This window comes from Sturnira hondurensis, unplaced genomic scaffold, assembly GCF_014824575.4.
Source record: "Sturnira hondurensis isolate 20B ecotype Veracruz unplaced genomic scaffold, ASM1482457v3 Scaffold0002016, whole genome shotgun sequence".
NCBI classification, from domain to species: domain Eukaryota; kingdom Metazoa; phylum Chordata; class Mammalia; order Chiroptera; family Phyllostomidae; genus Sturnira; species Sturnira hondurensis.
The window spans coordinates 744,535-816,623 of NW_028074647.1; the positions used below are offsets into that span (position 1 = coordinate 744,535).

At 38.4% G+C, this 72,089-nt stretch overlaps 1 non-coding gene across 1 annotated transcript; it reads left to right on the plus strand.

The window, feature by feature from the left end:
* The first annotated feature begins 12,594 nt into the window (after positions 1–12,594).
* LOC118981711 (U6 spliceosomal RNA) lies at positions 12,595–12,698 on the plus strand. Its single transcript, XR_005065401.1, has one exon. It is a non-coding gene; the product is annotated as a U6 spliceosomal RNA (small nuclear RNA).
* Positions 12,699–72,089: the final 59,391 nt, after the last annotated feature.

Consider the following 72,089-nt stretch of genomic DNA (forward strand, 5'->3'; position numbering starts at 1 on the left):
CCAAAAATAAATGGCAGCTGCATTACAGTCTCATTCAGGGGTGACCAAGTAAGGGACAAATTCTCCCAATGGGTAGTGTTTCAAGCAGTGCATCTGACTGTCCACTTTTTTGGAAATAGAATATCACAGGTTAGAATATACATAAAGATTACTTCTGGTGAAGATGGCAGTGCAGACAGACATGGCTCATCTCCTTGCATAACCACATCAAAATTACAAATAAAATATACAACAATCATCACTCAAGAATGTCAGAAATTGGGTTGAATGAAGTCTGACAGCTATGGAAATAAAGAAACCACATCCATCCAGACTGGTAGAAGGGGTTCAGACTTGGAATGGTCTGGTCCCACACCCATGTGCAGTCGATAAAAATTCCAGAGGTATATCTTGGGAACAAAGAGTCCCAGCCCCACACCAGGCCCCCCAGCCTGGGGTTCCACTTCCAGGAAGATAAGTCCCCACAACTTCTGGCTGGAAAAATCAGGAGAGATTGAGTTGGTGGAAGAAACTTTTGGAGCCCCAAGCAGTTACTCTTAAAGAACTGACACATAGACTCACCTACTCAGACTCACTTTCTCTGAGCTCCAGCACCACGGTAGCAGCTTGAAAGGCACCAGTGTCATAAAGTGAGAAACTGAAGTGCCTGGCATCAAGGTGAGCATAGGCCATTGTCCCTTTCTGGACCCTGCCCCCACGGAGCCACAGAGCTGGCAAGCTGGTGCCATATCACTGGTTCCAACAATCTGGCTAATAGTATTTGGCTTGCCTTGGAGATCCTCAGAGGCTCTTCTCCACCCAACTTATAAGCTCACTCAAGCTTCTCTTCCATATAAATGGCTGGTCTTGGTTCATGGTTCACAACTGCCTAAATACTCTCAAACAAGCAACAGCTGGCCTCAGTGAGCTCCAGGTCCAGCACTAGCAGTGACCAGCCTAGATTCACAGCTTGGCTTTGCCTGGGAATCTCCAAGCTCAGCACAAACAACAGCCATCTCAGATTGCTTTATAGCTTAGGCAGGATGGCCCTGGGAAAAACACAGGTCGGGACTGACATTGCCCTGCACCATCTGGGAAATCCCAGAGCCTGAACACCCACTGGGCAGCTATAGATCATGTCAGAGCACCACCACCCTGCCCCCACATAGCTGATCCTCCACAGAGGGCAGAGGGTGGTGGTAAGTGGTCACAGACAATTCTTAGAGATGAATGCCCTTGGAAAAACCCTCCCATTGACCTGCCAACAGTAATCAAGTCTCAACAACAAGAAGAAGGTGTACTTAGCCCACATGAAGGGTGCACTTTGAGTACCCATCTTGGGAGACAGGGGAGGCTGTGACACCTGACCCTACAGAACACCTACTACATTAGGCCACACTACCAAGACAGAGAGTCATAGCAGCTCTAACTAATGCATAGAAACAAACACTGGGAGGCTGCCAAAGTGAGGAGACAAAGAAAGATGGCCCAAATGAAAGAACAGATCAAAGCTCCAGAAAAGGAACTAAACAGGATGGAGATAAGCAATCTATTGAAGGCAAAGTTCAAAACACTGATTATTAGCATGCTCAAGAAATTTAGTGAGGACCTCAACATTATAAGAAAGATCAGGTGAGAAATGAAGGATACACTAACTGAAGTAAAAAAAAAAAACTATTTACAGGGAAATAATAGCAGAGTGGATGAAGCCAAGAATCAAATCAGTTATTTGGAACATAAGGAAGCAAAAAAAAAAAAAAAACAAAAAACCAACCAATCAGAACAAGAAGAAAAAAGAATCCAAAGAAATGAGGATAGTATAAGCAGCCTCTCAGACAACTTCAAGAGGTCCAACATCCACATCATTAGGGATGCTAGAAGGAGAAGAGAAAGAACAAGAAATTGGAAATGTATTTGAAAAAAAATAAGGAAAGAAAACTTGTTTAATTTGGTGAAAGAAATAAACATGCAAGTCCAGTAAGCACAGAGAGCCCCAAACAAGAATGCAAGGAGGCCTACATTAAGACACATCATAATTAAAATGCCAAAGCTTAAAGATAAAGGGAGAATCTTAAAGGCAGCAAGAGAAAAGAAGTTAGTTACCTACAGTGGACTTCCCATAAGATTGTCATCTGGTTTCTCAAAATAAACTTTGCAGGCTAAAAGGAATTGGCAAGAAATATTCAAGGTCATGGAAAGCAGGTACTTACAAGCTGAGATTGTTCTACCCAGCAGAGCTATCATTTATCATTGAAGGGCAGATAAAGAGCTTCCCAGACAAGAAAAAACTAATAGAGTTCATCATCATCAAACCATTATTATATGAAATGTTAAAGGGACTTATTTAAGAAAAATAAGATCAAAGCTATGAACAATAAAATGGCAATAAATACATGTCTATTAACAATTGAATCTAAGAAACAAAGTAAAGAAGAAGAATAGAGTGAGAATCATGGATACAGAGAGTGTTTTGATGGTTGCCAGATGGGAGGGGGTATAGGGGAATGGGTGAAGAGATGACAGGATTAAGAAGTACAAATAGGTGGTTATAGAATAGTCATGGGAATATAAAGTACAGTATAGGAAATAGAGTAGCCAAAGAACTTATATGCATGACCCATGGACATGAACAATGATGCGGGGACTGTCTGAAGGAGTGGGGTGTGCTAGGTGGAGGGGGGCAAAGGGAAAAATACCAGGAAAACTGTAATAGCATAATCAACAAAATATAATTTTTTTTAAAAAAGGATATATATACAGACTCATAAACAGTGGCAAATAGCTTTTCTGGCAGGTAGGGGACTGAAAGAAAAAATATTGAAAAGTCTGGGTAAAGGAACTATGGAGTAGAACCATGTGGATAGACATATTTGAGTTGCACAATGTGTGAAGTTCATATTTTCATATTTTAACATTCCTATCTTCATATTTTAATATTCACCAGGGAGCATTTACTATAGGAAAGGAACTGAATAACCAAATTGATAAAATGATCAATCAGTAGATATTAGCTAGCCTTTGACATCAGCAACCCTAAAACTGGTGTGATGGACACATAGAGGAGAAAATTGAGGTTACGCACAGATGCAGGAGCATTGGTTCCCATTCACTAAGACTGATCTGGCTTATTCTGGTATCAAATGTCCAACTAGCCCTCAATAAAGGCCAATATTGAGCTTCAGATATGGAACCATTGCTTGAGGATATTAACTGACCATGAGTGTGGCAAACTGGTCCCCTTTCATCCTGAAAGAGCTAATGGTTTGTTCTCAAAAGTAGATATGTATCCCAGGCATGAGTTTAGCTTTCTTGCCTGCAAGATCTCAGCCAGGATCCTACCTGAAGGCTTATAAAATGATCTATCAATATGAGATCCCACATGTTTAACTACTATGCTGTATACCTGAAACAAATATAATATTGAATGTCAACTGTAATTGAATTTTTTTTAATTTTAGAAAATTGATCCCACATAATGTATCAGAGAAAGAGCTCTGTTAGCTCTAGTACAAGCACAGCAGAGTTAGAAAGGAAGAAGTGTCAGTCCCTGTGGGTTAGGTCTGAGTAGCATATTGGGAAGTTCATGTGTAAATTAGAACTGAAGGCCCTAAGGTTTGATGGTGCCTAGCTTGTCTCTCTTTTGGAATATTGTGGAAATAGCCACATAAAAATTAATCCTAAATTCCAACAGATATATAAGAATTCCAGCAGTTTTTTTTTTTTGGTCAAAGCTGGTCCATAGTTATTAACAGGCTGTTTTTTCTTTTTGTCTCACTCTCCGGCTGCTATACTTTTAATTTAGAACATCTCAGAATTTTATTCTTGCCACTATCTCCAGGTAGATAGTGTAAGAATTGAGTTGGACACTCTCTGATGTGTGAGAATTGCTTGCTGGTGGGGGTGTGGGGGCCTCCACACATTGGAATTGGCATTAGAACCCTTTTTAAGGTGGTAGTTATAGGGAAGAAATGCAAGAGAGAAACGTTTGGACATTTCTTACATCAACACTTACTTGATGTAGTTTGTGGGATTCAAAGAAGGCCACTGAGGACCACCCTGCAGACCCTGACCAGTGCCAAGTACAAGCAAGAGCCCATCATGACTCACTGGGTCCTCACTTCATACTAGGTGAACTTAACTCCAAAAGAGAAAAAAAAAAACACTTGCTTCCCCAACCTTGAATAGCTTATGTGATTATGATAGTTCAGATCCGAAATGGTGGAAATAAGTGCTGGGAGTCATTCAGTGTAGTAGCACAGCCAGTCCTGAAGAAGCCTGTGAGAGCCCTGGGGATTAGGGCAGGACATCCTGGAATTGAACACCCCACGAAATAGAGGTCTAAGAGAGAAGCCCATACTTTGAAAAGTGTTCCCATTCTGGCTGTGTCAGGTAAGCTCTTACTGTCCCCTGATCAAGCATTCTTAGGTGACTAAGAGTCTTTATGGGTTGCCTAAGGAAAAATTTCCTCTAGGGCATAAAGCATTCCTATAGGGATATCCACTGCATTTGGCACATCCAGAAACATACATGTAAGGGCTGGTTTCCATAGAAATTTGTTCAGACTCTACAGATCTCAAAATTAACACAAAAAATTGTACTTATAAGGCTAACAAGCCCCAAGGCACTCAAATTCCCAAGATGGCTGAAATGAGGGTCCTCTGATACTTCTAAATTGAGTTTTGCATGGACAATTAAAAAAACTGACTATAAAATTAGAATGAATGAAGAATATGTTTAATTGGTCTCTTGAAACTTCAAAAAGAGGACTTAGATAAATAGACCAACCTATGATGTTCTTTAGGTGTCAGCTCAATTTTTTGAGGTATTAAAAGATGACCGTCCTTATTTTAAAAGGAGAAAGTCATTGGAACATGACTTATCAAGAACAGATATAAATTGTAAACGTCTCCAGGGCAAAATTGGGTATATACACACACATACACAATACACACTCTGTCCAGAATATATCCAGCCATGTAGTATGAAAAAATAGAGACATTTATTAAAGAAGATGCAAGATACAAGAAACATTGTATATAGGACAATGATGCCTCAGTCCCCTTCAAAGTAGGCACCTTGGGATCTTACACAATTCTCACAATTGCCATCAACTTCCCTGTCATATTTTTCTGACTTTCACTGATGGTCTGAAATCTCTTCCCTTTTATGGGTAATTTTAGTTTTGGGAAAAGCCAGAAATTGCAGGGCACCAAATCTGGGCTATAGAGGGGCTGAGTCACCTGGGTGATTTGATGTTTCACCAAAAAACTCTGCATGAAACGTGATGCATGAGTGGGCATGTTGTCATGATGAAGCTTCCAATCAAAAGTTGCCCATAGTTGCAGCCTTCTGAATCATCCAAACAGCTTTCATGGAGAAATACTGAAGCATAATGCAAAATTTAATGTAGATTTGTTCCTCTACTTGCTCAGTCATTTTGAATGATGGCCACACAGTACACTCATGCACACTCAATGGCATCTACCATTCCCACTGACTTGTACAGTGAAGTTATAATTGCACATTCCAGTCCACTCTCTTTGGCTGCCATGTTACATCAATGTCATGCAAACGGTTCTTGTAATATTAACAATGGTTAGGCTTCTTCCAGACAGACTATATATATATGCCCAACATTGATGTAATGCAAACCATTCTTGTTATGTAAAAATGGCTGAAAAATGACATGGCTGGGGACTGAGGGGAGATGGCAGAGGAGTGAGTATGATGTCACACTGACCTCCCAAGGCCAATCTGGAATTACAACTCAATTTTGGAGAAAACACCTTGAAAAAAACAACAGTAATAGCCAGAGAGAAGTGCATAACTTTGGACAGACAAAAGAACCAGCTTTGGTACAACCTGTCTGGTAAGGAGTGCAGTAGAGACTCAAGAGGGCTGGCTGTGCGCCCATAGGTGGCAGCACCAGAGGGAAAATTAAGCAGCTGGTTTGATCCCCCTGAGAAGAATAGCGTCTAAACTCTAAACTAGGATTCCTAGCTTAGAACACCAGAGCCCAAAAAGTACACAGATAACAACCAGCAGCAAAAAGAGGCAGGGTTGCTCTTTATCAGAGATGGATGGCTGGAGACACAAAGGCTATTTAAAGGGCCAACACACAAATTTTCATTTGTAGCCAGTTACCCTGGGCTCTGGCAAAGGTGGGGGCAGGGTGGGCTGGTGACGTCTGAGGAGAGACTGGGAATGGAAGCTTTGGGGAAAGAACTGAGAGAGCAGATGCTGGGTCCTCGTGCTGACTCATTTCCCATATGGCAGCAGCCATTCTACATAGGCAGACCACTCCCCTCAGAGTGGCAGCAGCCTGAGGGGAAACAATAGCCTCAACCCTAGGAGGGTATCTGTCCTTGTCCTGGGGTGCTTAAGCCTGACTGCTGAATGCAGAGTGACTAGATTAACAATGGAAGGAGACAGCCACAGACAGTAGATCCCTGGCAAAGCTGGGGCAGAGTACACTAGAGAAACTTGAGGAGATACTGGGGACTGAGGCCTTGGGAAGACAACAGAGAGTAGCCACTGTGATCCTGTTACTGAGCCAACCCTCATATGCAGCAACCATCCTGCTTAGGCAGACCACTCCCCTCCAAGAAACAGCAGCCTGAGAGGAAACAATAGCAACAACAATCCCTCCCCAGGAGGGATTCAACCCTATCCTACAGTGCTTAAACCTGATTGCTGAGTGCAGAGTGACCAAATTAACAATTGAAGAAGACAGCCAGGAACAGCAGGTCCCTGGAATTATCAAACAGGCTGCCTAAGGTCCTGGACGTATATGTCTATTTCCTTCACCAAATTAGGAAACTTTTCTTTAATTATTTTTTCAAATAAATTTTCAATTTTTTGCTGTTCCTCTTCTCTTTCTGGCACCCCTATGATTGGATGTTGGTACATTTAAAGTTGTCCCAGAAGTTCCTAAGCCCCTCATTTTTCTTTTTTTAGGTAATTTTTTATTGATAATGCTATCACAGTTTTTTCAATTGTTCCCCCTTTATACCCCCTCCATCCTGAGCCCCCAACCCTCTAGCATTCCCTCTTCCTTAGTTCATATCCATGGGTTGTAAATATAAGTTCTTTGAGTCCTCTGTTCCCTATACCATTTTTATCTCTCCCTGTCTATTTTATGCCTATTAATTATGCTTCTTCTTCCCTGTACCTTCCCCCTTCCCACTGAAATCCCTCCATGTGATGTGTATTTCTCTGATTCTGTTCCTGTTCTGATTGTTTGGTTAGTTTTTGTTTTCATTGTTTTTCTTTTCTTTTAGGTTGGCTTGTTGATAGTCCTGAGTTTCTTGTCATTTTACTATTCATATTTTTTATCTTCTTTTTTTCTTAGATAAGTCCCTTTAACATTTCATAGAATAAGAGCGTGGTGATAATGAACTCTTAACTTGACCTTATTTGGGAAGCACTTTGTCTACCCTTTCATTTTAAATGAAAGCTTTGCTTGATAGAGTAATCTTGGATGTAGGTCCTTGCCTTTCATGACTTCAAATACTTCTTTCTAGCCCTTTCTTGCCTGCAAGGTTTCTTATGAGAAATCAGCAGATAGTTTAATGGGAACTCCTTTGTAGGTAACTGTCTCCTTTTCTCTGGCTTCTTTTAGGATTCTCTCCTTATTTTTAATCTTGGGTAACTTAATGATGATGTGCCTTGGTGTGTTCCTCTTTGGGTCCAACTTCTTTGGGACTCTCTGGGCTTCCTGGACTTTCTGGACTTCCTGGAAGTCTATTTCTTTCTCCAGATTGTGAAAGTTTTCCTTCATTATTTGTTCAAATAAGTTTTCAATTTCTTGCTGTTGTTCTTCTCCTTCTGGCACCCCTATAAGTTCAGATATTGGAACATTTCAAGTTGTCCCAATGGTTTCTAGGCCTCTCTTCACTTTTTTGAATTCTTATTTCTTCCTTTTCTTCTAGATGGATGTTTATTTCTGTTTTTTTTTTTTGGTTGTTGTTGTTGTTCCAAATTGTTGATTTGAGTCCTGGTTTCCTTCCTGTCACTGTTGGTTCCCTAAATATTTTGCTTTATTTCACTGTGTGTATCCTTCATTTGTTTTTTCATTTTTCAACCAAGCTCAGTCAGATCTGTGAGCATTTTGATTACCAGGGCTTTACATTCTCCATTAGATAGGTTGGCGATCTTCTCCTCGCTTAGTTCTCTTTCTGAGGCTTTGCTGTGTTCTTTCATTTGGGCCATATTTCTTTGTCTTGGCATAGCTGATATATTGTAAGAGATTGGGGTCTTAGGTATTCACCCTGGCGGCACAGCCCTCTTTGTTGCTCTGCAGTGCTGCCTGTGGGGGAGAGGCCAGGGATGGAACAGTGCAGCGTGCCTGCTTGTCTCTGGTGCACTTTTCAACAAACTCTCGTGAGACTCCTATCTTGGTAAACCCAGCTGTAGCCCACACTCAGTTCTGAGTCTCAGTTTTCCTCTTAACTCAGGCCCTCCCATGCAGCCCACTGAGCTAGGCAGTCAGCCCCACCCCCAAGACTGCTGTGTCGCTGTGGTTTTTCTGAGTTGGCCCATGCAGTCTGCTGCCTTACTGGTCTGGTTGTTCTGGTTGATTTTTTCTTTAATTCCTCAGTTGTTGGAGGTCCATGTAGTCTGATTTTCTGGTGCTTTGGTTGTTTATTGATTTTAGATTGGTTGTTATTCTCCTTATGGTAGCAAAGGGTTTCAACTTACACTTCCATCTCAGCTGGAACCCCTATCCTCGTTTTTTTTCCTTCTTTCCATTTTGGTTGAATGTTTATTTCTTTCATATGTTCCAAATCATTCACTTGAATCCTGGCTTCCTTCCCTTCACTGTTAGTTTCCTGTGGATTTTTAATTATTTCACTTAGTATACAACCTTCACTTCTTCGTTTACATTGTTGCCATATTCAATGTGTTCTCTGAGAATTCTGATCGCTAGTGTTTTAAACTCTGTATCTGATGGGTTGGCTATCTGCATTTTGTTTAGTTCTTTTTCTGGGGTTTTGTTCTGTTCTTTAATTTGGGCCACATTTCTTTGTCTCTTCAATTTGGCAGCCCCCTTGTATTTGTTTCTGTGTGTTAGGTTGAGCTGTTTTGATTCACTACCTCAGTAGCATGGCCTATGTAGAAAAGGCACCGGTAAATTGTGTGGTAGCCTTAAGTAATTTTCAGGGTGGGGCAACCTGCTTCACTTCTTTGTGGTTCTCTGTGGGGGTAGTGCTTGAAGAGGGGACAGTGCTACTGCCTGGCTTCTGGAGGTTTGCCCAGCACTTGCCCCATATCCAGTCACTTCACCCACTTCCCATATGCAACTGGCGCCCTTCCAGCTGTTGCTGTGGTGGTGAAACCCAGAGTGGGTGGGTTTGCATTTGTTCTAAGCCTGTGCAGGTCCTTTAAATGGCAAAAATCTGGCAGTTTTTTCTGCTGCCTTAACCCTCACTAGTTGTTACTGCCAGAGTTATAGGGATCTATCTTCCTGATGCTGAAATGCTGGGCTGTGTGATGTGGCCTGAGGCTGTGATTGCTCACTCCCAAGATATTCCTCCTGATTTATATCCACCATACATGAATGTGGGACCGTGGGTCTGCTGCCACCACTGCTCCCTCTCTGCCCATCTCTGTGACTCTGCCTCTTCTACCCATCTAGATGAATGTAGCTTCTTTATATTTTTGGCTGTTGGACTTCCACACAGCTTGATTTTTTTGGTGGTTCTGGGTATTATTTGTTTTGAAATATAGTTGTAATTCTATGGTTGCATGAGGAGGTGAAACATGTCTACCTATGCCTCCATCTTGACTGGAAATCTGGGTTTGTTTTAATATAATAGTCAAACCTCTGGGAAAATATCACCTAAAATTCTTTTCAAACATTCACTTTTGACTTCTGATACAGAGGAAGTATGAGGGAAATTTTTACTGTGAGTGTGTGTATTTTAATGTCCTAAATGTTAAGCTAAGTATTTTCCTATAGATTTGCTGTGGAGTTTCATGGATGAGTACACATTTTCCAACACTATAGTAAGGGATTATGAAAAGGAGCATTTCTCAGGCCTGCAGGGGTCTATTAATAAAGTGATGTCTCATATATGGCTTTCAGGATGACACTCTTCTTCCTACATGTGTGAAAGTAGAGTAGCCAATAGTTATTTGGTTTCTATGTAGTTAGTCATTTGGACAGTATAGGATAGTGGTTAAGACAACAAGCTTTGGAGTCAGACATATGTGGGTTCCACTCAAGGATCCTCTCTCACTAGCTGTTTAACTGTGGGCAGACTAGTTAAAATTTGAGAGTCAGTTTTCTCATCTGTACAATGGGGGTTCTAATAGAACCTACCTCACAGGTTGTTGAGGGGACAAATTGGAGCAGTTGTTTGTGGTCTTTACCAAAGCCAGAGTCTATGCACTCATTTATTTTCTTATTTATCCTACTCGAATTGAACTTACCCTATGTGGAGACACTGTGGTAGGCACTGGGGAAACAGAAAAATGAATGGAATACAATACAGAATCCTGTTCTTCAGCATGCTAATGTTCTAAAGGAGAAAACAAACATGCAAATAGACATGGAACTACGTGGTAAGTACAAGAATGGGTGTTAGTACAGGATGCTTTAGCAACACAGATAGAGGACGTCTTATTCAGATTAGGTGTTGATAGGATGACTCATGTAGTTTAAAGGTGTGTTGAGGTTTTACAAATAACTAGGAAGTAGTTGGGTGGAGAAAGGATTCTATTGGGAGTTCCAGACAAATAGGAAAATATATATGAAGTCATAGAAGTATTAAAGAGAAAGCAATAAAAGGGAGCATCAAACAGTTCAACACAGGAAAGGATGAGATATGAGGCAGTAGAAAGGGCAAGGGCCAGATAATCTAGAACCTTGTTAGCCTGATAAACGGTTTTATCCTGAATCACTAAAGAGATACTGAAAAACTTGTAGCAGGAGACTGATCTAATTTATCTGTACATTAGTGGTCTTGAAACAGTGGTGCAGAGTCAAACAGTGAAAGTATCACTTGAGAACTGTTAGTAATGCACATTCTCAGGCCTGACACCATACTACTGACTCTGAGCCTCTGGGAATGGCCCCAGGAATTTGTGTTTTAACAAACCCTCCAGGCAAGTCTGATGCACACTCAGTATTGAGGACAATTCATCTAGGACTCTGGCTGCAACAGATGAAAAATGCGTTGTTGGAAGTGGAGGAGGACAAGACTGGATGTGGGGAGAACAGTGAAGAAGCTATTACACAGTTCATAGATGATGTAGGTGCTGAAAATTCTACCTCTGGAAATCAGATCATCCTTAATAAATCTTGTAGTTTTCTTATTAGTTCCTGGAGCTTTCACTGGTTGCAGCCCTATTTCCTGACTGGTTTCTCTTTTCTTGTAATTTTGACCTAAAACATCAAAACTATTGCTGAAAAGAACACACACTGGACTTAATCCTGTAGGCCTAGTGTTTTTGAAAACCATTTGCATGATGTAAAGGGCTTTCACAATCTGAACTCAATACAACCTCTTTGCAAACTCTTTTCTTATGGTGCTTTGTACAGGCTATGCTTTCTGCTTGGATGCTGTATTTGACTGATTGGGCTGCCATACAAAATATCATAGACTGGGTTACTTAAAAAATATAAATACATTTTCCCACTTCTGAAGGTTGGAAGTTTGAAATTAGTGTGCCAGCACGTTTGGGTTCTGTTGAGGAATCTCTTAGTGTCTTACAGACAGCCACCATCTCATGTGGGAGAAAGAAAGTGTTGGTACCTTTCCTCTTCTACAAGAAGAGGGTACAAGTTCTGTGGGGTTAGAGATCCATTCTTATGGCTTTACTTAACCTTAATCACATCCTTAAAGAACTTACCTCCAATAGTGTCACACAGGGTTAGGACTTCAACATATGAATTTTGGAGAAACACAATTCAATCCATAACAAATGCCCTTTCTCCACTTCCCAATTGATAAACTTCCATATATTCCCTTTGAAATTCAGCACACATCTCTTCTGTTTCTATATTGTTCCTTGGTGTCTTTCCCATGATGATAGGAAAGGATTAGCCTTCAGTTCTGTGGGAAATGTTGCTAATGAAAACTACTAATACCCTAAGGTGTTGATGTATTGGGTTGCTGAAAAAGTTTGTTTGTTTTTTTCCATGACATGGCTGTAATAGCACTTAATTGTCTTTAACTTCATTAAAAAAAAAACTTTGTTAGATTGTATTGTGACAGCTGTCATATCAGCATACATTTAAAAAACTTGTTAAAATTGGTGATTTTCTCTGTAGCCATTTTAATTTTGAAGGTGGAAGAAAATACACAACATGTTTGGCATATTGTTTTATTATTTCAAGAAAGGTAAAAATGCAATTGAAACAAAAAAATTGTGCAGTGTATGGAGAAGGTGCTGTGACTGACTGAACATGTAAAAAGTGGTTTATGAAGTTTCATGCTGGAGATTTCTGACTGAACAATGCTCAATGGTCAGGTAGACCAGTTGAAGTCAATAGAAAACAAGTTGAGACATTAATTGAGAACAACCAACATTCTACCACACAGAAGATAGTCAACATACTCAAAATATCCAAATCAATAAAGTTATTGGTGCAAAGGAAAAATGTGTCTTGTGCTTGCTTCAGTACCACATATACTAAAATTGGAACAACCCAGAGATTAGCATCTTCCCTGTGCAAGGATGACATGCAAATTGGTGAAGCATTCCATATTTTTATCAAGGAACGTGTATGAAGGACACATGGACAAAGCCAAAGAAGGTAGGTTTGAGGGTGGGAGGTGGGGATGGGTAGGGCTGGGGTATATAGTTGGGTGGAAATGAAGACTATTGTACTTGAACAACAATAAAAAAACCCCAAATGTGTATTTTATTGCATGGAAATACCTAATTAAAAATTTTGGCCAACCCAATATAATCAAGTTCAGGCTGTAGTAGTTCTTTATAAAGGACCTTACTGACTCTTGAAAACCTGAGTCTTAAAAATGCATTATTTGTACCCCTGTTTTATATAAAAGAACAATATCAGTAGAGGTTCAAAATTGATGAGGAAGTTCAGTTCATGGTTGAAACTTAGATATACCCAAGAGTGACCTCTAATGTAAATCATGGACTTTGGATGATAATGACTTGTCAGTGTAAGTTCATTGATTGTAATAAATGTACTATGCTGGTGCAGGATATCCATAGTGGGGAAGGTTGTGCTTGTGTACAGGCAGAAGTTTTTGGATACTTCCGGCACTTTCCATTCAGTTCTGAATTGTATACTTATCTATAAAATGAAATTTATTTTATTGTTTTTAAAGATTTTATTTATTTATCTTTAGAGGGGAAGGGAAGGAGGGAAGGAGAGAAATATCAATGTATGGTTGCCTCTCGTGAGTCCCCTGCTGGGAACTGGCCTGCAACCCAGGCATGTGCCCTGACTGGGAATTGAACCATGATCATGTGGTTCGCAGGCCCACACTCAATCCACTGAGCTACACCAGCCACAGCAAAATGAAATTTATTAATTAATAAAAATTCAGGTCAATAAGCTAAAAAACTCAATTTCTCTCAGTAAATTGTAAGTAAAAAAGAACATGGGTCTCAGTAATGAATAAGTTATTAACATCTTATCCAATGATTTTCGGGAAGAAACTGATAAATTGGTATATCAGGCTTTGAACATATTGATAAAGGTAGTATGAAAAAGGATTCTGTGGTCAAATAAGTATTGAAGCACTGGGTTTAAACAAGCCAAACAAGTTTTTTAAAAGATTTTTATTTATTTATCTTTAGAGAGAAGAGAAAGGAAGGGAAGGAGAATGAGAGGGAGAGAAACATCAGTGTGTGGTTGCCTCTTGTGCGCCCCCTACTGAGGACCTGGCCTGCAACCCAGGCATGTGCCCTGGACCGGAATCAAACTGGTGACCCTTTGGTTCGCAGTCCAGTGCTCAATCCACTGAGCAATCCAGCCAGGGCAAAATCAGATCAGTTTCTTATAGTATTCTTTTCAGAGCACTCAATATACTGGAATGCAGAATGCATGCTCAGAAGTGGGAATATTTTAAGAAACACTTCTCAAACGTATTTGACAATGGAACCCCAGAATACTTTGGAAATATGGCCGAGGTTATGGGAAACCACTGGACATAGTTTTCATAATATAGTTACATAATAATATATTTGAATTTTAGAAAGATTAGTCTGGGAACAATGTAAAGGAAGAGTTGTAGGTGATCCACAAATAGGGCAAGGGGACCACCTAATGGGTTATTATAAGAATCTTAATGGGAAAAGATCGAAGCTTGCTTAGAACAGGAGGGTGAGAGTAGAGTAGAAAGTATGATCTGTTCTCACATGGAACTGAATCCCAGATAGGGCTTTTTTGAAGCCCAGTTACATTTGGTTACTTAGTGTATTTGCTATAAATACAGTCTCCAAAGGGAACTTTAGAAAAGATTTCAGGGATTGTGTTCTGTATATTAAAACAGGTATTTGTCTATGGCATGAGTCGGCATAATTATGCTCTGAACCATCTTCACATAGAAGTGTGTGGGGTGCTTAGGTCCTGTTGTCCACTTCTGTAAGCTATCCTTATATGTGTTTCTATGGTAACAACATCCCTACAGCTGCTGGCATTTCAATGTAATTGACTGAGACACCACATTGCAAATGCGGGGCTCCTGAAAGTTGCCCTACACTTGTTCCATAAAGGTGATTGCTGGTCTTTTATTGTCCATTCTAGCTGTAAAAATCCTAGGGTAACAGTTTCTTAATAAAACAAAGGCAAGTTATTTGGTTTCCTGAGAGGAAAAAGTGGTTTAAAGAGCTTTAGAAAAGTATGGCTTTCTGTGAATTGTCTGATTATCTGCAAACAGTTACTCCAGAAAATACTTCTAACTTCAATCTTTTGGTACCAGTTTCTTACTGAATTCTACTCTGCTAAAAAGTTGTGTCCTCTTGCACTGAATTTAGTGGCCTAATGGACTACTTTATAGTCAAACTGATTCAAAAAGATACAAAATAGGACTAATGCACAATCACTTTTTGCACTTTTTAAAATTCTAATGTCTTTGAGACACTGAAATAGAGAACAGGCTGACAGTGACCAGAGAGGAGAGGGGAGGGAATTTCAGGGGAAAGGGGGAAGGGTATACAGGAACAAGTATAAAGGACACATGGACAAAACCATGGGGGATGGAAATGGGAGAGAGGTGGGGAGGGCTGGGCGTGGGATGGGATGGGAGTAAAAGGCAGAAAACTGTACATGAATAACAATTAAAATAAAATTTAAAAAATTCTAATGTCTTTGAAATGCTCAGGCCAACCTGGACGCTACAACAACCTCATCCCACATGGCCCATGGTAAGATACCTAAAAACTCCAACCAATAAGAATAATAATACTGATAGCAAAATTAGAGACAGTGTGCTACAGTGGAAAATCAGCTGGACAAGGTGTCAAGAGACAGAAAGCTCTCTTCTTTTCTCCTTGACCAACTCATTGTATCACTTTTGACAAAGCATTGTACCTTATTCTTTGAAGTATATTTCTCCATCTGTAAAATGAGTATGCAGATACTTACAATAATTGACTCAGTAGGATATTTTGAAATAAGTTGGAATAAGTGTTTATATTTACAGTGCACTTTCACAATCATTACCTTATTTATTCATATGCTTATTTTTTCCAACAAATATCATTGAGAACCTAGTATGTGCCTGGATTTCTTCCAGGTCCTGAGAATACAGAGGATCCTACCTACAGGAAACTGCTACTCTAGTTGAGAACACAGGTAAGTAAAAAGGAAATTGAAGTACAATGTAACAAATGCTATGAGAGGCACAGCTGTAGGATGCTGTGAAATCCTTGCAATGGCTCTGTGAGACAAGCGGAGAAGTAGTGATCATACCAATTCTACAGATGAAAGACTCAGATTCAACAAATAATATGATTTATCCAAGATTATATTGCTAGTTAATGGTAGTCTGAGAACTTGAACCCAGTTCTCCTGATTCCTTGGGGTAATCTTTCTACTGCAGAACCCTATCTCAAGTGTTATCCAAAATAATCAAAGTGAACTATGTGTATTGACAATGCATAGGCAATGGAGTACACAGTCTTGTGGGACTTACAAAAATACTAGTGGGATGGAAGCATGAGTAGAAGATTACATACATGAAAAAATTCAGAATCATGTGATAAAACGTCACATTGGATAGAGACTTGGTGATCTCTTAGGATCGTAACACTACGAGCCTCAAAATATTTAGGAATGTTCATACTTTTTGGCTTTGGGGCTAGACCCATCTATGGATGAGGAGACCCCAATCAAAGGCATATATATTTTTCCTTGACTTATTATATATATATATGTATTTGGGGGAGTGAGAAGCAAAAGGAAGTGGTAGGGAAAGAGAAAGATATTAGGGAGAGTGAACCACGATCCCTCCTCCTTCCATTAAAGAAGTGGGAAGTGCTTAAAAGTAGGAAAGGGGAGGGCTTGTTAAAGTAAGGGAAAATACTTGTCTCCAGCTGGAAAGAATGACTGAGATGAATGGGAACTTTGATGACAAATCACTGCTAATTGTGACTGAGGTTAAAGGAGGTAGTCAGGGGACAGTAGTATCCTAACATGGCAGGGAGGCCTAGGCACAATCACGTTATAAAAAATGTACACTGAAATTCTCCTTTTTCTACAATCCATGGCCATTTTCATTTTTGCCATTATCATCACCATCATCTTAATATTTTAGGGCTCTAGTCACTTACAAAGCACTTTCTAATGAATGTTTTCATATAATACAGCAATTTTGTCAGGTAGTTATGAGCCTTTACCATGCTTCAGATGAAGACAGTGATTTTCAAAGAGGTCAAAAAATTTTCCCAATGTCACTCAGCAAGTAAGATCCCAGCTATTATTGACTACCAATCTAATTAACAATTCTGAGATCATGGCAGATCCTAAATGCATGACATTTTGATTGGCATCTTCCTAGGGAAATTTTAGGGACTTGCTTTCATCCCATTAGCAACACATTTTCAAGTCATTTCTTAGGGTTGGTTGCTTCTGAAAAGATTTCCACAGATGGCTAACCCCATCTATTTTGTTTTCAATTCTTATTATCCCAATCAGAGTGACACTGCCTGACCTTGTCCCCCCAATTCTGGATACTCATCCTATATGGAGGTATGTAGCTTTCTATCCCTGACTGACTGGCCTACAAATACAAGGTAGTAAAATTATTTTAATGATGAGTTTTGAGAATGCCCTCTGTTTCACCTTTTGTTACATGCTGTTTCATTAATGATGTAGCTAAGCCTAACACTTGGAAAAACACAATTTAAACTATGTAATCTCTTTCTTGCCCCACTGACCATGCTGAATAATTTTCAGCTCTTCCTTTTATGGTTTTTCCTCAAATATTTGGAGACAAATACCATGCACAGTGACTAACTTTTTCTCAGCTACACATATCAAATCGCAGTCCTAGAGGCAGGAGATTGAAGGCAGGGACCAAGTGTCTTAAAAATGGCCTTTTAGGTCCTGATTACTGGAGTACAATCTTTCATTGCATGAGGTCAGCACATATCATTTTATAGGTGCTTATGATATGTTTGTATTATTTATCATCAGCTTATAGGATGTTCAGTGCTGTGCTAGCCACAGTCTGACCTAAAGCTTTAAAGTTCTTAAAGATCATCTCTATCAGCCTAACTGGGTGGAGGACTGGAGGCAGAGGAATCTGAAATACCTGCTAGAGCTCTGTTGTTTAGGTGAATGCTACACAGAAGTCAAGCAACAATTCAAACTAATCACTGCATTCTAATCAGGGTTTCCAGGTGAAGATAAATTTCCATGTATGGGGATTTTTTGTTGGGATTCTGGCTGATGAGGAGATAAATTCCTACCCACCCCCCTTCATTTCTCCTTTTATTGAAAAAAAAAAAAAGCATGTAACACTTGATCAGGAAGCAACATGGCTACCTAGGGACAAACACAAGAGATTTCATCCCAGTTTATTGGAACAAGCTATGGGAACACTGTATTGTTAAGAGAGCCACAGTATGGTCTGAAGAGAGGACAATAAATACAAGCAGGAGTTTGATTTGGAGGCTTTTGCACCTGGCAACAATTTGAATCATATTTGGAGCCATTTTGAGGAGAGCTATGAAATGATGAAAGGCTAGAAGGAAAGGTTGCAGACAAGGGGGCATTTATATGAACAAAGTCTTACTAATTGTTTTCACATTTGGGGTGAAGTAGAGCAGCACCAGGTATTTTCTGCAGACTAGATAAGAACTGGAAACTACAAGAAGAAGGGTTTGGAGAATTCAGTGTTTGGAGCCTTTGGGGCACATTCATTACAGGTGTCATTCTTGAGCTCTATTGTGTATTGGTTGTTATGATTTCAGATCCACTTGTTTATGACTTAAGGGAAGTTGTTTTGATCTAAGGGTGAATTTGTTTATATTGAGGAAGCTGTGCCAGGATGCTGTCGAGAAACAGTAGCTCAGCTGTTGATGGGCACCACTGGAGACTTATGGATAAGATCATATGGAAGAATGGCTATGATGTAATGGACATTTAAATTTTAAATACAAAAAGTCAGTGAGGACTTAGAGTGTTCAGACTGGGCAAGGCTAATCTTTGCTGATCTAAAAAGTTCTTTAAGGACCTTGAGACAATTACTCCTGCCATGCAGCCTCTTGGTCAGTAGTGGTTTTTAACCATGCAGCAGTCACAGGAAGGGAATGGACATCTGTTCCTGCTTTTGTGAGGCTACTCCTTAAAGGCAGTGGCACAAGCTGTGTAACGGTTTCTGAACCAATAACTTCTGGAGCATCCCACCTTGCCTGCCAACACCACTTCCATTGCCTGCTAGCTACATGTCTATTAGCAAGGGAAAGAAGCCAGCAACTGATATCCAGATTTTAGTTGGAAAAACTGACTCTTCCCAGAACCAGCCTTTAGAAAGAGACACTTCAACTAAATCTGGACTTTATTTCTTTCATCTTTTTTTGCCCAGAACCACAGTGTAGTTAGTCTTTCATTGGTTTGGATTATGTTATTTTTATTGGCTTTTAAAGAGACATTATTCCATATGCTATTGACTTGTATGAGGAGGACCCCCAAAAAAGCAACTGGAATTATCTTCTGGAGGGCAGGTCCCTTATAGTACAAGCTTTTCCCACTAGATGAGTGTTTGAGGAACCCATCTGTATCAGTGTGCCAACTGGCATTGTTGTGAGAGGCTGTGTTCAGCTTCAGTTAATTTTTTGGAAGACTTTCAATGCATTTGCCCATTTCATGATGGGTGATTTATGGGTGCGCCTGCTCACACCATTATGAATGTTCAACAGTTTTTTAACCCAAAATGACATGATCCCAGTGCCCACCCTCCCTATTTACCTGATTTCACCCCAAGAGAATTTTTTTTAACTTCCCAGCATGAAAAAAGTCCTCAAAGGGAAACTTATTGCTGGTGTGGAAGAGGTGAAAAAAAAATGGCAGAAGCACCAAAATGCATCAAAACCAATGAGTTCAAAAACTGTTTTGAGCAGTGGAAAGAATGTCTCGATAAGTGTATTGCATCAAATAGAGAGTACTTGGAAGGTGGCTGAAGTTTAAACATATAAGAATGAATACACAATTTTTTATAAGTAAATTGTTTTGAGGGGTTCCCCCTTATAAATTATTATTATAAATTATAACTTATGCTATGAATCTGTGTAAGATAAATTGGCAAAAACAATCTTAGTCTCTTAGAGTAATTTTGCTGTAAACAAACCAAGCTCTTCTATGAGTCAAGCATTCCTCTAGTAGCTTTACAACCATAACGTCATTATAACCATTTATCAGGTTAGCACTATTATCCACATCATTTTACAGATGAAAAAACAAGCTTGGCTTGGAGAGGTAATCATTTGTTCAATATTATGAACTAACAGTTCTAGAAGATTCCAGCTCAAATTTGACTGACTCCTTAATATACTGTGATACTGTTGTAGAAAGGCTTTCACACTGCCTCCCAAATCATTGGTCATCTCTCTTTTCTGGACAATGAAAGACCAGAGTAGCTGTGGTTTGGCCTAAGTGCAGCTCTTTCTAGCTCCTTAATACCTGGGCAGAGATCAAGACCATCCTGGCCCGATTTCATACAGCTTTGCCTTCAAGAGTCCATGCTCCTCACCAAAGACAAAAATGTGTGAGAATTGGAGATTTTCTGAAATTCTGCCACCTATTGGCTTCTTCTTTCAGAATAATGTAAAATAATAATGAGAATAAATGTCACAAATGCTGAGATATGTGACATATTACCTTAAATTGTTAAATTGCTCAGCAAAACATTCTGACTAGCATAATAGCCTTACTTTAAAATCTACAGGGTCTGGCCATAGCGGGTGTGGCTCAGTGAATGGAGTGCCAGCCTGAGAACCAAAGGGTCACTGGTGCGATTCCCAGTCAGGGCACATGACTGGGTTGTGGGCCAGGTCCCTGGTGGGGGGCACATGGGAGGCAACCTCACAGTGATGTTTCCTTCCCTTTATTTCTCTCTCCCTTCCCCTTTCTCTAAAAGTAAATAAATAATAAAATATTTTAAAAATTAAAAAGAAATCTATAGGGTCCAGCAGAAGTAAAGCCTGCTTGAATGTGATTGGTAGGGTAATAATATGGGTGTAATAATTTATAGTTTTAACTTGAACATTTCACCTGAAATGTCATAATGGTATGCTTGAGTGTGATATTGTTATGTTACAGAATTACATGCTCACAATTTTGTAATAAAAGCTTTTGTAATAAAAAGGCACATATTTGTGCTGGACCCTATATACCTCTCTCATTCCCTGGCTGGTTGGCTCAGTGTTTGGGCACTGGCCTGTGAACTGAAAGGTTGCTGGTTTGATCCTTGGTCAGGGCATATGCATGAGTTGCAGGCAAGGTCCCTAGTTGGGGGCGTGTATGAGACTACCACTTGATGTTTCTCTAACACATTGATGTATCCTTCCCTCTACTTTTTCCTTCCTTCCCCTCTCTCTTTAAAAATAAGTGAAAGTAGCCCTGGCTGGTGTAGCTCAGTGGATTGAGCACAGGCCTGCGAACCAGTGGATCGCGGTTCAATTCCCAGTCAGGGCACATGCCTGGGTTGCAGGCCAGTTCCCTGCAGGCCAACTCCCAGCAGGGGACGCATGAAAGGCAACCATACACTGATGTTTCTCTCCCTCTCTCCTTCCCCTCTAAAGATACATAAATAAATAAAATCTTTAAAAAAAGAAATAAAAATAAAAACAACTGTGAAAGTAAAATATTTAATATTTGTACCTCTCTCTTGATCTTGGATGGAGTAAGGTTGTCTTGGGTATCAGTGACAACTTCCAAGACAGAAGGAACTTGTGAGGGCCCCATATTTAAGAAAGCTATACAGATCACTTCTAAGTGCTAGTCTCAAAGCACATTTCCAACCTGGGAGTCTATAATTCTAAAAGCATTCTCACTGTATCAGACATTCTATTTGTTCACCAATTCAACAACACCCCTTTTTTGGTCACAGCAATTCTGTTCACAAATTGGTCTACAATTGTGTTAGATGATACCCAAATACAAATGATGAACTCTTCATAAACAATGCTGGTCCAAGTTTCCTTTGGCTTCGTATGGACTTTTGTGGGACTGAAATGATGGATTCTGCCTTTATGGGTAAGGAAAACTTGTACTCCCATTTATGTACTCTTTTAATTGATTCAACAGCTTTTATCATGAAAATACTATGTGTCTGACACTGTATTTAGCTCTAGGAACACAAAGGTAAATATGATATTTCTATATTCTAGGGCTTAAAATCTAATTGGACAAGATGGACACACCCAGGCAAGTGTAATAAAATGTTACAGGGAACCCTGGCTGATGTAGCTCAGTGGATTGAGTACAGGCCTATGAACCAAAGGATCACAGTCAGGGCACATGCCTGGGTTGCAGGCCAGTTCCCAGGAGGGGACACAAGAGCGGCAACCATACATTGATATTTCTCTCCCTCTCTCCTTCCCTTCCCCTCTAAAGATAAATAAGTAAAGTCTTTAAAAAATGTTACAGGGAATATTAAAATGACCCAAGAACCAAACTAAAATAGCTCCTATGTCTAACACTCAAAAATTTGAGCAACAAAATAAAGTGAAATAGTATTGGATTATAACCCAAAGTATAAAATAATACACATAAGTCCATGTGGGTATAAATAAATGGTTGAATAAATAAGTGAGGAGAAGGAACAAATTTCCCTTATATAAGAATTCCAATTGAAAATGTGGAGGGAATGAGAGAAATGTGAAGTCACTATTGGAACACTATAGTGATAAGTGCTGCAGGCCAGAAATGATGAATGCTAAAATTAATTGGTGAAACTTTAAGGTGAAATGGGATATTTGTATAGCTTCAAAGTATCCCCCAAATATTTGTTAGTTGCTGTGATGGTTTTAAGAAACATTCACAAATTCTTTGATGCTTCTTCTTCCAGGAACTAGAATTTTATTTCTTTCTTCTTAAGTGTGGGCTGAACTTAGTGGCTCACATCTAACAAATACAGTATAGAAAGTGAAATATAATGAATTTACAGTGGAGAAACATAGCACTTTGAGAAGAAAAATCTGACCAGTACTCTTCAGAAGTATCAAGAATATAAATAACAAAGGAAGAGTGAAAAACTGTCCTTAACAGGAGGAAAATAAGGAGACATGACAGACAGGTAAATGTAAGTGGGATCTTGGATTGGATCCTGGAATACAAAAAGAATATTAGTGGAAAAACTGGTGAAATTGAAATAGCTCTATAGTTTAGCTACTATTATTGTAATGATGTTAATATCTTAGTTTTGATGAAAATACTGTGACTTTGTAAAATGTTAACATTAGAGGAAGCTATTGAAGGGTTTATGGAAACTGTACTATCTTTGCAACTCTTCTGTAAATCTAAAAGTATTTCAAAATCAAAAGTTTACAAGTGACACAGGTGCATGAAAGTAAAAGCAGACTTTGATGTCACTGGAGGGTTTTCCAGGGGAGGTATCACTTGAGTTGCATCTTAAAAGAAAGATATTTGTTATAGAGACAAGGAAAGGAAGGCCAGTGCAGAGAGGACATTCTAGGTATGGTGAGCTCCCTGGGAAAGCAGCAGAGGTACAAGATAGCTAACTAGTTTGGAGAAACAAAGTAGCTGTGGGATTTGGAATTTCTCTTTCTTAAAGATACATTATCCTAGATTTCCACCTCCAACTGAAAGTGTTCTCTTCCAAGATCAGACTAGCACAGGGGGATGCATGTTGAACATCTCAGTTTCATTTTCTTTTCTGGGTATTTTCTTTCTTTACCTGTGTTTGCTCATTGATAGTAAGCTGTCATTCTGGTAAGCAGAGATACCACACATGATTAAGAAATAAAAATGGAAAGAGCTAGTGATGGAGTGTTATTTATAACTTGAATAGTCTCTGTTGAATATAATAGCCACGTTGTTAATCCAACTCCTAACACCTTCAAACAATATTTAAAAGCTCCTTAATTATGATGGCGCTTTTGTTAGGTTGATGGTACAAGGACTACAGTGGGGTTAGGGGCACAGTGGGAGAGAAGACATGACAAAAATAGACCCTAAAATAAATGAAATGTTCCAGGATATCCCGTCCCATTGGCCTACTCCCCTCAGCACCCACCATATCCAGTTTTTATTTCCTTAGCATATTTAATGAGTTGTTGGCAGGGGACATATATATCAGGTAAAAAACAGAGTCATATTCTCTAGGACCTGAGAGTAGAACATTTACTTCTAGAGGCTCAGTTTGGAACTATAAGATAGACTCCTGAGATGGTGAATGACAGAGCTGGATCACAGATGGTACCCTCTGTCATTACAGCTCACAAATGGCTTCTGAGCCAAGACAACTACTCATCATTGCAGGGAGATTTTAGGCCTCCTTGTTGAAGGATAGCTTATGTCCTTCTCTGAAGAAGAGCCATAAATGGATTAAACCATGATTATTGCAGTGCAGAGGAAAGAGATTATAGGGCTCTACATCTTCAGGAAAGTGGAGAGAGCCTGCAAGTTTCATGGCCCTGACTACCTGTAAGACATGGCCTTGTGCTAATGTAACAGTCAGGGCTCCATTCTTTTTAAGATACATAACCAGCACAGGGAGCCCAGAGCAAGAGGCAGACCTAAAGATGTGCCATTTCAATGGAAGAGGGCAATTCAGTGTTAGGAAAAAAGAGAAAGTCATTAAAATGGGTATAAGACCTATACAGAACCAGGCCACTTCTGCCCCCAAAGAAGGCTGACTGCATTCTCCTTCCACTGATTACACTTATTCCCATCCTACTTACACAACCTTATCCAAGGAGACATTTTGCAAAATAATGTTTATTTCTGACAAGTAAAGCTTCTTTCAGAGAAAAGTGAGTGAACCTGCATCTGTGTGGTATGGAGCAGGGGCAGGTGGTAAATTTGGCCCATAATGCAAAATTTATTTAGGGTGATGAGGAAAGGCCTCTTAGAGGAGTGATATTGGAGTACAGACCAGAAGTGTTTATTTTTACATTTGGCAGAAGAGCATTCCATGCTGAAATAAAGCAAGTACAAAGGCACAAAGATAAAAGTATACTCAGTGTGTTTGTGAAACAACAAGACCACTGTGGCTAGAGTGGAAGTAGTGAGGGTAAGAATGAAGTAACATCAGAAAAATAGCCAGGGGATAGGTCCTGTAGGCTTTTCTGGGTCACAACTAGGACTTTGACTTTTGCTCAGAATAAAATGGAGCTCTGGCTGGTGTGACCCAGTGGATCGAGTGCTGGCCTGAGAACCAAAGGGTCACCAGTTCAATTCCCAGTCAGGGCACATGCCTGGGTTGCAGTCCAGGTCCCCAGTAGGGGGTGTGTGAGAAGCAACCATACACTAATGGTTGCCTCCCTCTCTTTATCCTTCCCTTCCCCTCTCTCTAAAAATAAATAAATACAATATTTAAAATAAAAAGGATGAAATGGAGAGCCATGGATGGTTTTGAGCAGAGGAGTAACATATTCTTATTTACATTTCAAAATGATCCAATATACTTCATAAGTTATATAGGTGTCTAACCATTATGATGTACACTTCAAACTAATAATATTAAATGTCAACTGGAATTGAAAAATTGAAAAAACATTTAAATAAGTAAATAAAAATGATCCACAGGTTTCTGTATGGATAAAAGCACGGGAGAACAACTTAGGATGGTACTATGGGCATCCCCTTGTCCTTATCTAAGTCAAATAATTTGCCAGGACTCTGGAGACAATGTGAAAGACTTGGAATCTAGAGCCAAAAATTCCACATTTTATTATTTTATTGTAAAATCTAAAGGAGATTCGGGAGTTTTTATTGTTATTAGCATGTACAGCTGCAATGTTTCATTCTAGTTTGCATCCATAATGAATCCACAGAGGAGGGCTGACAATCATTAGATCACAGAAACATTGGGAGGAATTCGCAACAAATGTACTCTCTTGATGTAAGAAAAAGGTAGACTAGTCGTGGTAAGGTAAAAAACACCTTTTACTGCTGTCGAAAGGATAGGGTTATATAACTGTCTGTTCTATTGCTACTCTAGCTGAATCTCATAGTATGTCAAATTCAACATGTACAAAATGAACCCTTCACCATTTTTTCAAAACTTCACCCCCTATTCTTTTCTTTATCTCAGCAAATTAAATCTCTGTCTACTCAAGGCCTCAACCAGTAAAGTGACTGTCATCCCAGACTCTTTCTCCCTCCCTTACACATAAAATCCAAAAACAATTCTTGGGACTTCTACCTCCAAACTATCTCTAGATTACAATAACTTATTTCCATCTTCACCGCCATCTTCTTAGTCCAGGCTACTATCATCTTTTGCTTAAACCACAGTATTTTTCTCCTTTCTGGTTTTCCTGTTGCTAGTTCTCCATGCTTTATCCTCCCAATTAAGTTTCTACCTTGCAGTTAGAATTATTTTAAAATGAAAAACCTGGTTCTTCCATAGGTTTTCACTGCCCTAAGGATAAAGTCCTCAGTTCCTTGTTTGACTTATATTGGGTTGGCCAAAAAGTCCATTGTTTTTTCCATACAATGGCTCTAGTAGTGCTCAGCTGTCTTTAACTTCATTCAGAAAAATGTTGTTAGATTGTATCGTGACAGCTGTCATCAAAACTGGTGATTTTTTGGGAAGCCATGTTAATATTGAAGATGGAAGAAAATACACAACTTTTTTGACATATTGTGCTTTATTATTTCAAGAAAGGTAAAAATAAAACTGAAACACACACAAAAAGATTTGCGCAGTGTATGGAGAAGTTGCTGTGACTGATTGAATGTGTCAAAAGCAGTCTGCAGGACTTCCAGCCAAGATGGAGATGTAGGCAGATATACTTTGCCTCCTCACACAACCACAAGTAGGACAACAACAAGTTTAAAAACAAAAAATAACCAGAACTGTCAGAAAATTGAACTGTATGGAAGTCCGACAACCAAGAAATTAAAGAAGAAACATTCATCCAGACTAGTACAAGGGGCGGAGATGGGCAACGGGTGGAAAGGACTCATGTCAAGGCTGCAGCTGCAGGGCTGGGGCCAGCAAGGCAGGGGCTGGTGGACTAGGTAAGGTGGTGGCTAGTGGAGCGAGTGGTCCCACATTCACATATGGATAAACTCGAAGGAACAACTGGGGAGCGAAAAGAATGCACTGGGTAGTGGGGGAAGTGACTGAAAGCCAGTGGAGAGCTGAGCAAGCAGCATTGTTCCCTCTCAGACCCCTCCCCCACATACAGCATTGTGAGTTGCCCCACCCTGGCGAATACCTAAGGCTCTGCCCCTTACTACATAACAGGCATGCAAAAACAAAAAAATGATTGAAATGAAAGAACAGATCACAGCTCCAGAAAAAATACAACTAAGCGATGAAAAGATAGCCAATCTATCAGATGCACAGTTCAAAGCACTGGTAACCAGGATGCTCAGAAATGGTTGAGTATGGATGCAAAATAGAGGGAAAAGTGCAGGCTATGAATAGTGAAATATAGGAAAATATATAGGGAACAAACAGTGATGGGAAGGAAAATGGGACTCAAATCAATGGTTTGGAGCAGAAGGAAGAAACAAACTTTCAGCAGAACAGAATGAAGAAACAAGAATTCAAAAAAGTGAGGAGAAGCTCGGGAATCTCTGGAATAACTTAAAATATTCTAACATCAGAATCATAGGGGTGCCAGAAGGAGAAGAGGAAGAGCAAGAAATTGAAAACTTAATTGAAAACATAATGAAGGGGAACTTCTCCAGTCTGGCAAAGGAAATAGACTTTCAGGAAGTCCAAGAAGCTCAGAGTCCCAAAGAAGTTGGACCCAAGGAAGCACACAGCAAAGCACATCATAATTACATTACCCAAGATGAAAGATAATGAGAGAATCTTTTTAAAAAGTTTTAAAATAGATTTTATTTATTTATTTTTAGAGGGGAAGGGAAGGAGAGAGGGAAAGAAATATCAATGTATGGTTGCCTTTCATGCATCCCCTGCTGGGAACTGGCCTGCAGCCCAGGCATGTGCCCTGACTGGGAATTGAAACTCTTGTTCACAGTCCTACGCTCAATCCACTGAGCTACACCAGACAGGGCCGAGAATCTTAAAAGCAGCAAGAGAAAAGGAGACAGTTACTTACAAAGGAGTTCTGATAAAACTATCAGCTGATTTGTCAAAATAAACCTTATAGGCAAGAAGGGGCTGGAAAGAAGTATTCAAAGTCATGAAAGGCAAGGACCTACATCCAAGACTTCTCTATCCAGCAAAGATATCATTTATAATGGAAGGGCAGATAAAGTACTTCCCAGATAACATCAAGTTAAAGGAGTTCATCATCACTGAGCCCTTATTATATGAAATATTACAGGGGCTTGTCTAAGAAAATGATAAAAAATATGAACAGTAAAGTGAAAACAAACTTACAACAATAAGCACTGAACATAAAAAAACAATAGCAAACTAAGCAAACAACTAAAACAGGAACAAATTCACAGAAATAGAGATCACATGGAGTATTATCAGTGGGGAGGAGGAGGAGGAAGAATGGAGGAAAGGTACAGGGAATAAGAGCCATAAATATTAGGTGGGTACAAAATATACAGGGTGTAGTTAAGAGTAGTATATGAAATGGAGAAATTAAAGAACTTATATGTGTGACTTTGGACATGAACAAAGGTGGGGGAATGATGAGGTGGGGTACAGGGCAGAAGGGGGGGATAAAGGGGAGGAAAAATGGGACAACTGTAATAGTGTAATCAATAAAATATATTTTAAAAAAGAAAAAAGTTGTTTGCAAAGTTTCTTGGTACTTTTGACATTTTGGCCAAATAATTATTTGCTGTGGGTCTGTTTTATGCATTGGAAGATGCTTAGCAGCATCACTTGCCTCTACCCAGTAGGAGCCAATAACAGGAGATAGCTGACATGCTCCAAATACCAAAATCAATAAAGTTATTGGTGAAAAGGAAAAAAGTGTGTCTTATTTTATGGAAAAAACTAAACAGACTTTTTGGCCAACCCAGTAAGATCCTCACATATGTGGATCCTATTTGCCCCTGTAGTTTCAACTCTTGCAAAATTTCCCTCTTCACAGGAGTTGTGCTCTCTAGGCATACTGAAGTGTTTGACAACTGTGATGGTTAACTTTATGTGTCAGCTGGCTAGGCTACAATACACAGGTGTTTGATCAAACACTGTTCTACATGTTTCTTTTCAGGTATTTTAAATATAAGAATAACATTTAATCAGCAGAGTTTGAGTAATGCAGATTACCCTCCATGTGGGTGGGCCTCATCCAATCAGTTGAAGGTCTTAATAGAAAAGACTGATATCCACTGACCAAGAAAAAAATCTGCTAGCAGAGTTCCTTTAGATTTAAACTGCAACACCGACTCTTCAGCCTTCTGGCCTAACCTGCAGCCTTTTATTTACCAGCCTCCACAGTTGTATGAGCCAATTCCTTGAAATCTTCCCTTCCCTTCCCTTCCCTTCCCTTCCCTTCCCTTCCCTTCCCTTCCCTTCCCTTCCCTTCCCTTCCCTCCCCTCCCCTCCCCTTCCTCTCCCTTCACTCTCATACCCACCTTCACTTCCTTTCCCTTCTCTTGTGGTAGATTTCACTCTTGCTCTCACTCTCAAGACCTCAGTCACCATGCTGTGAGGATGGTCAGGCTACATAGTTATATTCTGTCTGAGCATCCCAGCTTGGCTGTCAACTTACAGCCAGCATCAAACACCAGATGTGTGGATGAAAGAGCAAGGCTTCAGATAATTCCAGGTACCAGTCTTCCAGTCTTCTAGTCTCTCAGATGAAGCCCCAGGCATCGTGGAGCCTCAACAATGAGACACTGAATTAGAACAGTGTCTGTCCAGAAGGGTAAAGCCTGATGCCAAAGCACAGACTTGGTGATTGGAGCAGACTAAATTTTAGCTCCCATTTGCACTCTCCGTTAGGCACCCTCATGCGATGAACCATATACAGCCGTATACAGCCACCCTTACTGTGTTCATTTAAGCCCATGGGGTCATACCTAGTTTATGACAATATCTTTTCAGTGTATTACCTGATCCTGCCTCTACTTGTATTCCTCTTCATCTTACCCTGTATGCTTGTGCCAAAATACAAATCTCACAATATTACTCTCATGCCTGATATCTTATGATGACTCTCCATTTCATAGGGAATAAATTTCAGATTCCTTAGCTTAATGCGAGCAACCTTCCATGAGGTAAGACTGATCCTCTAGCTTTGTCTCTGTGCTTCATATTCCAAGCTCTTGTAACATGAAAACTTAAGTTCTCTACCTGTTCCCTGCTGTTTTATGCTTTCTAGCTTTTGCTCCTTCTGATTCTTCTGCATAGATTACTTCATAGGTTCATACCTCTTCTCTCCTTTAACTACTGTATTTTTAGGAGTGTAAGACACACCAGACCATAAGACACACCCAGGTTTTAGAGGAGGAAAATAATTTTGAAGCAAAAAAATGTGGTAAAATATTTAATGATGTAAATAACATAATATTTCACCGATGCAAATGTAAACTACATTTACTAGCCAGGTAAGGTACATTCAGAGCATAAGACACATCCCTATTTCCCTCCCAAATTGGGGGGTGTGCATCTTATAGTCTGAGAATACGGTAAATCCTATTTATCTGTAGGTTCAGTTTGGTGTTACTTCCTCCCAAAACCTTCCTCCTGACAACCCAGCTTGTGTTGAGGAAGGCAGAAGGAAGCAGTGCTGCTCTGCTGTGTTTCCTTAGCTCCAGTGCCTTTCTCTACCTTTCCACCACCATTATGAAACTAACTACATGGGATGGTCAATGTCCTACTTATGTGTCCTTCTTCCCTACAAAATGGTCAGTGAGGATAGGACTGTTTCTTATTTAACATTGTATTCCCATCAAGTAGCAGAGTGCCTGCCATATATTATGGGTTCCACATGTATTTACTGAATGAAGTAATGAATGAAGTAAATGGAGAGTCATAGAATGCTAGCACCAAAAGGGATTTAATTAATTATCCAGTCCAATTTCCTTATTAAACCCATGAGAAAACAGGCCCGGACGTGGTAAATAACTGATGAAAGTCACATAACTAGTTAAAAATTGAGCCAGGTTTAGGATAAAATTTTTTTCTCTTTTTGTCTTTCCATTTATTTACACCAATCCTAGGCTTATTATCTCTTAAATATCCAACCAAATAGACAGGTACTTTTCTTAAGAGAATTTTCAATTTATAAATCTTGGTTCAAATGCTTTTCTTTCCTATTTTCTGGTAAATACCATCTGTCAACTGGTATTTTATGTGAATGGAATAACAGAAGGTTTGTGCTCTTTGGAAAGTGTTAGAAGTTAATACTTCCCGCTGTGATCCTTATTTGGTTGCTTAAAGAAAAAAAAGTATTTTTCATCATGAATAAGAAAAAATAACTAATTCTTTTACAAACTGGTTGAGTTCAAAGTTGTTTTGAATTTATGAAACTTTTTTGGAAGTACAACATGTCTTTTTTTAAAAAAATAACTCTATCCCCCAAAAAGATATCAGAACAAGAGATGGAAAATATTACTGGCTCTGAAGCTATTGATGAATTTGCAAGGGAGAAATGGATAATTTAAACTTCATAGAAACTAAATCTCTACATATACATAAAATTGTTAATATAATAAAGCAAACAACAGACAAGAAAAAATTACCAGCAAATGTGACAAAGGCCTAATATCTATATAATCTAAGAAGCCCATATAAATTTCTGAGAAAATACTCAGGCATTCAGTAGATAAGTGGGTGATGAAGATGAACAAGTTTTGAAAAGAAGTGCTATTATCAAACAAGCATATAGGAAAATATTAAAGCCTCTGACAATCAAAGAAATAAAAAAAGAGAACATTAATGGGGTGTTTTATGACCATTAAATTAGGGAAAACCAAAATGTTATTGATTATCTATGATATTTACAAGGTTGTGGGAAAACTGGCACATGTTCATATTACTGGTGGCAGTATAAGTTGGGATAAACATTTTGGGTTTGGATATGCATGGCATTTAGCAATAGTATGACATTTAGTTTGTAGACCTGGTCTACAAACCCAGCTCTCCAAATATGTAAGTCCTATGATACCAACTTGAGAGGAAGTAATACGGAACCGCCACTTTGGCAATACAAGTAAGGTAACCTTACTTCTGAGAATTTAACCTCATGATATAATCCAAAAGGAGAAAATAAATTATACCCATAAAATGTCCATTTAAGTATTATCTATGATAGAGATATAAGAAACCACTTGAATATTTAATAAAGTAAATTATCTGGTAAAGCAGTAATCACATAAATGATGACACATTATCTGGAAGACAATGCAAATGACACAAGAATGTTTATGACATAAAAAGTGAAACAATATAAAGAGCATATATAACTATAGAATAATCATGGTTATGAAAAAAATATTTTGTTGGTATGGGCCCTATTTCCTTGTCTTCATGCTACTATGAGAGAGAGAGAGAGGGCTTTTGCTGTACTCCCCAGAGGCAAGTAGCATCAGAGAGGTATTTTAAGGCCTTTTTATATTCCACTTTTTTCCTCTCCTAAGGAGAATTTATATGATTAACAAGATAGGAAAGAGATTACTGGGTACATGCATACGTATGCTTATTGCTTGCTCTCTTTGGGGACACTTGTTTTTCTCTCTGCCCCTGCTTCCATATATGGTGAGAACAGTTGGATCAGAACTCAGAACCTAGCTTCCATAGGCAAGACTGGAAATAACATTTCTTTTTGTCCCTCTGACTCCTGCTTATCCCAGGTATATGTCAAACCATGATCTTCTATGTGGCTAACTGGGTAAAGACCTGGTCTACAAACCCAGCTCTCCAAATATGTAAGTCCTATGATATCAACTTGAGAGGAAGTAATACGGAACCTCCACTTTGGCAAACAGTCCAAACTAGTTCTTCCAATCCACTTTTACCAAGTATAAACAAACAATTTTCAACTGGTTCCTGTGTCTACTCCTAGACTGCTTTCAAAAAGAAGGGGGGGAAAGTTGAATAATGAGCTCCCCTCAACTTCCAAACAGAATCCTGTGGGCCTAGAAGAAAATCCAGTAAAATTAAACCTACTTGATTTACTAAGAGTATAAATATTATTTTGAATTTTGTTTGATATATGAATAGCTCCAAACTTGAGGCAGGTAGTAACTACTTCTGGACTTTGTCCAGGTAATGCAATGTGGTTGGCATAAACCCCAAATCCACTTTTTCTAGGACTTCTGCAAGCTTTGTGTGTGCATGGATAGTCTTATAGCTCTTAAGGGACCATTTATTAGTATAAGAATGGTAACCCTACCTGAGCTGGACCAATAAGATCCCTTCATTAGTATTTTAAAAGCTAATGTGAGAAAATAAAACTTATGTAGAAACTGATCATCAATGGGGAAAAATATATGATTAGGGGGTGGTGAAATTCCTGGTTCCAGTCACTGCTGACAAATAGCTATACACCTACTTCTCTTCTACTTGGTAACATAAATCAATAAATTCTCATTTTTGCATAGGCTGGCTTGAGTTGGAATCTAGCCATAATGTGACTACTGCAGATGGAAACTGCCTGTGAAACTGTATCCCATCAAGGGGTGCTTTTGTAGCAGTAATGAAGCTGCCCTGATTGTCAGCCCAGGCCTACTTAGGAAGGTTGTACCAAGTTATATCATTAGACTTAATCTCTGTCAAAGAAAAACTTTTGCATACAATCCATAATAAAAAATCATATTTAAATAATCTCAACACTAAGTGTTTTTTTTCAGGAGATTAAGTCAAAATTGTTCAAAATCATTCACTGTTGTATTTCATCAACTCTGTTAGAATCACAGCAGATATAAATGAGCACCAAATTCATGAATTGTGCATTAGTTTATATCTTTTCCCCAAGGCTAATTATTGCCTTATTTTTTCTTCCATTAAAGTTGTCAGTGCACAGTTATATGTGGTGAACCTTGCATCTTGATGAGAAACAAAAATAATTTTAAAATGTGGGTATAATTATACAATGCCACAAAGTTTGTTTCGTTTTCTTCCCCAATAGCTCTCATCAAGGAAAGAGTTTTTTGGCAATTAACATAATCAGCTAATAAAATAAATAAATATGTCAACAAACAGTGTTTATGCATCTGCTGACTGATCTCCCATGAAGAATATTATCCAGAGCTGGTCTTTAGCTATTAGATGGCACAAATGTTCTATGTGTACATGTGTATATATGTGTGTGTTGGCTAAAGTCTACACTGCAGGCTGTTTTCAAAGCTTAGAGCTGCCTTTCCTGATCTAAATGGCTGTGGATGATTACATATTCTACACCTGAAGACAGGGTCCGTTTATTTCTTTAGCACACTGGGGATTCTTTGCTTTTACAAAGCTTGCTAGATAAACACTTCAGATGGCATTCAATATTTACTTTGCCCTAGGTAAAATCTGCTTCTCTTGTACTTTAAATATCATTTGAGAATTTAGAGAATATTGACTATGACCAGAGCCTCCAGAACTAATTAATACCATCAGCCACTTGTTGGCATCAACTTCTCTTCCTCCATGTCCATTTAATATTTCTCAGTAACTCCCATGTGGCTATGTCTGTTGGCCAACTTTAATTTCTCATTTTACTTAATGTCTCAGCACAATTGTTATTTTGTTACTTCTCTCCAATCTTGAAACACTTCCTTCTGAAGTATTACTTTCACTTCCTGCTCCTTCTAGCTCACTAGCTGTTCCTTCTCAGTCTTCTGTTGATTCTACCTAATCTACTTAATCTCTTAATGTAGGAGTGATCCAAATTCAATCCTTGGAATTCTTCCCTTCTTCAACTACACTTTCTCTTTAGGAAGTGATTTTCCTTTTCCTTGGCTTCAAGAATTGTCTATATACTGAACATTTCCAAATCCATCTTTCTATATCTAAGCAATAAATTCCAGACACATTTCTTTAACTGCTGACTACACATTCCCAATAGCTAATAAGAATGTCAAACTTTATATGTCTGCAAGAATTTAAGATTATTCCTCCACTAAATTATGTCCTCTCAGTCAATGTCAATTTGAACCTTTCAGTTAATCAAGCCTAAAAGCTCAGAATCATCTTTGCTACCTCTCTTTCTCTCATACACCACACCTAATCCAGGAAGAAATGAAGAATACAATTTCTGAAATTAAAAAACCCACTAGAAGGGATTACAAGCAGACTAGATGAAGCAGAGGACTGAATTAGTGAGCTGGAAGACAAGGTAGAAGAAACACCCAGGTAGAGCAGCTGCATGAAAAAACACTCAAAACATATGAAGAGAGCTTAAGGGAACTGCAAGACAACATGAAATGCAACAGCATTCAAATCATAATACCAGAAGGAGAAGAAAAGGTGCAAGGGATAGAAGCCATGCTTGAAAATATAATGACAGAAAACTTCCAAAACCTGGAGAAGGGAAGGTTTTGGGAAGGGAGAAGTGGAAGGGAAAACCACACAAGTTCAGGAAGCAAAGAGGGTCCCATTAGAGATGAACTCAAGAAGGCCCACTGTAAGACACATCATAATTAAAATGCCAAGTTTTAAAGACAAAGAGAGAATCTTAAAAGCAGCGAGGGAGAAACAAGAAGTAACATGCAAGGAACCTTCAATAAGGCTAGCAGCTGATTTCTCAACAGAAACACTGCAAATCAGGAGAGAATGGCTATAAATATTTCAAGTAATAAAAAGCAAAGGCCTGCAACCAAGATTACTCTACCCAGTGAGACCCTCAATTAAAACAGAAAGTGAAATACAGAGTTTCCCAGACCAAAGAAGGCTAAAAGAACATACCTCCACCAAACCAGCCCTGCAAGATATGCTAAAGGGACTGCTTTAAAAAGAGAAAGAAAAAGAGTGAGAGAGAGAAGAATACATATTCAAAGGGGGGGTGAGTAAGTACCTAGCAATAATCTTACATGTTAATAGATTAAATGCTCCAATCAAAAGATACAGGGTAGCTGAATGGATAAGAAAACATGGCCTGCACATATGCTGCCTACAAAAGATGCACCTTAGGAAAAAAAGGCCTGTACAAAATGAAATTGAAGAGCTGGAAACAAACATTCTAAGCAAATGGACAGGAAAAAAAGCTGAGGTAGCAATATTTATAATAGACAAAATAGACTTCAAAGTCCATAAAAAAGAGACACTGAAGGACACTTCATAATGCTCAAGGGAAGAATCCATCAAGAAGACATAAACATTGTAAACATATATTCACTCAACATAGGAGCACCCAAATATATAAGGAAAATCTTGGAGGACTACAAGAAAAATATAGACAGCAACACATTTATAGTAGGGGATTTTATTTTTATTTATTTATTTACTTTAAAGATTTTATTTATTTATCTTTAGAGGGGAAGGGAAGGAGAGAAGGAGAGAAACATCAATGTGTGGTTGCCTCTCATGAGTCCCCTGCTGGGAACTGGCCTGCAACCCAAAGATTACTCATGTGCCCTGACTGGGAATCGAACCGCAATCGTATGGTTCGCAGGCCCGCTATAGTAGGGGATTTTAACACCCACTGTCAAAAATGGATGGATCTTCTAAACAAAATATCAACACGGATATTGCAAGCATTGAATAATGCCCTACACCATACGGAGTTAACTATAAAGAACATTTATAGAACATTTAAAGAACTATATTTAACTATATAAAGAACATTTCATCACAAGGAAGCAAAATACACATTCTTTTCAAATGCAGATGGAACATTTCCAAAGACAGACCACATAATAAGACACAAAACAAGCCTCAACAAATTAAAAAAAATCAAATCATATCAAGCATTTTCTTGGACCACCAGGGCCTGAAGGTAGAAACCAAACTCAAGGTAAAAACTTGAAGACACTCAAACTCCAGAAAGTTGAATGGTATGCTGTTAAAAAAAGAATGGGTTAAGAATGAGATCAAAGAAGAAATCAAAAAGTTTCTGGAAACAAATGAAAATGAGCTCACGAAAGTTCAAAACTTATGGGACACAGTGAAGGCAGTCCTGAGAGGGAAGTTCATAGCAATACAGGACTACCTAAAAAAGATAGAACATTTCAAATAAACAACCTAAACCTACATCTACAAGAACTGAAGGAAAAACAACAAAGAAGCCCAGAGCAAGCAGAAGGACAGAAATAACCAAGATCAGAGCAGAATTTTGAAGACTTTGCCAAAAAATTCTCAAGTTAATAAGTAAATTTAGCAAAATGGTGGGTACAAAGTCCATATTCAGAAATCAAAGGCATTTTTTTATACCAACAATGAAACATAAGAAGCAGAACTCAGGGGGGAAAATCCCATTTGATATAGCAAAAAGAAAAATAAAATACCTAGGAATAAACCTAGACAAGGAGGTAAAACACCTGTACTCAAGAAAACTACATAACACTAAGAAAGAAATCAAGGAAGACACAAATAAATGGAAACATATACCATGTTTATGGATCAGAAGAATTAACATCATCAAACTGTTCATACTACCCAAAGCAATTTATAGATTTAATGCAATGCCTATTAAAACACCAATGACACATTTCACAGATATAGGACAAACACTTCAAAAACTTATATGGAACTATAAATTGACCCTGAATAGCTTCAGCAATTTTGAGAAAGAAGAACTAAGTAGGAAGGATCACAATACCTGATATCAGACTATATTTCAAGGCCAGTGTAATCAAAACAGTCTGGTACTGGTGTAAGAACAGACATATAGACCAATGGAACAGAACAGAGAGCCCAGTAATAAACCCAACTCTTTATGGTCAATTAATATTCAACAGAGGAGGCAACAGCATAAAATAGAATAAAAATAACCTCTTCAACAAATGGTGTTGGGACATCTGGACAGCTATGTGCAAAAAAATGAAACTCGATCACCAATTTATACCAAACACAAAAATAAATTCAGGGTGGATAAAAGACTTAAATATAAGTTGTGACACAATAAAAGTCCTAGAGGAGAATATAGGCAGGAAAATCTCAGATGTTCCATGCAGCAGTATTTTTATTGATATATCCTCTAGAGCAAAGGACATAAAGGAAAGAATAAACAACTGGGAATACATCAAAATAAAAAAACTTCTGTATGGCTAAAGAAAACAGTAGTAAAATGAAAAGCAAACCAACTATTTGGGAAAACATATTTGCAAATGATACCTTGGACAAGGGTTTGATCTCCAAAATATATAAAGAACTCTCATTACTCCACAGCAGGAAGACAAACAAGCCAATTAAAAATGGGCGAAGGACCTGAACATACATTTCTCCAGGGAGGACATACAGAGGGCCCAGAGACATATGAAAAGATGCTCAGCATCACTAGCCATCAAAGAAATGGAAATTAAAACCACAAGGCAATGCCACATCACACTGGTCAGAATGGCCATCATAACCAAATCAAACAAGTGCTGGTGAGGTTGTGGAGAAAAGGGAACCCTAGTACACTATTGGTGGGAGTGCCTACTGGTGCAGCCATTGTTGAAAACAGTATGGAATTTCCTCAGAAAACTAGAAATGGAACTGTCTTTTGACCCAGCAATTTTATAGCTGGGATTATACCCTAAGAATTCTGAACCACCAATCCAAAAGAACCTATGCATCCCAATATTCATAGCAACACAATTTACAATAACCAAGTGCTGGAAGCAGCCTAGGTGCCCATCATTAAATGAGTGGATGAAAAAACTGGAAAAGAATAAGGAATTTCCTCAGAAAACTAAAAATTGAACTGCCTTTTGACCTAGCAATTCCACTGCTGGAATTATATGCTAAGAGCCCTGAAACACCAATCCAGAGAATCTATGTTCATAGCAGCACAATTTACAATAGCCAAGTGCTAGAAGCAACCTAAGTGCCCATCAGCAAATGAGTAGATAAAGAACTATGGTACATTTACACAATGGAATTCTATGCAGCAGAAAGAAAGAAGGTGCTTATACCCTTTGCTACAGCATGGATCAAACTGGACAGCATTATGTTAAGTGAAATAAGCCAGATGGTGAGGGACAAATATCATATAATCTCACCTTTAACTGAAATGTAATCAACAAAAGAAAAAAGCCAACAAAATATAACCAGAATCATTGAAATTAAGAACAATCTAACAATAGCCAGAAGGGAAGGGGGAGGGGATAGTGGGAAGAAGGGTTTTCAGGAATTACTATAAAGGACACATGGACAAAATCAAGGGGGAGGGTGGAAGCAAGGGAGGGAGGTGGGTTTGGAGGGGGTGGGGGATGGAGGGGGAAATATGGACAACTGTAATTGAAGAACATTAAAATAATTAGAAAAAGGAAAAAGCAAAAAATTTGTGGTACATACTCTGGTTTCTCTTCAGATCCTATAAATCTTTCACCTTAAAAAAAACTGTGGTACATGTATACAATGAAATACTACACAGCAGAAAGAAAGAAGGAGCTTCTACCCTTCAGAAGAGCATGGATAAAACTGGAGAGCATTATTATAAGTGAAATGAACATTATTATAAATAAATATATTATTAAATGAACATTATTATTTCATTATTATAATGAAATGGACATTCTTGCAAGGGGTGAAAGACAAATACTATATAATCTCACCTATAAAGTGGAACCTAATCAACAAACAAACAAGGAAGCAAACTGACAGTAACCAGAGGGGAGGTGAGAAAGGGATAATGGGGTAAAATAGGGGAAGGGCTATCAAGGAACATGTATAAAGGACATATGGACAAAGCCATAGGGGTTAGTTTGGAGGGTGGGAGGCAGGGTGGGATGGGGCAGGGAGTTGTAGTGGGGTGAAATGGAGACATCTATACTTGAACAACAATAAAACATTTTTAAAAGATAATAAGCAATTCTTAAAAAACAAAACAAAAAAAGACATTGGAGGCTGTACCTTCATAATATGTCCCTTCTCTGACTTTTTTAACCTAGAATGTCCTGTATGATTTTGCCTTATCTCCCACTGCTCTTGATTTTCTTTTTTTCTTAATGGTATGAATGTTTAATTTGTTTTTCCATATTGTTTGACTAAATGAAAACTTTTAAGTTTCATTAATTTTTCTAAAATGTATCTATGTTGTTTTCCCCTTCTAATATTACCTTTTTTCCTAAATTAGTTTCAGGTGTACATGTAATGGTTAGACAATCATATATGGTACTTTACAAAGTGATCCCAATATTTTAAGTACCTACTTGCCACCACACATAGTTATTATATGATTGACTATATTCCCTATGCTATACTTTGTATCACTGTGACTATTCTATAAATGCCAATTTGTACTTGTTAGTTCTTTCACCTCTCTCACTCAGTCCCCCAAACACCCTCCCCTCTGGCAACCATCAGCCCATTCTCTGTATCTATGAGCCTGTTTCAGTTTTGTTTGTTTATTTTGTTCTTTAGATTCCTCCACATATAAGTGAAATCATATGGTATTTGTCTTTGTTTGTTTGACTTATTTCACTTGGCATAATACCATCTAGGTCCATTCATGGTGTCACAAATGCTAAGATTCCATTCTTTTTTTTATTGTTGTTCAAGTACGGTTGTCTCCATTTTTACCCCACTATGCCTCACTGCCCCACCCATTCCACTTTCCACCCTAAAACCTACCCCTTTTGGCTTTGTCCATGTGTCCTTTATACATGCTCTTTGATGGCCTTTCCCCTATAATCCCTCTCCCTCATCCTCTCTGGTAACTGTCAATTTGTTCTTTATTTCAACGTCTCTGGTTGTATTTTCATTATTTTTTTATGGCTAAGTGATAGCCCATTGTATGTATGTATGTATGTATGTGTGTGTGTGTGTGTGTGTGTGTGTATATATATATATATATATATATATATATATATATATATATATATCACCACTTTTATATCCATTTGTTTATTGATGAGCACTTGGGTTGTTTTCATATCTTGTTGTTGTAAACAATGCTTCAGTGAATATAGGGGTGCATATATACTTTTGAATTAGTGTTTTGGGTTTCTTCAGCTATATACCCAGAACTGGAATCACTAAGACATAAAAGAATTCCAGTTTTAATTTTCTGAGGAGCCTCCATGCTGTTTTCCTTAGTGGCTGCACCAGTCTGCATTCTCACCTACAGAGCACAGGGGTTCCTTTGTTTCACTTCCTCGCCAATACTTTTTTGTTTTTTTTTAAATTTATTGATGATAGCCATTGTGACAGGTGTGAGCTGACATCTCACTGTTGTATTAATTTTTATTTCTGTGGTGATTAGTGATGTTGAATATCTTTTCACATGTCTATTTGCCATAATATAGTCTAAACTCTGCCTCCAACATATTAAGTACACTAACTTTAGAGTCTTTGTACTCTCTACTTCTGCCTGGAAAGCTCTTCCCCTAAGTCTTTCAATGGTTGGATTCCTTATTTCATTTTGGGTTCTGCTCAGAAGTTCCCACCTGAAGGAAGACTTTGTGGAACATTTTATCAAAAAGATAGTCCATTCATCCTATCCATACCTCTCTATTTTTATTCTGCTTTATTTCTTCACAGAACATACTACTTTCTGAAATTATACGTTATAATTTTGTTTGTATATTTATTCATTGTCTCTCCACTTATACTATAAGTGACAGGAAGGCAAAGACTTTGTCTTGTTCATCATGGCAACCTTAGTTCTGAACATATAATAGGTAGCCCAAAACACCTGTGGGATGAGTGAATCAAACATCCTATTTTACATAAGAGAAACTGAAGCATGAAAGGATAAATAACTTGTTCAAGGTCACAGAGACAGAGCTTTGATTTGAAGTCACATCACCATAGTATTTACTCTGGTTCAAATTACCCATACTCATGCACAATGCTTGAAGAGAAAACCTGAGATAAGACCATATCACAAAGCTCTTTCATTATACACAAATATAAATATAACTAAATATATACATAGTATAAATGTATATAGTATAAATGTATTTAGATTTATATATATTTATATGTAAATATATATAAATATATATAAATCTAAATATATTTACATTTGTGCTCAAACAACATATTTCATAGCACAAGGCAAAGCCTAGCAGATTAGCATGCTGTAATTTCTAATACATTAATAGATGAGATTTTTTTTTCTGGGAAGTCAATATAGATTGCTTATTTATAAGATGGAGTGATCCCTTACGTAGATACTATAATTCTTTTTTTTTTAATTTTTATTTATTTATTTATTTATTTATCTTTAGAAGGGAAGGAGAGAGGGAGAGAAACATCAATGTATGGTTGCCTTTCGTGCGTCCCCTGCTGGGAGTTGGCCTGCAGGGAACTGGCCTGCAACCCAGGCATGTGCCCCGAGTGGGAATCGAACCGCGATCCTCTGGTCGCAAGCCCGTGCTCAATCCACTGAGCTACACCAGCCAGGGCTGATACTATAATTCTTTTTTTCTTCATCTTTTTTATTGTTGTTCAAGTACACTTGTTTCCATTTCCCCCACCACCACTCCCCCCAACTATAGCCATCCCCACCTCCCACCCTTGATCCTACCACTCTTTTGCTTTGTCCATGTGTCTCTTATACATGAGATTTAATACATTGCTTTCCAAAGACAAGCCTGTCACTGAACCCAAACTTCAGCTGATGATGATTGGATTTCTCCTTAAATTTGCCCTTTTTTTAAATGCTGATTTGATTACAAATAGCTCATCTTTTAATACTATCCATTACTTAGAAAAGAAATGGAGAGATTAAGCCAAAATCCTTGCTACTGCCTTCTGCAGATGGAAATGAGGCTCAGATATCCAGGACTGTACATTAATTTAACTTTTTAAAAATAGGGACTGGCAACTTTAATAATTCAAGGCATAGATAGCTCTATCTTTGACAGGAGCTTTTTTAAACTTTGGGTACCAAGATAGAAATCATTTCCTTGGTACAAAGTACAAGGAAATTTTCTTTAATTGTGGTCTTTTGTAGATAGCTCTGCTTCATGGTGCATTAATGCCCAAAAGCTTTTTTTTTTTTTGCTGAGAAAAGAATGCTCTATAATCCCAGGAACGTACTGTCATCCATAAAATGTCTTTCAATGTGTGTAAAGTTCTAACATGTTTGGTTCATTTCTTTGGATCTCTTTGATCTTAGTGTTCAATGATTTGCCCCTTTGAATGAAAATATAGAAGGTCAGAGTCCTCTCCCTCCTTAAGTGGCACCACTGTTTAAAGAATCTGTGAAATTCAAAGGGATCTGTTCTATACATGGTATTTTGATGGTATGAGTGTTGGCAAAGAATGACTTGTATCTATAAGCAGTATCTATATGGGCAAGATCTTCAACTCTTTTGATAAAACTGAACTTTTCTGAGTCAGAAGTTTGACAAAGGGTATGTTTCCTCCTGGATTGACCCCTATTTCTAGGAGAGCCAAACCCTATATTCAGTGAAGGGAAAACACACGAGTTTGTGTGTGGAGAGAGCCTTGGGATCTACTTTTGAAGGGGAACTACCAACCAGAAGCATAAAGACAAATTTCACATTTTTGGACAACTCTAGGATTATTTTAACATGCTTTCATGAGAGAGGTCATCCTTGGAGCCCACATTCAGTTCTGTCTTCTATTTTAGGGCAGCACAGTTAATAGTTTGGGAGTCAAAAGAAACCTGTGTTTGAATTCCAGATTACTGACTGTTTGACCTTAAGCAGGTTACATAACTTTTGTGTCTCTATTTGCTTACCTTCAAAATGGAGATAATATTAGTCCCCATTTTATAGAGTTTGTGAGGAATAAATGAACTGATGCTTGTAAAATGCTTAGTGTAGTGCCTGATACATACTGTAATTCAGTAAATGGGAGTTATTGTTGTTGGTGGTGTTGCTTTGTTTAAGTGGAATTTTGTTGTATCTGTGACAATTACCAGCTATGTGACTTTAGGCAGGTCAGTTCACGTGTCTGAGTTTCCTCATTTTTCAAATAGGGATAATAACAGTCTACCTGAAATTGTTGTGATAATTACATAGGATAACCAGTATAAAGCTCATAGCAAAATACTTGTTGTAAATAATCAAATAAATGTGAATATTATTCTTTTAAAAAAGATTTTATTTATTTTTTTAGAGAGAGGGGGAGGGAGGGAGAAAGAGAGGGAGAGAAACATAAATGTATGGTTGCCTCTCACAGGCCCCTCCCCCCACTGGGGACCTGGCCTGCCATGTGCCCCGACTGAAAATTAAACCAGTGACCCCCTGGTTTGCAGGCCAATGTTCAATCTACTAGCTACACCAGCCAGCACTGGATATTATCCTTTTGTTTCCTTCTCTTCTTGTCCAATACACATCTTTTTCTGGAATAAGAAATCTCTTAGCAAGAAGGGAAAATAGAAGTATGAGGGGGGCAGAATATGATTGTATTATAGAAATACCTGTATACAGAGTAAGGTGGGAAATTCATGAAACATGATGCATCATGACACAATTACATAATTTATATGTAGGAAAATAATATAAATTCAATTAAAACATTAAAGTATATTTTTATTTTCATGCTGTAGGGAATGAGAACATAATTTATCAGATATGATTAAGAATGACATTGAGCCCTGGCTGGGTGGCTCAGCTGGTTGGAGTATCATCCTCTACACCAAAAGGTTAAGAGTTCAATCCCTGGTCAGGGAACATACCAAGGTTGCCGGTTTAATCCCTGGTTGGGGAGCATACAGGAGGCAACCAATGGATGTTTCTCTCTCTTATTGATATTTCTTTCTTTCACTCTCTCTGTCTCTTTCTCTCTCCCCCTGTCCCTCTCCCTTTCCCTCTCTCTCTTTTTCTTCTTCTGCCTTGAAAATCAATGAACATATCCCTGGGTGAGGATTTAAAAGGAAAAGAACAAAATTGAGAATAGAATTTATTCCACAAAGCAATGAAACAGGAAGATTTCTTAGGGGAGATTATAATAAATTAATTCCCTAGCCCTTTTCAGGAAATAAAACCCTTGCCCACTTTGAAGTTACTGGAAGGGAGTATTTGATCTCATGTGGCCATTGGCACAACACAGTTCTGTCTCATCTGACTACATAATCTTCACATGTACTCTTTAAATCCTGTTCATATATCAATTTCCCCCAAACTAGGTACTCTGCCTAGACATATCAAGGAAGTGTTTGCTGTTTGTGCCATATGTGAAAAAATATTCAGTACTCTCCTCCATTACCACAATTTCTGACTTAAAATGACATATAAAAGAAGAAATAAAAAGGTCAGATCTAAAATATTAAAATGCCCATAATCAGTCAGAACTGCCAATCTCATGATTATGCTATTAAATATATTTTTAGAAATTGAAATCTGGTAATATTTTGGTATGTGACAGATATTAATGCTCTAAATGTCCTTTAATTATTTCGAGATAACTTTTAGAACCCATACAACCAACACTCTAGACAGACTGTGTGCTGATTCTAATCAGTAGCCTAAGTATCTAAATAACATAAAAAATATTTCCAAGTACTCAAATGGCTTGTTCTATGGATGGCGGGCCTTTGGAAATCTTGTATAATGTTGTTCATGGTTTAACGTAACATTTTCCTGTGAGTGGCGGAAAGTTTGATCTGCCTAACTTTCTCTAGAGACAGATGTAAAGCACTCAATTGCTCTTTAAACTATTTTCCTAAAAACACCTATTCCAAACACTCATTCCTGACTGCTCAGATATATTTATATTAAGTTGTACTAAGAATAGATTTATGGGAAATTGGTAACTGAACAGATTCTAGTTTTTAAATGATTTTGCTTCTGCTGTTATTGGATTTTGATTTCCCAGACTGGTTAGAAATAGAAAACCAAAAGTAAAACTGAACAGATTCAGGTAGCTTAGGTGAAATTTAACTTGACCATAACCCAAGTAGCAAGTTGCAGATGCTCAAAATAATCTTGTGGGTAACCAAAAGGGTTTGATTATAAATAGTTACTTTTTAGTAGTAATAATTAGTTTGTAAGATGCTGTGTATCTGTATCAACTCTTTGAGCTATTTTTTTTCTAAATTGTTTTTTTACATAAAGACAGAGATTCTTACTTTGGGGAGCCTCCTGATTTATTTTTAAATTGATTTTCATCTGTATTTGGGAAGGAGGTAAATGTTTTACCAGAAAACAAATGATTATTGAAAGGGATGCATATGGATTTCCGGAGTTGCAATAAACTCACAGGTGGTAATAAATTGTGTTTCCTAGCTTTGATTTTGGGGTGGGGGTATGTGGGGATATTTATGTTTACAAGGGAACACCACAATTTAATGAATGCTTTTTAGTGCCTATCACTAATGCAGCCATTTAGAAAGGACAGAAATATTTGTTACATATTTTAATTTACACATTACATTTTTATTGTTAAATGATATATGATGCAGTGAATACACAATGGATGTTATACTGCCACCTCTTGGTTATTTAAATAAGGATCTCTGCAGTCATAATTCTACATATTCAAATAGAAAAATACAAGTGCTTGAAAGTCAACTAAATTTTTTATTTTGGTTTAGCAAAAACAGTTGTAAATAAATATCTATGCATGTGTGAATGCTTTAAGAGCCCCTAGAAGGTATATTATCTATGCATTAAACTGTATCAGTGCATATGAAATGACAGTGACATTTTGTACTGTAGCATTCCAGAAAGCAATGTTCAGAGTTGGAATAAGTTTAGAATTCTTTACAGTATCTTTCATTAAATCAACATCAACTTAATCCAATATCTGTTTCACTATAATCTAAAACATAAAAATCCAAGTATTTTCTTTTTCTTTCTTTTTTAAAAAAAGCATTTTCCTCATTTTATTTTATTTTATTTTATATTTTAAATTTTATTATTTTATTTTATTTCATTCTTGTTCAAGTACAGTTTTCTGTCTTATATTCCCAGCCCTGCACGCCCCCCCACCCCGTGCTCCCCACCTCCCTCCCATTTCCTCCCCCCACCTTAGTTATTGTCCATGTGTCCTTTATACTTATTCATGTGAGTCCATCCCCTTTTCCCCTATGATTCTCTCCCCTCTCCCCTCTGGACTTTGTCAGCCTGTTCCTTATTTGAGTGTCATTGGTCATATTTTGCTTGCTTGTTTGTTTTGTTGTTTAGATTCCTGTTAAAGGTGATATCATATGGTATTTGTCTTTCACTGCCTGGCTTATTTCGCTCAGCATAATGCTTTCCAGTTCCATCCATGATGTTGCAAAGGGTAGGAGTTCCTTCTTCCTTTCTGAAGTATAGAATTCCATTGTGTATATGTACCATATCTGCTTGCCTGTTTCCCCTGGCAACTAAACACTGGCCCAGAATTGGGGACAGCATGATTGACTCTAGAATAGGTTCTATTCTATGCAAAAATGTTAATGAGGAAAAAAATCAAAACTAGAAAAGACCTTTGAGACTATCTAGTCCAACTGCTCTTAAAAATGTGAAAACAAGAGCCTTGAGAAGACACATGAATGGTTTACCTAGAAAATGGATGGCAAAGCAGGACTAGAAGTCTGGTCCTCTAACCACAAATCCAGTGTCCTTTTACCCCACTGTGCTGTCTCTGTGCTCTTTAGTTCTTCTTTAAGCCTTAATGTGTCTTCAGTTGAGATCTGATTCCTTCAGAGTAGCTATCCAGTTATAAGTGGTAAAGGTGTTTAAACCCCAGTCCCTTACTCAATGCCCTGATTTGTGAATCCTGTTGCTTTTAGCAAATGTTTTAAGTATGGGGGCAACACCTAGGTCAGGGGTACTTTTCAAACCCAGGACATAACCTCTTTTGATTTTAGAAAGAAATGGGTATACCTCAAATTATATTCTCAGGCAATTCTCCAGAGAAGAAGTTCAAAAACAGACCTGTAAGCTTTACATAGCTAATGGAAAAACTGCCACCCAGAGAAGTGGAGAAGTGCCTTGCACAGGTCTCATAGCAGGATTGTGGCTAGTGGTGGCTGGTGCTTGTTCTGCAGCACATTGATACCTGCATTATTGCTCTAGTACATTAACTGATCGGGCATTGGAAGAGTTTTTAAACTGTTAAAGAAAATTTGAGACTAGAGGTGCTTTGTAGATGTTTATTGACCTTAAAGGGATGCCCATTGTGTAATATGACAGCTGGAAGAAGGGGTACTGATTTTCTTAAATTGAATTTCCATCAAATAGCAGGTTTCCCTTCTTCCCACTTTTCTCATTGACGGATCTCAGACCTGAACGAGTGTTGTGGAGAATTTAAGATATCCAAATAAGTTAGAGATCTCACTGTGCTATGTTGTTCTGGCCTCATAATTAGCACCTGGATCCAAAACTATGGAGTAACATAGTATGTTTGTTAGAATGACTCAGTTTACACAGGCCACAGAAGCAACAAAGAGGTTCAGGAAAGGGACTACAGATTGCTCATGTTTCATGCTATAATTTTGCATTGGCCTCTGAAGAAGCAATTATTGCAGTGATTGTGATGCAGGAAAGGATTCTTTTGGTTATTTGGCAGTCACACAGAGTTGGAGAGAGAAGAGCTTTGAACTTCAGGTAATGAAGGTCTCACTGAGTCAGTTAATGTGCATCATTCTCATTTGCTTGGCAACCAGCTGGACAGGGGCCATGCAAGGCCAGCCAGAACGCATTGCTTCCATTAAAATAGGTGAGGCACATAGATAGTGCTGTGGGTGAAGTGACCTTTTGGGTGCTGGGTCACTATTCTAAACTTGCATGTTAAAAATGCCATTATGTCATTTAATTACTGGAACAAGAGAGAGAAAGAGACAGACTGTGTTTGTATGGAAGATATATGTGACAGTGTATTTTGAATGATGTGTGGAAGTGTAATGTGGGCCTCTCTGTGCTGTGTGTCTGTCGCTGTCTTGGGTAAAGACATTGTGAAGGGATGTGCACTATAGGATGTGTGTGACATATATGTTGAAGGGGGCAGGGAGGGGGACATTCTATATACCAATAGTTCAGCTAGGTGAAGAGGATGGTAATTCAGTATTCAGTAGTGAGATAGCTGAGGGGCATTGAGGGGCCTGATATTTTGGGCTTTCTTGGATTTTAGGATCAGATATCATCTTAATGAGAAATTCTGGACCTCTATTATCTTGCAGGCCACCAATAATAATAGTTACAATTTATTGAGCATTTACCATGTGCCAAGTACTGTGCTAAACTCTTTCCAAGTATGAGTTCTTTTTATTCTTATAACAATGCTGTGAGATAGGCAATATTATTGCCAGGTTTCTGTGGAGGAAATTGAAGAACAGGATATTTAAGTAACTTCCCCAAGGCCATTCAACTAGTATATAGCAGAGCCAGAATTTGAACCCAGGCAACCTGGCTACATAACCCATGCTTTTTTTGCCACTAGCCTCTACCATCTTTTACCTATCACCTCCCTATCAAAATCCACTTGTTCTGAGGACCCAAACCCTTTCCTTTTACAAATGAGGAAATGGAAGCCAGGAGGGGATAAGCAGCTTGCATGGGGCCCAAATGGTCATTGGTAGGGCCTGCCGTTCACACACACCCTGCTCTTTCTTTGATGTTGGGAAGCCAGTTTCCTGAGTGAGGCACCTCCTCCATGAGCACCATACACAATCCTGGTCTTAATGTCATCAGCAGCCTTATTTGCACAAACTTGAGCACAGTTGTTCAGGAACAGAGTCTTTTTGCTGGTTTGAAGGCAAATGGAATAAATCAATTTTTCCCTTTCATTATTAATATAGTGAATGTAGGTATATTTTGATCAAGGCTGTGCATATATGCACCTTTCAAAGCACCCCAATCTACAGCCTTGGAGTATTGGGGGTAAAGGGAGTTTGACAAATCTAGTGAAACACCCCAGAGAAGGTTATTGCCTTTTTTTAAATAGTCAAAGTACTAAAGCAGGATCTGTGATAAGACCAGAGGCTAAGCTATAGGAATATGAAGATTCACTTATGAATGGTGCTTGGTGATATGACAAAATGAAATGAAGTATAAGAAACTGTAAAATTGCTTTTTAACTTGAAATTTTATGCCATGTAGCCATGTATATTTGATAAGCAAAACAGGAACACAAATTGTTGATCAATGTTTTTGACCATCTTAATTGCTAAATTGTGTGGACTGCTTAGATGCTGGAATCATTTATGCATGAATTAGGCAAGGCTGCCCACATCAAAATTGAGCTGCCTAGGAATGAAGCATCCCTAGCAGTGGTTGTAAGATATTTCCTCCCTACACTTTTGGACAGCATATGGCCCATCTAGTTGTCTACTACTTTGGAAATATGGTATTTTCAAACAAGAAGCATTCTAGACTTGGAAGAAATAGATACAAAGCCCAACTTGTGAATCAGGAATGCACATTATGCATTTTATTCTGAAAATGTGGCAAATGAGCCCCAAAATGAACTCACTATATAGATCAGTAGATGAACTAACTTTCCAGGAAACTATCAGAACAGCCATGGAAGATAAAAAGAGGCTTTTTAAAAACAGTACAACCTTAAACCCTGACTGGTATAGCTCAGTGGATTGAGCGCCGGCCTATGAACCAAAAGGTTGCAGGTTAAATTCTCAGTCAGGGCATATGCCTGGGTTGCAGGCCAGGTTCCCCAGCTGGGGGTGTGCAAGAGGCAACCAATTGATGTATGTCCCACACATTGATCTTTCTCTCCTTCTCTTTCTCCTCCCCTTCCCCTCTCTCTAATAAATACATTTAAAAAAAGAGTACAACCTTCAAGAATGGTTAGACTCCTCACCTCAAACCAGCGAATAGGACATAAGACTGGCAGTTCTGGTAGGTGTAGGCTCTTCTGGTTAAAAAAAAAAATCCTTTTAATAAAAGTTAGATCATATGGTTCTCGACATTTTAAATTTTACTTATATGTGGGATATAAAATTAAAAGCAACAAATGAACAGACAAGACAAACAAAAGCTCATAGAGAGGCCACAGTATGGTGGTTGCCAGTGCAGAAGGGGGGAGGAGGAAGTAAAAAAGGATAAAGGGGAGATAAATGGTGACAGAAGATTTAACTTTGGATGAGAAACACACAACACAATATAAACTTGTACACTTGAAACATGTATAATTTTTTAAGCGATGCAATCCCAATAAATTTAATTTAAATACTTCTACTAGGGTAACTGCCCATAGCTGACTGGAAATGGAGGGGGTGAGTGGGAGGGAGATTGACAGTAGCTTCTGACCTACAGGGAAAATACAATTTTAAACATTTTTTATTTATTCTTTAAAAACAACAATAAAAAGAATTTAATATCAGCTGTCAACAAATAGAAGGACAGGAGTAAGATGGGTACAAGGGATTTGGAAGTTAGATAAATAGGTGGAAATTCCTCCAAAATATTTTCAGTTTTATTTTTGGATCATTAAGCTAATATTCAGAAAGATGATAGATTTGTAGCTGAGAAATTATGCTCCTGAAATTCTAATTGTTATTTAAAATAATAAAAACTTAATGTCATGGTTGTTAGTTAATCATTTTGATAGTTTTAAACACAAGAAATGTCATGTGTTCTCTGCAAGATTTTATGTTCTTTTGATCCATTTCTTTGTGCATTTAATAGCTCCTACAGTTAAAAAACAATCACTACTGCTTATTCTGTTAAATAAGAAAAACTTGAAGCTATTGTATATAAACCTTGGGAAAAATAAATAATTATACTAATCTCAAAACCTTGAATGTCTATCAATGGTATTCAAATACATCATCTCATTTGAGTCTGACAAACACCCTTTTAGATATTTAAGACAGACACTGTTATTTTCATTTTATTTTTAAAGATTTTATTTATATATTTTTAGAGGGGAAGGAAAGGAGAGAGGGAGAGAAATATCAATGCATGGTTGCCTCTCATGCATCCCCTGCTGGGAACTGGCCTGCAACCCAGGTATGTGCCCTGACTGGGAATCGAACCATGATACTATAGTTCGCAGGCCCACGCTCAATCCACTGAGCTACACCAGCCAAGGCCTGTTATTTTCATTTTAGATAGAATACTAAGGGTCCAAGACATGAAGTTACTTACTAAGATCATCTTATGCTGAGTGAAATAAGCCAGATGTTGAAGGACAAATACCATATGATCTCACCTTTATCAGGAAGCTAAACAATAAAACAAACAAGCAAGCAAAATATAACCAAAGACACCGAAATAGAGAACAGGCTGACAGTGACCAGAGGGGAGAGGGGAGGGAATTTCAGGGGAAATAGGGGAGGGATTTAGAGGAATATATATAAAGGATACATGGTCAACAACTGAGAAGGGTGGAAATGGAAGGTGGGGGGAGAACAGGGGGTGGGATGGGATGGGAGTAATAGACAAAAAACTGTACTTGAAAAATAATTAAATAAATTTTTTAAAAAAGATCATCTTGTAAGTGGTAGGGCTAAATATAAACCACATTTTTAACTGTCTACCACTGGTTATTGGAAAGCAGACCCCTACTGAGTAAGGTGAATTGGCCATTCATCTCTTCACTCTCCTTCAACCCAATATGGGGACTTTACATGAGGCTGGGAAGAATACTTTGTATGAGAACTGCTTCCCCTGGCTCAATGGGCCATGGCCTCATCCGGAACCAGCTACATAACTTTTGAGGTCAAGTGCAAAATGCAAATCCAGGGCTTCTTGTTCAAAAATCATTAAGAATTTCAAGACAGCTCCAGCAGAACATTCAGCCAAGTCTGGGGCTCTTCTAAGCATAGGCCCTTTGTGACTACACATGTTGCATGCCCAGGGAGCTGGCCCTGGCCCCACACACAGCAGAGGCTGTAAGAGTTTAGGAGACTTCTTTTCAGGCACCACTCTATCAGGAAAATGACCAAAGTGTGTCTGACATGGCTAGTTCACAGGGTCTAAGAGAGACTTTGGAGGAAGTTTCTGTTTCCCCAAATATACAGTAGAGAAAAGTAAGGTGAAAAAAAACCCTGAAGCTCCAATGAAGACATCTGTACAAACACAAATGGAAGTGACAAGAGTTGATTAAATATGATGTCAGACATTTATGAGGTACTCAAAGAATATCTTTCAAAGGGCTAACAGTTTGGAAGCTCCGCTTAGTCACATAATCACATTCATCCCCTAATGCCAACAGGTATTGTAATACAGAAATATGAGAATACATGATTCATGCAAGTAAGTGATTCCCAGCAGTTCAGGACTTGGGATCAATCTCTTTGGAGGAAGACACAATTTTTTGCTAGGTAGAATCCTCCAAAGGCTTAGCCAAAGCATTTTCTTAAAGTGTCCACTTTCCCAGGATTCACAAATTTTGTGTCAGCCACAGGGTTTGTCCCACCCTACTGATGGCTCCTATCAAAGATTCTGTAGGGTTGCTGCCATCGAAACCAAAAGTTACGTGGGACCTGGGAGCATGGCACTAAATAATGGGAACAAAAATGGCTCCTTTCCTATTAAAACTGAAACTAGTATTTTGAGAGTCAGTTAAAAATTGAGACACAAGATTGAAGCCAACATAAATATGAACCCCCCCTCTGCTACTTATAAACTTTATGATCTTGGCCAAGTCACTAGTCTTTCCAACATCATTTTGCTTCCAAGCAAAATGAGAATAATTCCTATCCCATTAGGATATTGTAAGGAGTGAATTAGATCATTAATGTATATGAATTGCTTAGTATGGTGCTTGGCAATTGGTAGGGATATAATACATGCAACTGATATTATTATTAGAAGAAATGAATAAGTATTGCCACTATTAAGGCCAGATCTTAAAGCCCATTTTATCTCCTCTTGAGAAGTATGATAATCTTAAAAATATTAACACTTTATGTTCTTGGTATGTCAAATCTCAGGCTTGTAAATTATAAGTGGGCCTTTTAACAGCTTATGTGATTTTGCTGTTGTTTAGAGAAAGTATATGGAGTCATAATAAAATTGTGTCAATGCAGCATTTTATTTTAAAGCCTATTTTACATTTTTGTTTATTTTGGTGAGTTTTCAGTTAAAACACATTCAGTTAACATATAAGTTTTAATGACAGTTATGTAAGTAACTAATGACAATCTTATAAAATAAATTATGTGTTGGGATCAACTGTGAAAGGGAACATGGAAAATAAGAAAGGTTTTACAGTCAAGGACAAGACCTTATTTTTAAAAATTTACTTTAATGCTATAGAATTGTTAATTTAGCAATACATAGTATTTTAGGTATATTTTGGTTTAAAGAATGAAAGAAATTCATAGGAATATAGATACTTTTACTCATGCATAATTAAAAGAGCAAATCAATAGTTACCTTGTTCTTATATTTCCTTTAAAACATGAAACTGGAAGAAAAGTTTAAATGCCCCAAATCACTGAAGAGTTGCTTATTGATTATAAGTAAACAACATCCTTTGATCTGTGCTTTTAAAATATAGTGTATTGTTTTCCATAAATATTCATACCAAAACAAGGATCAGTTTTACCTATTTCTTCTTCTTGAAATTCACATCTCCAGGCTTTGGCTCCAGATGCACATCTACAGGATCATTGCCCCACCATCACTAAAACTAACAATCCACAACTGGAAGTCAAATGAATACTTCTAAACAACTTTTTATAAAGCTAATCCCTCCACTCTTTCTTTCCAAGACCTTCAGTTGCACCCAGGTGGCTATAGGATAAAGTACAAACTCCTTACTTAATGTATCATCCATGACCTTTTACAGTGGACCCCTCTTTTTTCAATGTTATCTCCTGCAGCCTCAGAGTAAACTGAATATCCTTCTTTCATGCCTGATTCAACTGCTTCTCTGTTTCCTAGATGTTCTTCAAGGAGCGGCTTGTGATGAGCATTCTATAGGAAAACCCTCCCTTCTCTTTAGGCCCTTGGGATGTCTGCTTTTACCACCTTTTCTGTACACTTAGGCAGCTGAACATTCTTGGACCTGAGTACTTGCTGCCTGCATGCATGGCCTTAATCCCCATGCTGGCATGGATGCCTCTTTTTCTCCCCATCTAACAGAGCAGGCATATATCAATGCTTGTTGATGATAGTGGTAGAGCCATTGTAAAAAATGATGAAATAACCCTAATCTTTTCCCTTATGCACCCCAACCTCTTATCTACAGTTTCTCTTTAAACATAAGATTGTGTACTTGCTGCCATGTTACTTATAATTGTTACCAAGTCGTTTTCTTACATGCATGCTATCTTCCTAACAAGAACCTCAGCTCCCTGAAAGCAAGCATGACTCTTTCTTTTGTATTTCTTCATTTCATATAATGTTGGGCTTGGCAGGGCCAACCGAGAAGTTCAGTTAAGACTTCTTGCCTAACTAATCATATGTAATCAAGAAGCAAGGCATGGAAAGCACCTGAAAGCATGAGGGTATTTGCAAAAGTCCTTATATACCTCCTTCCAAGTTATATTATTTTCACTGTCAATGGTACACCCAGCAGCTTGACACAAAGACATTTCTTAATAAAATTTTTAATATCTGTTTCCTTTATTGGTGTGTGACTGAGTCATGGTGGTAGTAGAATTTTTTGGAAGGTAGTAGAATTTGTAAAATGAGAGGGTTGCTCTTGCTAAGTTTTATAGGATCTCAGAATTCTTTTTCTTTTGCTTAGATAGACTTTTAATTTTTATTTTTTAAATTGCTCAAGTTTTTCCATTACAGTTTACATTCAATATTATTTTGTATTAGTTTCAGGTGTACAACATAATGGTTAGACAACCATATATTTTACAATGTGTTCCCCCGATATTTCTCCATCAGATATTATTGTAAAAATCTTCCAATGTCTGCATCAAATGGACCATTAAACTGCCTATTGTATATCTTTCATGGAGGGTATCTCACAGCCTGTTTAGAAAGCTCATTCATTTTTCATGCATCTCTAACTCTGCACAACCTTATTTCCTCAAATGATGTCCTTTCTACCTTCAAACTCTTGAAATTGAATGAGATAACTAGGGTAAACTGGTAAATCTAACTGTAAGCCACATTAGACACAGGAGAATGGACAACATGGTAGAAGGGAAAAAAATCAACAACCCTGAAAGAAGTGAGTCCAAAAAAAGGGAAAGAGCAGATTCTACACAGAGAGGGGTCAAAAGGCAAGAAAAATGTGGGGAAGAATCATGCCATGCAGGAGCTGCTAAGACCAGGAGGATGAGACCAAAACAAGAGCTACGTTTCATTGACATGGGGTGGACCATGAGTGCCCTCATTGACAGCAGCAGTTACTTCTTCCTCCCCTATTTTCTGAGTACATTGCTGAACATGTATCAGCTCTCAAGGAAATCTGAAAGGTAGTTCACAACCTCTGGTACTGTGTGTAAATTATCAGGTTTGCTTCCTGCTGTGATTTCATTAATTTGGCAAAGTATCTAGGATTTTGAAATATTCTAACAAATTCAGTTTCAGCAAAACCTTCAATCACCCAAACTGCACCATTTCAGCTTGCTGAGAACATTGATCAATGGGTATTTGAGCTCACAGTAGTTATTTCTGCCTTCAGACTATCATTTTTTCTTGTTGTGGTTTTCATCACCCTGTTGACAGTGTCCCTGAGTCACTTGCTGTCTGAATGTGCACATCAGCTGCGTGGGAGGCAATCTCTAGAGGTGCAGAAGGAAGACAGCCTGAAATGAAATATTTTCTACAGCAATCTGAACAGGGCTGCCTGGAAGGTGGTGGGGTTCTTTGTGTGTCAGGAAAAAGAAGAAGGGGAGAGGGAGGGAGCTATTTACTGAAACCCTTGCTTCTATGTGCCAGGAACAGTGCTAACTGCATGTATTTTCTCATTTACTCTCCAAAAAACTGCTATAAGCTGAGTGTTATTATTATCCTCATTACATATTATAGTAATAAAGGCAAAAAGTCAGATAATTACAGGAAGGGGTTCTGTAACTATACTAAGGAAAGAGGACAAAGAGGTTCAGCAAGTCATCATGGCATTGAATGATCTAGTAGGTAGTCTCACCTCCATGTGCCTTCCAGTCCACCACTCTGCTCTGGCCTGTTGCTTTGTCAAGGCCACCTCTGAAGAAATCCCTCTAGTTCCTACGTAAGCCATAAGGATTGATTTTCAGAAAGCTAGTTTGACTGAATGTGTCTTTTCTAGCTCTTGCTTTAGGTTTCTGTAAACGGAGCCAGGGATTTCAGAAAATTCAAATGGACGATTTTGCCCACTTCTAGTTCTGTGAATCTTGGAAGCCTTCAGATTTTTCAGACACAAGGTGTCAGACTGCAGTCTAAACATGAGAGCCCCATGAGTTTAGGCATAAAAAACTGGTAACTGCTACTAGAAGCTCTACTCTTCCATCCATGAGGCTGACATTGACCCTAGTCATGCTTTACACAACTTCTAGCTTGTAAAGCTGTGGAGTGAGTGAAATAAAGCCCAATTACTCTGCCTACCTTGAAGCTTGGGCTTGGCCATGACCAGTCTTTGTGGCATTTGTTCAGAGATTTGGTAGAAGCTATAAGTTAAAGTGTCCCTCTCCCCACCCTTATCAGCTCAACTAGAATCAAGGACCTGATGGTGCAAGAAAAAGCTAGGGCTAAACCAGTTGCCAAGACACCAAACGTATCAGTTCCATTAAAGAGGGCTCCAGGTAAGAGATTACTCTCCAGATGCTACAGGCCAATGGCCCTCAACTATTGTGAGAACAAGGACCATTTTAATTTCTGTAAACTCTTGGAATACTGATAGAAGAGGACAAGAGGTTCATGAATGAGAGGGAAGATATTAGCTGGAATTCCTTGAGCAGGGTCAGAGAAGTCACTGAGTGGGTCAAGGGAGCAGAGAGGACCTGGGCTTCCTGGGAAGCCTGCAGGAGCATGGGGATTGCTTCATGCTTATAGAAATATCAGGTAAAGTGTAGCATTTGTAAGGTGTCTAGTATGTACCAGATACTGTTCCAAATGCTAGAAACATTCTTTTAAATTCTTCTGTCAGTGCTATAAATGAGCTCCTATATTAATTTTTTAGATCAGAAAAATAAGACTCAGAGACATTGAACTCATTAACTCAAGGGCACGTAGCTAGTGAGTGACAGAGTCCGGAGTAAAATCTAAGTCTGTCTTATATTATAGTTCTTTTCACTGTATGAGTTCCTTTAAGAAAAGGGAGCTAAAAGTGCGGAAGCATGCACACCTCCATTCAGATTTCCATAGTTACCACTAAGGGTGCAAGAAGCAAATGTGCAGAGTAGGAGATAGATGGGATAAGGAAGGCCGGGTAGCTTAACAGTGCTGAGAGAATTGAGACTGATAAGCATCTCCTTACTTCCCATGACCTCAGAATTCACAGGAATAACACAGGCAAAAGCCAAGAGAATTTTGATTTAATACTGGAAAAGTAGGAGCAAGAGTGTGATGTCAGTAGCACACTATATTACTGGCTATTTTCACATAGCACCTGCTGCAGGAATAGCGTCCCTCACATCTCAGATGTTGGCCTAATGAGAGTATGTACCATAATGCAGCAAAGGGCTCTCAAATCAATAGTACTTTCTGACACATACCTCCTTGGTAAGCACTTTTGTAAGGTGGACATAATAATAAATGTGCAGTGTGATATTTAAGAATAACCTTCAGCTATTAAGCTGATCACCTATCAAGCTGTTACCTTTGTGAAATAAACTGACTAATTTAAGCTCACATAAAACCCAAATAGGCAGGTACTTCACGTAACACACCCTAAACTGGGTGCCAAGAAAAGAGGAAGGCAGAGATACAGGTAGTGAGGGTTTGTGGCCTTCTTAACTGAGGAAGCACACCACAAAGAACTTCAATATCTGACTTTTCATTGTCCTAGTAAGTAATAATAAAAAATCAGTTGCAGACTTCCAGCCAAGATGGAGGCATAGGTGGAAACACTGTGCCTCCTTGCACAACTAAGATTAAAGACAACAAAGTTTTAGTAACAAAAACGCAGCCAAAACACAGAAAATTGAACTGTATGAAAGTCCTAGAACAACTAAGCATTCAGCCAGACCAGTAAGAGGGGCAGAGTCAGCAGCAGAGCAGGAAAGATCATTCGGTCAGACCAACCCAGGAGTGTAGGTGGCAGCGGTTGGTGGATCCCAGGTGTGGGGTGGCAACGGGAAGACCCTGTGAGGGCGCAGGGTGGCTGGCTGACCGAAGTCACACATTCACGAGCAAATGAACCAAGTGAAGGAGCTAATAGTCAGACAGACCACTCAGTCTAGGGCCCCAATGAAGGAAATTAGAGCCTGAAAATGCCAATTAGAAAGGCTTTTGGGGTCGAGGTGCCGGGAGAGACTAACAGGCTCACAGAGAGTTTGTTGGAGAGACCCACAGGGTCCTGGAGGATACATGGACCCACACACCCGGGAATCAGCACCAGAGGGGCCCAATTTGCTTGTGGGAAGCCACAAAGGGGACAGAAATCTGAGAGAGAGCCAAGCAAAATGCCATTTTTCCCCTCTCTGACCCAGCACCCATGTACAGTGTCACAACCAAGAGACTGGGTCGCCCCGCCCTGGTGAACACCTAAGGCTCCACTCCTCATACTTAACAGGCTCAAACAGACCAAAACATTATGACTCAAAAACAGCTCAAAGTCCCAGAGCCTATAATTCTAAGCAACCAAGAAATAGCCAACCTTTCAGATGCACAGTTCAAAATACTGGTGATCAGGATGCTCACAGAATTGGTTGATTTTAGTCACAAATCAGAGGAACAAATGAAGGCTAAACTAATTGAAATGAAGGGAAATGCACAGGAAACCAATAGTGATGGAAAGGAAACTGGGACTCAAATCAATGGAGAGGACCAGAAGGGAGAAAAAAATGAACAAACAGAAAAGAATAAAGAAACAATATTTCAAAAAAATGAGGAGAGGCTTAGGAACCTCCAGGACATCTTTAAACCTTCCAACATCTGAATTATAGGGGTACCAGAAGGGGAAGAGGAAGAACAACAAGTGGAAAACTTATTTGAACAAATTAAAAAAGGAGAACTTCCCCAGTATGGCAAAGGAAATAGACTTCCAGGAAATCCAGGAAGCTCAGAGAGTCCCAAAGAAGTTGGACCCAAGAAGGAACACACCAAGGCACATCATAATTACATTGCCCAAGATTAAAATGAAGGAGAGAATTCTAGAAGCAGCAAGAGATAAGGGGACAGTCACCTACAAAGGAGTTCCCTTCAGACTGTCAGTGGATTTCTCAAAAGAGACCTTACAGGCAAGAAGGGGCTGGAAAGAAGTATTCCAAGTCATGAAAGGCAAAGACCTACATGCAAGATTGCTCTATCTAGCAAAGCTTTCATTTAGAATGGAAGGGCAGGTAAAGTGCTTCCCAGATAAGGTCAAATTCAAGGAGTTCATCATCACCAAGCCCTTATTATAGGAAATGTTAAAGGGACTTATCTAAGAAAAAGAAGATACAAATATGAACAGTGAAAGGACAGCAAACTCACAGTTATTAATAACCACATCTAAAACAAAAGCAAACTAATAGGACAGGTAGATTGGGAGTGGAAACATAGAAATGGAGATCACATGGAGGATTAGCAACAGGGGAGTGGGAGGAGGAGAAGAGGGGAGAAGGTACAGAGAATAAGTAGCATAGATGGTAGGTAGAAAATAGACAGGGGGGAGGGCAGGAATACTATGGGAAATATAGACTCTAAAGAACTTGTGACACATGGGCATGAACGAAAGGGGGGAATGGTGGGGGAGGGGTGTTCAGGGTGGAGGGGAATGAAGGGGGAATGGCACAACTGTAATGGCATAATCAATAAAATATATTTTTAAAAAGTAAAAGAAATATTTTTAAAATGTTGCCTTTTCATGTTTCTGTATTTATGTGCTTTTCCATTATTCCATGTGAAGTAGTCTGCCACAGTCTTTTCAGTTTGTACCAGGAATCAGCTGAACTTAAGGAACCTTACAAATAAGCCCAGCTTAGAGAGCTGATATCAGAAAATGAGAAGTGTTTCTGTGCTTTTACCAATCAATTCTTCATGTGGAATATTATCTGACACAACAGCCACTGTCATTTTTAAAAATATTTGCCTGTCAAGGAGAACATTCTTCCCATGCTTAATTATCACATGTCTAGTCTATGTCCAGAGATATCCAAGAATTTTTGATATAACACATTAAAAAAATGATGTGACATTTTCTTTTAGTAGACAGAGATGGCAAATTCTGAACCATCTTTCGTCCCTCAACTGGCCTAATGACCATGAGAATTTGAAATAACTGCCCTATCCTTGAGCATTTTTGCCCACAGTCTCTGCTCAGATACTTAAAGCAAAACAAAAATTAAATGTACAATGATTAACAAGTTTATGTTTGCCTATTCTAGTCCTCACCAGTCACTCATGGTTTTTCACGTCTCTCACTTCACATTTTTCATTGAGGTAACATTAAGTACATTATAATTCAATACCTGTATACACTAAGTGTTCACCACCAAAAGTCTAGTTTCCAATCATCACTATATTACTGACTGTTTACCCATTTCACTCCCCCAGTCCCTCTTCCCCTTTGTAACTGCCAACCTGTTGTCTGTGTCTGAGTTATTTCTGTTTTGTTTTGTTTGTTACTTTTTAAAATTATTATTATTTTTTAATTGTTGTTCAAGTAGTTTTCTGTCTTTTACTCCCATCCCAGCCCACCCACCCAGCCCTCTGCCCTGCCGCCCCCCCCCCAGCTTTTGTCCCTGTGTCTTTTATACTTGTTCCTGCAAACCCATCCCCTTTTACCCTGAAATTCCCTCCCTCTCCCCTCTGGTCACTGTCAGCCTGTTCTCTATTTCAGTATCTTTAGTTATATTTTGCTTGTTTGATTGTTTTGTTGTTTAGGTTCCTGTTAAAGGTGAGATCATATGGTATTTGTCTTTCACCACTTGGTTTATTTCACTCAGCATAATGCTCTCCAGTTCCATCCATGCTGTTGCAAAGGGTAGTAGCTCCTTCTTTCTTTCTCCTAGATAGAATTCCATTGTGTAAATGTACCATCGTTTTTGGACCCATTCATTTACTGACAGGCACCTAGGTTGCACCTAACTCTTGGCTATTGTAAATTGTGCTGCTATGAACCTTGCGGTGCATAGGTTCTTTTGGATTGGTGCTTTAGGATTCTTAGGATAAAATCCCAGCAGTGGAATTGCTGGGTCAAAAGGCATGTCCATTTTTCGTTTTCTGAGACTATTCCATACTGTTTTCCATAGTGGTTGTACCAGTCTGCAATCCCACCAACAGTGAACTAGAGTCCCCTTTTCTCCACAACCTCTCCAACACTTGTTGTTTGTTGCTTTGTTTATGATGGCCATTCTGAGCAGTGTAAAGTGGTATCTCATTGTGGTTTTAATTTGCATCTCTCTGATAGCTAGTGATATTGAGCATCTTTTCATGTGTCTCTGGATCCTGTGTATGTCCTCCTTTGAGAAGTGTCTGTTCAAGTCCTTTGCCCATTTTTTAACTGGGTTGCTCATCTTCTTAGAGTGGAGTCATGTAAGTTCTTTGTATATTTTGGAGATTATCCTCTAGTCTGAGGTATCATTGGCAAATATATTTTCCTATACGGTTGTTTCTCTTTTTATTTAATACTGTTTTCTTTGTTTGTTTTTTGTTTTATGTTTCACAGATGATTTTCAACATCACTAATTATTAGGGAAATGTAACTCAAACCACAATGAGATATCACCTCATACCTGTCAGAATGGCATTATCCAAAAGACAAGAAATAACAGGTGTTGGAGAGCATGTGGAGAAAAGAAAATCCTTGTACACTGATGGTAGAATTGTGAAGCGGTACAGTCAATATGGAAAACAGCCTGGATGTTCCTTAAAAAATGAAGAATGGAGAGACCATATGAACTAGCAAGCCCTCTTCTGAGTATCTACTCAAAAACTTCAAAATTATTTATTCGCAAAGATATATGTACCCCTATGTTCACTGCAGCATTATTCATGGTAGCCAAGACATGGAGACAAACAAAGTATTCTTCAGTAGTTGACTGGATAAAGAAGCTGTGATACATATGTACAACATAATACTACTCACTCTTAAGAAAGTTTGAAATACTGCCATCTGTGACAACATGGATGGGCCTTGAGAATATCATGCTAAGTGAAATAAGTCAGACAGAAAAAGCTAAAAAACCATGATTTCACTTATATGTGAGATATTAAACTGGAACTCATGGACACAGACACCAGTACAGTGGTTACCAGAGGGAAAGGGTGTAAGGGAATAGTAAAAAGTAAAGGAGGACAAGCCCTGGCTGGTGTAGTTTAGTGGACTGAGCGCAGGCCTGCGAAGCAGATGATCGCAGTTCGCTTCCCAGTCAGGGAACATGCCTGGGTTGCAGGCCAGTTCCCAGCAGGGGATGCATGAGAGGCAACCATACATTGATATTTCTCTCCCTCTCTCCTTCCCCTCCCCTCTAAAGATAAATAAATAAAATATTTAATAAAAAAGTAAAGGAGGACAAATATATGGTGAAAGAAGATGATTTGACTTTGGATGGTAGGTACACAATGCAATATACAGATTACATATCATAGAAATGTACACTTGAAACCTATATAATCTTATTAACCAATGTCAGCCTAATAGGTTTAATAAAAAAGATATTTGTGCTCACCTGTTCATTGCAACATAAATTACAATAGCCAAGATATGGAAACAACCTGAATGAATGGATAAAGAAGATGTGGTATACACACACATGTACACACACACAAATTTACAGTGAAGTACTACTCAGCCATAAATAATAATGAATTATTGCTATCTGTGATAACATGAATGGACCTTGAGGGCATTGTGCTAGGTGAAATAAGTCAGATGGAAAAAAGTTAAGTCTATTTGATAGCTCAAATTCCAAATACATACACACATGTGTGTATGTATGCACATACACATATACATACACATATACACATATATAAAAGGCAACCTTTACTTTCAGACTGGAAAAGGGTATGGTTTCTAAGCATGAAACCAGGCTAGTTGTGCTCTATGAAATAATGATCATAGCAACGTTTGTTGAACATATATTACAGGCCCAGCAAACTGTCAAAATATTTCTAACATTATTGAATTTGATTCTCACATTTCATTTATCACCATTTCATATATGAGGGAAATTGAGATTCAGATAATCTAAGTAATTTGCCCACGTTCATAAAACTAGTCAGCAAAAGAGTTTTGCCTGCAGCCCAGATTTCCTTGTTGCACTGTATATGTTGTTTAGTTATTGATTTCACTGTCTACAGGAAATATGGCAACTCTGTTTAAGATTTGGTGGGTTACTCAAGGATCTGTCAACCTTCATTCTGGTAGCACAATGGAACAAACAAATGCAAGTGCAGGTCACATGCAGTGATCAACAATCACTCTAGGAATAGCTGCTTCACATAGCACTATATCCATTCAAATCTCTTCAAATGCAGGTGTTAATGTAGTTTAAATAAGGTGCAATTACAGTTCTTTTCTATGCAAACCAGGGTGTTGCATAAATTCGTTGTTCACCTACATTACTGTGTCTTAAAGACTGTTGGACAAGTTAATGCACAAAAATATTAGTTTTTTGGTAAGTCTCTCTGAGAATAACCAGCAACACGGAGGGAAAGAAAGCAGTTGCCCAACCAGATTATGAGTTTTAAGTGAAGCTTTTTCAGAGCAGGAACAAAATGAATTAACATAGGAGCTAACCAGATGGTGCAAAAAGGCATTACTTGACTCAATGGTCTTTTAGGAGAAGCAAGGAAACAGGTTTTATAAAACATAAACTAATCTAGCTGTTCTACTTAGACTCCCTGGCTGCAGTAGAGTATCTGGAATTAAATCAAATATGATGACTAAGAACAAATAAACATGAAAATGTACCCACCCACACACTGACATAAAATATTTTGCCCTAATGTTCAAAATGTTAGGGTTAAAAAATTACTTGAGTCCTGTGTTATTTAGTTAAAGGTCTTTATAGCATCAGTGGGGAAGAAACTCACAATGGGGCTATAGGCTAACTGTGAGATGTTGGAATTTTGCATAGGTTAGTGCTTACCAATCACTGGTATCTTGTTAAAATCAAGTTAGTCTGGGGAGAAACCTGAAATTATGCATTTTTAACATGTTCCCATGTCATATTGAGTAGCAAGGGTCAGTATCCCTTCACAGGAGTGAGCTAGTTGGGCTGTTAGTTGAGTGAGAGAACTGCCTATGTTAGGGGAGGATACTATTGTACTTTAGTGTTGAATAAAAAATGTGAACTATTTTTTAAACTTGATAATGTAGACTTCATGAAAATTAAAAATTTTTTGCCCATCAAAAGATGGCATTAAGAAAATGGCAAGCTTCAAAATACATATATTTAATAAATATATTATACATTAAGGCTTTATCTTTTGAAAATATTAGCATTTTTAAAGATTTTATATATTCATTTTTAGAGAGAGGGGAAGAGAAGGAGAGAAATATCAATGTGTGATTGCCTCTCACACGCCCTGTACTGGGGACCTGGTCGCAACCCAGGCATGTGCCCTGACTGGGAATCGAACTAGCGATCCTTTGGTTCGCAGTACGGCTTTATCTTTTATTATGTGGTTTGACAAATTTTTTTTCTATTTTATCATTTGAACTTTAATTTTCATCATTATAAATTTGCTATATAGGTTAATTTTCATGTTGCCAAATCTATCAATTATTTTTCATTAAAAATGACCATTTCTAGTAATGATGAAAAAAAGGATCATAAAAACTTTTATATTGACTGGCACAGACATGACCAAGAAATATATATATCCAAAAAGCACAAAACAGTAAAAAGCTCCTGGACATGGACAACAGTATGGTGATTGCCAGGGGAAAGGGGTAGAGGGAGGTGGAAGGGGGTATAGAGGAAATAAGTGGCGATGGAAGAAGACTTGACTTAGAGTTGTAAACACACAGTACAGTGTAGAGATGTTATGTTGTAGAATTGTGCACCTGAAATCTGTATAATTTTGTTAATCAGTGTCACCCCAATAAATTCAATAAAATTTTTAAAAAGTACAAAGAGCTGGTTAGGGCCTGCAAAAGGAACGGGAGGATTTGCCAGGGATAACACTCTACCAGGAACCCCCTCAGGTCTAAACAAAGTAAGTTTCATTTACCAGTTTGAGTATTGATTGCTTAATCTTCCTACCCCAAATCTGACTGGGTAGGACAGTTGAAGAGGATTACCATTCTGGAGGGCTGTTAGAAGCTGTATAAAAGGGATTGTAGAAGCTTGGAACCTAATTCAAACCCTTTAGGCAACATCAACAACTGGATCTCAAATATACCAGATGTCAAAAGTCAACTGGTCTGTCAGAGAAAGACAAATACCATATGATCTCAGTTATATGTAGAATCTAATAAACCAAATAAACTGATGGACAAAATAGAAACAGAGGCATGAATACATGGAACAGACTGACAGCTGTCAGAGGGGAAGGAGGAGATGGGGACTGGATGAAAGAAGATGAAGAGAATAGTCAAAGAACTATAGGCATAGGGCTATATGCATAGCCCATAGGCACAGACAACAGTGTGTTGATGGCCAGAGGGAAAGGGAATAGGGGTTGTTAGGAAGAGTGGGCAAAGAGTGGAATGCAGACATCTGCAACAGTGTTAACAATAAAAATGAAGAAAAAAGGCAACTGGCCTGATGGAGGTCTTTCTAACCTATTTCTCTGTCTTGCTGCATAGCACTCCAAGGGTGTGCTATGTCCAAGGGATCTTACCAAATAATTGTCATGGAGTCAGGTCATTTCTTGTGGCACAAGGTACCAGATGTTTCACTCAGACTACTCATTACCTACTCTACTCCAGAAAAGATCATTACTGTCATTTAGGGTAAATGGATTTATCATTAAGGCCTAATTAATACTCAGCACAGTAATGATCTTGCATGTCATTATATACATGACCAATTAATTCTGATGTAAATTCCATTGATTCACTACACACTGTGCCCTGTGGTCAGTCTGCAATTTGTTTCTCATGTAATGGCTTCTGACCAACTTCACCTAACATATGTAGGTGAATTTGAGTTCACCTACTCAAATTTTGATGAACTCTGAAGCACTACAAGGCCCAAACTCATTATTTGTGCTTATAAATCACTTCTATGGCTTCATTCACTACCCATTACAAATCCACTGGTCTGGTTTTAATTTCAAAGCATTGTTTGGCATAGTGCATATAACATATTAAGAAGTTAATATAAACGTGACAAGCAAATGAGTGATAGGAAAGATTAATACCACCCAGGTCAGACTGTAAGGGCACTTTCAAATGAAAAATACAAAAGTAATAAGCACACAGGAGAGGTAAATGAAATCTCTTAGTATAAAGCCCAGCCTATATATACCTAACAGGTGTCCAGCAATGTTTTGTTCAACTTGAATCTGAATAACTTAGACACTAAGAAAATAGGAGTAAAGGAGCCATCTTCTACTTCCGTATGTATGAGATCAGTCCAGAAGGTATCCAGCCATGTAATATGAAAAGTAGAGACATTTATTGAAGAAGGTACAAGATAAATGAAACAATATACACAGAACAATGACACCTCAGTCCCCATCAAAGTAGGCATGTAAGGACCTCACATAGTTCTAATTGCCATCAGCTGCCCTGTCATATTTTCCCAGATCTCATCGATGGTCTGAAATCTCTTCTTTTTCAAAGGTAATTTTAGTTTTGGGAAAAGCCGGAAGACTCAGGTTGCCAAATTTGGGCTGGAGGGGGGCTGAGTCACCTGAGTGGTTTGATATCTCACCAAAAAATTCTGTATAAGACATGATGCATGAGCAGTCACATTGTGGTGATGAAGACACCAATCACCAGTTTGCCCATAGTTGCAGCTTTCTGAATCATCTGAATAGTTTCTGCAAAGGAATGTTCAAGCATCACGCAAAATTTGATGCAGATTTGTTGCTCTGCTTCATCAGTCATTTTGAATGCAAGGGCCACAAAGTATACATGCTCACTCAAGGGTGCCTATTGCCCCCACTGACTAATACAGTGAAGCTGACATTGTTTACACATGTGCATTCAGGTCCACTCTCCTTGGCTGCCAGGTTACATTGATGTTGCAAAAACCATTCTCATTATATTAACGATGGCTGGGCTTTTTCTGGACAGAATTTGTGTATTCTTTACATGTTTGCTTCTCAAAGTCTGGGCACCAAGCAGCATGGACATCATCTGAGAGCTTGTTAAGTATACAGAATCTTAGCAGATATATTAAATCAGAGTCTGTATTTTAACATTGAATATTTTCACAGGATTTGTATACACATTAAAGTGTGAGAAGTATTGGTCTATCAGGGTGTCAATCTCATTTTTACCAGGGGCCACCTCAGTCTCATGGTTGCCTTCAAAGGGCCAAAATAATTTTAGGGCTGTATAAATGTAACTACTCTTTAACTATTAAGTGGTTGAAATTACACTCCGCCCTTTGAAAGCAACTACGAGGCTGAGGTGGCCCCCTGTGAAAGTAAGTTTGACACCCCTGGTCTAGACTTAATTAAGGACAATGAAAAGAAAACATAAATTAAGAATTGCCACAGTCTACTAAGAGTGCCAGAACTCCTTTCTGGAGAGTAATTATACATTATAGGCCATTCTTTGCTAAGTGGGACTGATTTATATCTAAATTACTTCCCTCTCATTTGCCTAGTAGAACTCAATACTGCCCATTCAAGGATCTCAAGTGAAAGTCCTACAATTGCTCCCAAGTGACTTAGAATTTTCTTACTTGAAGTGGTTTAGTATAAAGGCAAACTTGAAAAATTTTCTGGGTAGTTTTATTTCTAAATTGATATTTTAATAAAAATAAGGTTAAAACTTAAAGAGACTGTAGTAAACACTCTAATCAATAAAATCATCTATTTGACAAATGTCTAGTAAAGTTTATTAACTAGAAGTACATGAGTCATAGAGATCTCAGTCAAAGCCAGGACATTGGATGAGGGAAGATGGCAGAGGAGTGAATGGAAGCCACACTAACCTCCTTCCAGGGCCAATCTGGAATTACAAGTCAATTATGGAGGAACCACCCAGAACAAACAACTGAGAAATAGGCAGAGAGAAGCTGTAAAACTTCAGACAGACAGAAGAACCATCTTTGGCACAAGTTGTCTGCATCTGCAAAACAGCACACAAGACATCGTGGGTGGAGTGACCCCCAGTCAATAAGCTGGAGGGAAGGACCCACCAAAGACCTAACAACAATCAAAACCCAATTATATCCACAGAACCATCATAAATGGCATAAAGGGCATCCCAAGAGTGTCAAGTTCAGGTGATCAAGGAGATTGAACCAGTGAATCTCACAGGCCTACTACCATTGAAGTTCACACCACAAACTCAGAAAGTCAAAACAGATCAATTTAAGAAGCAGAAACCAACAAGAAGTGTCTCAAAAATGATGGGAAAGAAACCACCCCCAATCAAAAGAATCCTCAGAAAGAATGCTAAAAATAGGGACAAGTCAACTGTCAGATATTGAGTTCAAAATAATGGTTGCAAGGAAGCTCAATGAGTTCAGTGTGAATTTCCAAACACTACAGGGAAACTTTGAGGAACTTACTGCAGACTATATCAGCAGAAAGAATGACATAGAAACAATTAACAAGGGCCAAGAGGAAATGAAGAATACAATTCCTGAATTAAAGAACACAGGTGGTGAACACAAGATCTGCAGGCTATATCTGGCCCTCCACCTTGTTTTATCTGGCCTGGCACCTTGTTTCTACTCAGCAGCAGCTCTGAGCTCCTTGCCCCTAGTTAAGGAGTATATTTATACAGTCCTAAAATTACATTCAGCCCTTTGAAAGCAACAGTGAGGCTGCTGTGGCCCCCCGTGAAAATAAGTTTGACATCCCTGCAGTAAAAGGAATCAAAAGCAGGCTCAATAAAGCAGAGGACTGAATCAGTGAACTGGATGACAAGGTAGGAAAAAAACTCCCCAAAGAGGCAAGAAAAAAAACTCAAAAAGAATGAAGAGGGGTTAAGGGAAATGCATGACAACATGAAACAGAATAATATCCATGTAATAGGGATACCAGAAGGAGAAGAAGAAGAGCAAGGAATAGAAAAGTTGTTTGCAAAAGTAATGGTGGAAAACTTCCCTAACTTGATGAGAGAAAAAGCCACACAAGTCCAAGAAGCAGACAGGATCCCAATCAAGAGGATCCAAAAAGGACCACTGCAAGACATATCATAATTAAAATCGCAAAATTTAAAGACAAAAAGAGTATTTTAAAGGCAGCAAGGGAGAAACAGGAAGTAACATACAAGAGAGCCCCAATAAGGCTAGCAGGTGACTTCTCAACAGAAACATTACAAGCCAGAAGGGAACGGCAAGAAATATTCCAACTAATGAAAAGCAGAGGCCTGCAACCAAGACTACTCTATACAGCAAGGCTCTCAATTGAAATGGAAGGTGAAATAAGGAGCTTCTCAGATGAAAGAAGGCTAAGTGAATACATCTCCAGCAAAAAGGCATTGCAAGAAATACTAAAAGGACTGCTTTTGTGTGTGTGTGTGTGTGTGCATGTGCGCATGCATGTGTTTGTGTTGGCTATTGTCCTTTTTAAATTTATATTTATTATTATATTTTATTGTTGTGCAAACAAAGTCATCTCTACCTTCCTCTACTCTCCCCCATCCCAGCCATCCTCACCTTCCACACTTGATCCCAACCCCCTTTCTTTTGTCCATATGTCCTTTACACTTGTTTCTGAAAACCTTTCCCTCTTTCCCCCCATTATCGCCTCCCACCTCCCTTCTGGTTGCTGTTTGTTCTTAATTTCAATGTCTTTGGTTGTATTTTGCTAGCTTGATTGTTTTCTGATTAGGTTCCACTTATAGGCCCTATCATATACAATTTGTCTTTCACCACCTGGCTTATGTGGAGAAAAGGGAACCCTAGTGCACTGTTGGTGGGAATGTAGACTGGTGCAGCCACTGTAGAACACAGTGTGAAATTTCCTCAGAAAACTCAAAATAAAACTGCCTTTTGACCCAGCAATTCCACTGCTGGTATTATATCCTAAGAACCCTGAAGCACCAATCCAAAAGAACCAATGCACCCCGATGTTTATAGCACCACATTTTACAATAGCCAAATGCTGGAAGTAATCTAAGTTTCCATCAGTAAATGAATAGATAAAAAAACTCTGGTACATTTACATGATGGAATACTATGCAGCACACAGAAATGAGCTCCTGCTCTTTGCAACAGCATGGATGGAACTAGAGAGTATTATGCTAAGTGAAAAAGGACTACTTTATGAAAAGGAAGAAAAACAGTGAGAGAGAAAGGAACAAAGATACAAAGGAAGTAAAATGGCAAAGATAAGGTACCTATCAATATTAACCTTAAATGTAAATGGATTAAATGCTCCAATCAAAAGACATAGGGTAGCTGAATGGGTAAGAAAATATGACCTTCACATATGCTGCCTACAACAGACCTACCTCAGAAGAAAAGACCTAAACAGAATGAAATTGAAGGGTTGGAAAAAAATATTTCAAGCATACAGACAGGGAAAAAAGCTAGGGTAGCAATACTTATATCTGACAAAATAGACATCAAAACAAAAGCCAGAAAAAGAGACACTGAAGGACTCAGAAACATACACAACATGGAAGAAAGAAGTTAAGGAAGATAAAAATAAGTGGAAGCATATTCCATGTTCATAGTTTGAAAGAATTAACATCATCTAAATGTCCACACTACCCAAAGCAATTTATAGATTCAATGCAATCCCTATTAAAATATGAATGACATATTTCTATGCATAGAATAAACATTTCAAAAATGTATATGAAGACATAAATGACCCTGCATAGCCACAACAATTTTGAAAAAGAAGAACAAAGTAGGAGGAATCACCATACCTGTCATCAAACTATATTATAAGGATATGGTGATCAAAACAGTCTGGTACTAGCCTAAGAAAAGACACATAGATCAATGGAAAAGAATAGAGAGCCCACAGATAAACACAAGTCTCTATGGTAAATTAATATGTGACAAAGAGGGCAAAAGCCTACAATGGAGTAAAAATAGCCTCTTCAACAAATGGTGTTGGGACATCTGGACAACTACATGCAAAAAACGAAACTTGACCACCAACATACACCATACACAAAAATAAACTCAAGATGGATAAAAGACTTAAATATAAGTCATGATGCCATAAAAGTCTTAGAGGAGAGCATAGGCAGGAAAATCTCAGATATTCTATGGAACAATATTTTCACCAATATGTCCCCTAGAACAAGGGACATAAAGGAAAGAATAAACAAATGGGATCTCATCAAAATTAAAAGCTTCTGCATGGCTAAGGAAAACAGTATTAAGATAAAAAGAGAAGCAACTGTTTGGAAAAACATATTTGCTAATGATATCTCAGACAAAGGTTTAATCTCTGAAATATACAAAGAACTTACACGACTCCACTCTAAGAAGACAAGCTGGGGGGTGGGATGGGATGGGAGTAATAGACAGAAAACTGTACTTGAAAAATAATTAAATAAAAAAATTGGGGAAAAAAAGAAGACAAGCAACCCAAT